We start from the raw sequence: 72089 nt of genomic DNA on the forward strand, positions 1-72089 counted from the left end.
TAATATTGGTTGCTTCTTCTTTCATTCCCTCTGACACACTGGATCATGACAGGAGTTAGTATTTTCCTCTCTCCTCATTTTTACATCTAGATTTTTCATCTGGCACTATCACTCAGCAACTTCTAAAGATTAAGGACTCATTCACTATGAAGTGGATAGACTAAAGAAGGGAGGAAGAAAAAACTTGTTTCTGATAAAATGAAGAGAAAAAGTAGTAACCAGAGTTAAAAAGAGAACTAAAAAAAGTAACTAAATTTTTATGGAGATGTAGAAAATCTATTACCATCTTTTGTGGATATATGGTCTTTAGGTGCTAGGTGCATTAAGGTCTACATGCACGACAGAAAAGAGCACAAGTTTTCCAATAGACTACTAAGAAATTAATTTGGTTTGTGTGTGTGTATCACTCCCTTCTCTAATAACTGAGTCAAAACAGATGAGTAAAAATCAAATCCTTAAACTCATTTTTGACACAGGTATAGGAGACATTCATTCTATATGAGACTTAGGGCATACCAGTATGGGAAAAATCCATATCAGCTTATCCATTACTTTCCTTAAATTTACAGATTGTCCAAGCATCATTTTATTAACTAACCAGAAGAGGCCAACAGAGCTATACTCAAAATCCACCATCCAGGTGGTCTTGTCAAGGTCTCACTGACACATGCATAAGAGATTTCTTCCCCCAATGCCATGCTAATCCGAATGGCTCAGCAGATTTTAAGAAGGATGCAGAGAAGGATATATATGGTTCCAAATCTAATCTTGGGTCTCTGCTGTCCAAGCAAATAAAATTGATGGAATTTAGGACTGATCAAGGGCAATATATGGCAAATGGATCTAAAGTTGCTAAAAATCCCTTCTTCATCTCAACTACCACATGTACCATATTGTTAGAATGAGTTGACATTTTATGGTCATATTATTATACAGAAGGATAATGTCTCCAACCATCTCCCAAGACTGAAAGTACCTGGTACTGGATCTTCCAGTTTTATAGGAATGAGGAAGTATTAGAAGAGTAAGTTTACTTCCAAGTTCCTCTCAAGATCAGAGACTTTTAGAAAATGAAGAGCAAAGAAGACATGGTAGGAAATCTCTTTGTCTCATCATCTGATAAGGTTTTCTAAAGCTGCTAATTCCCAGTATTACAAAACTCCACTTAACTTGGCTGTGCCAATATAAGTCAATAATTTGCATCTCTGCCACCAGTGTTGGTATCATGTTCCAACAAATTCTTTACAAATACTTCATATAGAGGATTAAGCAAGTGGTGATGGCCATGCCTACACTATGAATCTAAATAATATGGTCCTCGTGCTTCCTTTGGTCAGAAAATACAGATATAGCTGTAGTATCCCTCCTGTTCCCACATGCTACTCACTTCCAAATACCCTTTATTTACTCCTTCCCCTGTCCTTCAAATTCAGGATCCTTTCTCTATTTACAAAACTAGACAGAATACAAAAGCTTAGGGATGATGCTTTGGTTCACTGTCAGTAAACATTTATTAAGTATTCACTAGAGATAGAGATTCTTCTAGATGCTAGGGAATACATTGCCATCAAGGACCTTATGACCTAATACAAAAAGATAAGATGAACCAATTTTCAATAGGGAGGCATTTGAACCTGTGATTTTGTAGTATCCTTCTAGGTCTAGCTCTGAGATAAATAGGTGGAAGCAATATATCAATCAACTATCCTATGGCTTCATTCCCCAAAGCAGTGACTTTGTAAAATGAATCATCCCTCTTCAACCACTACCCTATGTTGTCTTCCCTTAAGAGAATATAATTTCTTGAGGGCAAACACTGTCTTTCCTTTTGTATTTGTATCCTCAACACCTAGCTCTGTGCCTGTCACCTAGTAAGTGCTCAATAAATGTTTTCTTCTAGAGTGCCCCAGACTATCCAATACACTATATATAAGGATTTGGGCAAAGTATTCACCCATAGATGAAATCACAGGGTTAGGGGGAAAGTATATAAGAACTCTTAACTATGCAAGGCACTGAAGAAATAAAGACAAAATTGAGGCAGTCTGTTGGGTGGGGGTAGGGACTAGAATACAGACATAGATGTGAATCTACAGAGCAGTACAAAGTAATTTCAAGAAAGAGAAAGCAAAAACAACTATAAGGAATCAGGAAAAACCTTGAATATGAGGTAGCACCTGAATTTCATTTTGAAGGAAGAAATGGATTTTACATAGTTGAAATGAGCAGAGAATGCTGTCTAATGATGCAATGCAGCTCCATGCAAATGAACAGAAACAGGAGATGGAATGTCATATATGAGAACAGCTAGATAGCCAGTTTGATTAAAATGGAAAATATGTGAAGGATAATATTATGAAGTGACTGAAAAAATAAGTGAGATCCAACATGTGGAAGATTTTAAAAGCCAGAGTAGGGTTTTGTTCTGTTCTGCCTTAGACATATGAGTAAGGCACTAAAGATTTTTGAACAGTGGAGTGACAAGATCAGGTCTTCGTTTAAAGAATATTTTGGGGTGGAAGATATATTCAAGAGAAAAGCAACTGGAAACAGTGAGACCAATTAGGAAGCTACTGCAATAGTTCAGGAAAGAACCTAGAGTGGTAATTGTATAAGAAGAGACATGCTGGAGGTAGAATCAATAAAGCTAGGCAATAAAAATAGTGGGAGGTGGAATACCAGAAAGGGAAAGAAATAGACAAGGATGTTTTGAAGGTTGCGAACACAGGTAACTAAAAGCATGCTGGTGATCTCAATAGAAAGAGGAAAATTTAAAGGATGGATTGATTTTGCAACTTGCACATAAAAAGAGGCATATGGAATGTACACAAATAAGATATCCACTAAGATGTGATACAAATCAGATTCATACTAGTCCTATAGGAAAATTTGAGGAAGAAATGATTGTTTGCTAAAGAGATAAGAGAAAGCTTTAAAATGTAGATGCCTGAGATGACCCTTAAAGGGAAAAAACATTCAAGAGGAGGAAAAAGGGTATTCTAGGCATGGAAAATGTTCTATTCTATTTCACAGAGAAAAGAAAGGGAAGTCATGAAATTGGTATTAGTCCAATTTTTTTGGAATAAAGAATCAATGAAGGGAAACAGTATTAAAATAGCTAGAAAGGTATGTCAGAGCCAGATTACCAAAGGCTTAAATGCAGGGCTAAGGACTTTATTTTAATTCTACAGACCAGAAGTATTCCTCATATATACACAACATGCTTAACCCAAATAAAAATCTAATTTGGAAATGTTTAACAAAATAAATACATAACATAAAATGAAACATAAATCATATAGATATATGGTTTTCTAAGTCAATATATATATGGTCCAGAAGGATCCTTACATATGATTTAGTGGTCTTCAATTTTATTCCAGTTTTACACCATTGCTATTGGCAGTGGAGGACTGTTGATGGTTCCAGAGCAGAAAAAGTGGCATGACCTTCGACTTAAGCACTGAGAATATTTAAAAGTTTTATAAAGGACTGGGGAGAAGAGAACCTCAAATGAGGAACCTTCTGTTTGAAAAGTCATTTAGAAGTATCATATAAGGGCTTTGTATTGAAGTGTTGGTTTCAGTTGATGGATATGGAGGTCTTGTCCAATGTTAAGAAGATGATTCCAGATTTAAGGTTTGATGTTGGTGATAATGTGCAGGTAGAACTGTGAAAACTGAAGAACTGACTGGATGTGGTTGATAAGGGAATGTATAGTAAAAGCCCACTTTGAGGTTTTAACAAAAGTGACTGAGGATGATGATATCATTCACAAAAATAAAATAAAATAATGAAATTTGGAAGAGGGGCAGATTGAGAGTTGGAAGGAAACGTGCCATTTTGAAAAAATGTGCAGTGTCAAATGGAAATATTCTGAAACTAGTTGGAAGGATAGGACCAGAATTAGGGACAAAGAATGGATCTGGAAAGAAGGTCCCATGTGAATTCACTTAAACTTGGTATCAGTATCACTTACTGATTAGAGTCTTTGAAAAAATTACATTTATTCGAATAAAAATATAATGAATTAAAAAGGAGTAGAATGAGTATGGAGGCACAAATGAGCTTGAGTTGACTTTCATAGCTCCAGATCAGCTTGCCTATTTTTAAGGTACTGAATTCATCTCAATGATTGCCAGGGTGATAGATGGAGTCATTAAGTGAAAGTTGCCAAAACATTTTAGATTTTGGTGTTTTACAAGGAGGGGCATTCTCTCCCTCTCTTGCCCCATACCAGCTTTATGGTACTAACAAATCATCTGATCTGGTACTCAGTTTAGTTACAGGCTACTATCAGCAAAAAGATCTCATACCCAGAGAAGTGAAGTGAATTAGGATTTGTAACATTTCTCACTCAGTATCAAAAATAAAATGATCTATCTGTATGAACCTTTAAATATAACTATAACAGACAAAAGATTGAAGACTATCGAAAGGACACATTTACTAAACGTCCAAAGATGTCACAAATACTCCAAGAACTTTAGGGAATCCCAATTGAAGGACATTTACACTTGCTTTTCATGGAGGAGAATAGTCTCTTTATCCCTGCATGAACTGTAGACTTACCAAGAGCTCTCCAGGCTGGATCTGTGGACTTCTATGCACTTGAAAACCCTGATGAAATTTCATTCTTAACAACTGTGCCTGAACAACTGAAGTACCCCCAAAGACCTCAATATAAACTTGGAAAAAGACATGGGATTGTGAGACTACAGAGTGGAAAAAACCAAATAAGAGTCTTGCCAAAACAGAAACTGACAGATACAACTCAAACACAGGACCTCATTCATTCAAATATATCTTTTATTCATTCAACCAGAAATCTATTGTGGCCATGGAAATCATGGTACTAAGTTCTATATGTGTTCACAGTGGTGGAGGAGGCGACAGGGAGCTGTTCCAAGTTAATTAAAAACATGACCCCTACACTGATGGAGTTTACAGTTTAGGAAAGGCAGGAAAATATAAAAAGTGGTACTGCGTAGGTGAGGGCTTTAACAAGCAAACTCTGACTAATTGCAGTGCTCTTTAGCAATCATGGAAAACTAATGGTGGAGCAAACCAACATTCTCTCAGAGGAGAAGTGGGGGGCTATGGATGTAGAATGTGCTTTATACACTGTTAAACATCTCCACTCAATCAGAAAGGACTTATAAAATATCCACGCAGTGCCAGACATTATTTTAGGTCCTCTTTTGGGGGGAGCTATTGTTTATATATTTTTCTTTGTTAAAAGGTAGGTTCAATAGTGAGGGAAGGAAATTAGGGAAAATGCTTTAAGTCTCAGATTATACTGTATGAATTATATTTATACAAGACTTAAAGGAGGTGAATTTATAAAGAAGGGAATCTGTGCCAAAGGAGGCATGAGCTTATTTTGATCTCTGAAAGCACGTTCATTCTGTTATCTTCTCCTCCCTCCCTTCCTTCTCCTTCTCCTGCTTCCCACCCCCAACCCCCCACCCACCTTCAGAACACTATTTGCAGTTCTGGGTTTTGACAGGGACCAAATGTGCCAGAATTCTGTTGGAGCAGCTGTTCTTGTGGTATTTCTGGCTTGACTGGAAGCATGGAAATACTGAAAATGCCATGTTCATAAGCAGCCGGGAGGGATGCTGTTTGTTGATTAAAATCCCCAGTGATGGTCTGTCAAAATGTGCCAGTTTGATACACATGGATAGTATATCTCTAGGATCTTCAAATGAGCATACACAAATTATGATTCATCCAGAGGCCATTGCAAATGGGGGAAATGGCCAGTACACATCTCAAATGTCAGAAGAAGAAAGAAAGGAGAAGGAAAGCAACCTTTCCCCACCACCACCATGCATGGCAAGGGCTACTGACAGCCTACAAATTTCAGACCTTCATGAGTACATATAACTGGATCTACTCTTCCATTGAATCATTTGACATCTTTAAAGTCAGAAAAGTGTAAAGTACTTCAGGTCATTCTCTTGCTTTCATATACATGTATATTCCAAATATGATCCACACCATAAACTTAGATCAGTCTCTTAACACTATTCCTAGCTTCTGACTATTTTAAATCTTGGTTAAATATTATGCATTAATACTTATTCAATGAAATGTGAATTAGGTAGGATTCAGCCAGTACTGCTCACTTATGTTCACTAAGATTGAGAGCCTCTATAGTTTTGTTTTCCTGATTAGAAATCTGAGAACCTCACATAATGAAAAGCCATAGCAATGGTTTTCTGGTTCACTGAGTCATTCAACAAACTTTTATTTAATATTCACTACTTATAATAAATGATTTCAGATGCACGGAGTGGTAAATTAAAAGAAAAATAAGATATCATGACTACCTCTCAAGAAGCTCACGGCCAAATACAGAAGGACAAACTGAACCAACTTTAAGAAAATAGGCATTTGAACCTATTTGAACCTTCCTTCATTATCACATCCTCAGTCTTGCTTTGTCTCTTCTGTTCCCATGGCTACAACTTAAATTCAGTTCCTAATGACCTTCTATTTTTTCATACACTATTTTATAAAACCCCTAAATGTTAATTTTTTGGCACATGATGAAATTTTCTTCCTAGCTACAGTTAAACCTCCTTAAAAACCAGAACCAAATCTCTTCCTTGTGTCCTTCACAATACATAGAATAGGACTTTACTTATGGCAAAAGCTTCAATAAATATCAGTCATTTTCTTGATTTGAGACATCTAGAGGACCTAAATTTTCACCTATCTCAAGGTCTTCTGGGAGTGCTGACATATTTTGCCTTCTTCTTGCAAGGATTCTTTAGGCAACATACTTAAAGACTGGGTATAAACCCAGTTGAAATTACCCCCAAAGCAGAACATCTTTAAGGTGTGGCAGAGCATGTCTACGGGGCTGAGCTGCCCCAGAAGGAATAAACTATTCCTTCACCAAGTTATAATGTATAGATACTTCCTTATAGACATGATGCTAGCCATTGCCTATTTATTCCCTTCACTGGACTACAAATTTTTATCAGTTGGAACAAACTGAACTCGCACACTTTCTCCATATAATTTCCATTACCATATTGATACCATAATTTACTCTTGTCCTTTAACTTCCACCCCACCCCAAGGTGCCATTGCCATATAATTTATATTATGATCATAAGGGTCACCTTTTCAACCAAATGAAAAGGAGTTACTTGTTCTATTTCCTGGTTAAATGACTAAATGACCAGGGCAACTGATTTCCAACTATTATAGACACCATATAAGATATGTACATGGCATTTGTCTTACCACTCTATTTTCTAACCATGCCCCTTCATGACCCTGATCAATACTTCATTTATCTACCATAATGAGACTCTCAACTCTGGCTTCTCCACTCTGGTTCCTTGATCAGACTTGTTTCCTGCCTTTTCTTGGCTCATGCCTCTCTGTCCCACTTTGCCTTCAACTCTCAGCTATTTGACCCAGAACCTACAATTACGAAGAATTGCTACAGCTGTACCTTGGATCCCTAACCCAGAAAAAAAACAGTCCCAGCATTTCTGGTCTAACTAGTTAGTACCATAATTGATATGATCCTGTATGACTAAGATTTGGTTCATTCTGGTTGTAGGGAAAAAATAGAGATCTCCTCAGTTACCTGAATAATGGATTTACCTTCCACTTGGTGCAAAGGATAATACAAGGCAATGTGTCCTGTTATCAAAGTAAATAATGAAGAAGAATAGCAAAAATAATAATGATGATATTTTTATATGTTAACATTTATAAAGCTCTTCAAATGTTTAATCAACCAACAAATATTGTTGTCTAGTCTGGGCTGGGTGCTAACATACAAAGTTAAGAGTGAAAAAGTCCCTGTCCTCAAATATCTTATACTCAAATGAGGGAAATTGCATGTACTTATAGAAAGAAAGGCAAAACCAATATATTAAACCTATGCAAGGTGATGTGGGGGAGGGAAGAAGACACTAGCATAAGATCAGAGAAGATTCCATGGAAAAGCTGGTGGCTTACCTGAATCTTTAAGGAAACTACTGATTCTAAGAGGTAAAGATTAGAAGGAAATACATTCTCAGCATGGGGGACAGCTAGTGCTAAAGAGGCACAGAGATAGGAGATGGAGTCTCATGAATCTTATTTGATTCTCACCAGAACTCTATGAGGTAAATATCAAGGATTTGTGTGATTTAGGGGTTATGGAATGTCCCTTTTCCCACAGATGGAGAACTTGACTGATCTAGAATGTTTTCTTTCCTTTGATGGCAAAGAGGCCAGACCTGTGACTTCAAGGGCATAGAGAACTCTTTCCCCCAACAAAGATAAGTTCCCTGATTTGGTGTTGCTTTGGGCCTCACTGGTCATGAGGTCTACCCACCTCATTTTATTGATGAGGAAATTGAGGTCCAATTAAGTGATTTGACTAAGAAATACATAATAATTGATTTTATTTATATTTTTTCTGGGTAAACAGGAAATAATAAATGTAAAGTCTGCCTATGACATGGGAAGATCCATTTTATGAAAGTTCTTCCATCAAAGTGACAAATAGGAGCTTTCTCGGGGTAAGAAGGAAATTGCTGAGATGCCCAGCTATGCCAAACCTACTGTGATGATGAACTAGTGTGATGGCAGATATATAAAGCAGTATCATCTCAGCTTCCAACTTAAATCATGGCAAAGAGGGAAGAGTGGTATATAGTAGATGGTTGCTTCATGTTCATATGCCTTATTTATCACCATCTGAACTTCAATTTCATTTTCAAGGATTTGTAATTTCTTTGCCTTAGTACTCTTTCTACCAATACCTCCAAAGTCTTCTTTAACTTATTGATGATCTAAATATTTCTGTGCCTGAAAATTCATCCTGTGGCTCCTATCTGTTAATGAATCTCTCTGAATTTGTTTTCAGACAACAGATAGTCCATCCCTCTGTACTTCAAACATTCTCAGCCTTGTAAGGCCTGATAGAAATGGCACAGTTTTGGGGAGACCAGGGTCACTGATCCAATAAGATAAGGCACCATCAGGAGACTTTAGTGGACACTGAAATTCTATAATTTTATCTTGTTGCCCTTCTTACAGAGATTAGCTAGAAGCAGTCAGCATAAAGTTTCCACTAATATGAATTCCATGGCTCAAGAGCTGAGATTTAAAGCTATCATAGACCTCAAACTATAATTTAGAGAGACTTAAAGGGACTTCTAGGGTCTAGTCCAGGGGTCGGCAACATATGGCTCTCGAGCCATATCTGGCTCCACCTCCCTACCGGCCAGTCTGGGCAGAGCCCCAGGATGTGCCCTAGGGGGCCCTTCAGCCCCGGCCCATATTCCAGTGCTTTCCACTTCCATCCTCCTCCTTCTGCAGGTGTTTATGGCTCTCCCAGACAAAAAGGTTGCCGACTGTTTGTCTAGTCCATCTCGCTTTGTAGTTAAGGTCCAGAGAAGGCATTAAGTGGCAGATGCTGGATTTGAACTCAGGATTTCTGACTAAATATTCAGTACCCTTTCTATTGTGCCATGCTAGGAGGCTATTGAGGACTTAGTTTCTTTGGAATTCCATTTCATACTTTACTAACAAATTCATCCAGTTCAACTACATATTAACATTCTATTCTTTTATAAGAAGCAGCCATCCAGGTCTAAGCTCCCTTCAGAAAAATTAATAATGTCATGTGAATGCTTGAAGAGAAAGATGTCTCAACTAAGTAGTTTGTGCCAAAATCCCTGCTTTCTGGGTGTGTTGGGCAAAACCAGCCTTAGTCACTAGCAGCCATAGGCATTGGCTTTTATGAGCTTTTCATTTTAATTAATGGAGGACCGGCATCTAGAAGAATAAAGTTCACATATCTTTAATCATTCATTCATTCACCCACCCATCCATCCATCCGTCCATTCATTTAATAAATGAATCTCTTCTGTCCACACTTCTCAGAAGCCTGCTACAAGCCTACTCTCACTAGCTCCTGCCTCAAGGAAATAACCATTGCAAGACCCTGCCTGATTTAATTCCTATGATGAAACTTAAACGATAATGCTCTGTGTACATATCCTTTCTGATAATCCTCAAAAATACTTCTGTGAACACTCTCTTTGGATGGGTTGAATGTTCAATTTGCAAAAACTCTGGCCTTTTCCCTGTTGCCAAGCCAGAGAGAGATTTTCCCCAAGGTCGTTGCCGTTCTGTTCCTACCCCACTTAAAATGCAGGATTCCCCACAGGCCATTAGTTGCTATTACACTCTGGGGAGTTGCCTATGACTGAAAGCCCATAATCCAAACTTATAAACTGCTGATTGTCTTGAACATTCAAATATGAACTTAGACAAATATATCACTTTCCCAGAATATACGACCTTATCAATGAAGAAGTCATGGAGATTAAAGCCTAAGTGAATTAGAAAGGTGAAGAAAGAAGGATAAACACCCTCAACAGAGTTACCTCAGAAATTCAATATTTGTTTAGGAACTGCTGAGCTGTGAAAAAGACTGAGCTTGATGCTAGGAGTTCCTGATGGGCTATAACCCTGCTGTAACTTGAGGGGTAGCAAATACCCCCTGACCAAAGTGATCTCCTCTTCTCAGCCCTGTTAAAGGTTCTGATAGAAGGCTTCCTTTTTATTTTATTTTATTATTTTAAAAACCCTTACCTTCCATCTTGGAGTCAATACTGTGTATAGGTTCCAAGGCAGAAGAATGGTAAGGACTAGGCAATGGGGGTTAGGTGACTTGCCCAGGGTCACACCACTGGGAAGTGTCTGAGGCCAGATTTGAACCTAGAACTTCCCTTTTCTAGGTCTGGCTCTCAATCTACTGAGCCACCCAGCTGCCCCCTGATTCCTTTTTTAAAAAAAGAGAGTGGAACACTGTTAAAAGACAAATCTATGATCAGATATGTTGCCGTTCAGTTGTGTTTCAGTCCCGTTCTACTCTTCATCACCCCATTGGGGGTTTACTTTGAAGATATTTGAGTGGTTTGCCATTTCTTTCTCCAGTTCATTTTACAGATGAGAAAACTAACACAAAGAAGGTTAAGTGACTTACTTAGAGCCATCCAGGTATTAAGCATATGAGGCCAGATTTGAACTCAGGAAGATGATTCTTCTGACTCCAGGCCCACTTCTCTATCTACTATGCCACTTATGCACTCACGATCTGAAATAAATCAGTTTTTTCATTTAATTCCTCTTACCCATTCAACATTCCAGTGTAACTAGTCTCTTGCTCTTCCCACAAATGATCTTCCTGTCTCCATATAGAAATACAGCTCATGTCCCATGTCTGCCATGCTTGCCTCTTCCTCTCTGCTTCCACTACCTATTACAAGAAGCCTTTTCTGATACAGCCACCATTTGGTTGTTAGTACTCATCTGCTTCCCAAATTATTTCAAATTTATTTTGTCTATCCTTATATTTCCCCACTTGTGGATATTTTCCCCACTCAACAGACAGTTCCTTACAGACAAGTACTCTAGACCTAAAACCAAGTCATTAAGAGTTCAAATCTGGATGGAGATACAGAATCTGTGTGACCTTGAGGAAGTCACTTAATCTCTTGTCTCAGTTCCCTCATCCAATAAAATGTAAATCTTGAAAGCATCTAGTACGAGGTATGCTATGAGGATAAAGTGAGATAAAATTTGTAAAGTGTTTTGCAATCCTTAAGGATCTACAGAAATGCTATCATCACCCACATAAATCATCATCATCATCATCATCATCATCATCATCATCTTTTTATTGTTATGGCAAAATCCATTTATCATGATGGACATCATCCCCAACACAGAGCATGGAGATCCTCATTATATCTCTAACATATGCCCAACATATACTGCTGAAAGAGACACGCTATAAACATATTTCATCGCTTCTCTCCACCTACCCTTCTCCAAGGAAGACTTTAATACCTTCCAGGAGGGAAAGGGCACATGCTACCACTCTCACTTTTTCAGGGAGAGGGAGTATTGGGTTAGAATGATATCTATCTTCGTTATCCCTTGAATATTGTTTGAGTAGGAGATATGACTTCCAGGTTCTACCTAACTTCTGATTACTGTTTATTTTGTAAGGGAGTAACAATTTATTTTTCCTATACAATATTAATTTCCATATAAGGATCCGAATTAGGGAGAATTTTCACATATTCCTGTGTCTGGATTCTGGGTAAAAGACTCTGCTTTTTGCATTTTCTTTGTCCTTAGAAATCCCAATGAATGGCTTTCTCTTAATAAAATTTGAGAAATAGAAAATTGAGACAAGGATTCTTTTCCTACCAATGTGATTGTGGATAGATGATGGACCATCTCATAATTAGCTGTTTATCAATTAGAGATATCTTGGGATGTTCAAAGGAGGAGCTGAATAATGAGTTTGCTAAAATAGATATAGGTTCCTAAGCCAGGAGAAAGGGGATCTTTAATTATCTAGAAAATTATTTGACCAGATTAGGTGGTCTTGACTGGTCAGTTAATAAATTATTTTAAAATTAAGAAATGCTGCCTCTTATGAATTTCATTCATACTAGGGAAGGCAGGACCCCAGGTTCTATATCCTAGCAGCAATGGTGTACAATGGATTGAGTCAGGAAAACTCATCTTCCTGAGTTCAAAATCAAGGTTGTGTGACTTTGTCACTTCACCCTTTTTGCCTCAGTTTCATCATTTCTAAAATGAGCTGAAGAAGGAAATGACAAACTATGCATGTATCTCTTCCAAAAAAAAGTCCAAAAGAGTTAGGCATGACTGAAAAATAACAAAGGTCTATATACAAGGTATGATGACTCTCCTACCTAATAATAAATTCCACAATGAACACACAAAGCACTTAGCCAAGAAACCTATTTATCCAAATCGGTAGCAAAACAGAAATCAGAGAAATTATACATTTAAGACATGCATATACTAGGCAATAAAGAATGAAGGCGCTCCCTTATTTCAAGTAAGAAAGTTTAACTCAAGGAAGAGAGTCCTCTATCTCACTCAAAGGGAAATTCCCCCAAAGTCTTGGGTTGGGGCTATGATGGATACTGCCAGCTTTTCTGATGTTTTCCCGGAATCTTTTTCTTCAGTGATCTAAAATTGGAATGACATCTTCCATCTTCTCTATGGAAATGCCCAGAGTCCAGAGATTCAGTAATTGGAGAAAACTCCAAGGAGACTGCAGATCTCTCTTCTCTACTGCCCTCATTCAGGGTAAGGCATGCATCTCAGCTAAGTTGGAGAGAGTATCACACCAATGGGCTTTAGCAGACTGGGGTTGTAATAACTGTTGTCTTTTTAGCCTAGTAGTAGTAGGTCTTAAAAAAGAGTAAAAACTTAATAAATGTTGTTACATTTAATTGAATCAGATCTTGTGGTAGCACCGTTCTAATTCACTACCATCTCTGGGAACCTTGATTTCAATGAGTTTATCACATTAACTAGTAGGGAGGAAGAGTATAGCTATTTGAGAGCAGGGATAGACAGAGAAGTTGTCAAGGGATTAGGAGGGGCAGGAAAGGTCTGGCATTACAGAGGGAGAGGGGATCATCAGCTAGAAGAACAGATGGTGCTAAAGACCAGATTCTCCTGCTTTGCCATTGTCCCTAAACTCAGTATTCTGGGAAGGAAAAGAGAGGACAGAAAACACCAACAATTTTGATAAGTATTCCTCTCATTTGGATAACACTTTTTCCTTAAAATCACAAGACTTAAATATGGGCCATCTAATCAACCACAGGAAATTTGCAGGAAAGGGAACTCAGGGTCAGAGAGGGAAAGTGATGAGTTCAACAACATGTAGATAGGAAATAGTCAGGATTTGACTCCAGAAATTAGGACTTCTTCATTATAGCATACTGCCCCTCCCACCCCAACTCCATAAGTCTATACCACATTGGTACACTGACAGCACCTGTATTTGAACAGTTAAGAATTCCTCAAATCAACAAATGAGAACTTTATTGGTTATCTGCCCCAAACTGCTCATTTTAGAAATGAGGAAACTAAGGCATTTAGAGTAGTAAGTCACCCAAGATCCCACAATTGGTCAAAGGCAGAATTAGATCTAAAATTCAGACCTTCTAACTCCTTTGGATGTACCTTATTCACATATGTATTTCTCCTAACCCATTCTCTTAAGAGTTGCAGTAGAGTGATAAGTCCTGAAAGAGAGGTGATGGACTCAAGGATCAGAATGAGATACATGTTTTAATTATAGTTAATATTTTGGATTATACATACTTGTTACAAAGATTTTGGTCTGGTTTTGTTGAAGTTATTTCAATTGGGAAAATAGGGTAAAAGGGAGAAAAAAGGAAGTTTTTGTTCATTAAAAATTTAAATTAAAAATAATTGGAAGAAAAGAAAAAATAATAGAAAACACCTAGAACATGAGTTGCTATAGAATACTCAGAAAATGGCCCAAACCCAAATCTCACCTCCATCCCTGGATACCCAGATACAAACACCCACTTACACATAATAGAGGAAGTGCTTTAGACTGTCTACACACATGCACACACTACACACACACACACACACACACACACACACACACACACACATTTTTGTGAGCAATTTTGGAAAGCCAAAGGGGAAGGATTTTTTAATGCGATTATATTGTATTTCACTTTGGAGTTCATGAATCATCCCCTGGAAGTCAGATGAAAGCTGGATAGCCCCTGGCAGGGTGTCCCCTAAAGAGAAGATGACTGTTCAAGCCCAAGTCGATCTCGATAGTTTCTCTAGCCCTTTCTAGCTCTGAATCTTTACAAGACTAACCCTCAAATCTGATTGCTGATTGGCTGAAGTTGCAGTGCCCTCTAGAGCTAAATCGAACAAAAGTTTATTTTATTCCTGTCAGTCACATTCAGCGTGGGAAAGCAGGGACTCATTGAAATTTTCAATAGACTTTATCTAAAAGACTTACAGTTCTGCAATGAACAAAAAAGCCAACAAGTTAAAAATAAACTCCAATATAAAGATCACAGAATTTGAGCATAGGAGGGAACCTCAGCAACCATTTAGTCTAACTCCATCTCTTTTACAAGGGAAGAAATTTAAGTCTAGAGGAGCAAAGTGACTACTCCTTGGTCTTGCAGGTAAACAAGAGAAGGCCAAGATTCAGATGCTTCACATGAATTGGTATGCCATCCTCATCTTTGGTACTTTTCCACTTAATAAAATAAAGCACTCACTCTCTTGTAGTGCTTTAAGGTTTACAATATGCTTTACTTATAATTTCCTGAGGTTTGGTAAGTTATTTATCTACTTCATTTAATGGATGAGGAAATCAAGGCTCAGAAAAGCTAATGAATTGCCTATAATCATACAATTAATGGGTCAATTCATTAGAATTCAAGTACAGAGCCTCTGATTTAAAGTCCAACATTTTTCTACATTCTTTATCACCTCTAAGCCTTGATTTCCTCATTTGTAAAACTGGGACAATAAATCTTTGCACTATTGGCCCCAGGGGGGGTTTTGTTGGGAAAGTGCCATTTAATCTTTAAAGAGCAACATAAATAAAGGTAGTATTATCTTCAACACAGCTCCTAATCTTTCTAGCATTTACTAGCCATGGTTGTTTCCTATTATCTTCTAAGAAGGTGTCATGGAAAGGACACTAAGTCTGGAACCCAGCAGAGCTAGGTTCAAATTCTACCCTTGTTCCTTACTGCTGATATGACCATGGCCAAATCATTTAACTTCCTTAAAACTTTTCTAGTTGAGTTTCTAGCTCTCAACTATCCGATGAAGATTTCACAGAATATTAAGAGTTGGGAGGATCCTCAGAGCCATCTAGTTCAACCCATACAAGAACCCTTGCTACAGTGTACCCACCAAGTGATCATTCAACCTTGGTATGCAGACCTCTCATGAAAAAGAATCCAGTACCACCAAAAAAGGCAATTTCTGAGAACACACTAATTGGGGAGGCAACATAATGCAGTGAAAAGAGTGCTGAATTTTATTTAAGAGAATCTGTCTTCAAATCTCAGCTTTGTTCCTTGGGTAAAACACTTCCATTTGGCCTCTGTTTCTTATATATAAAATAAAAGGGTTAGAGTAGGCTCCAAAATAAACTTTCAGCTCTAATTCTGTGATTCTATGAGAAATAATACCAGTTTGTTTCTTTGTTTTTAATGAAAGGGTAGGAAAAGGAGATTATAGAGTGCCCCAACTCCTTATGCTTAAAGGTTTAAAACATAAGCATCCATTTTTTTAAACCCTTACCTTCTGTCTTAGAAATGTTGCAGAGTTTAGGTTCCAAGTCAGAAGAGCATTAAAGGCTAAATGACTGGTTAGGTGATTGGGTTAAATGACTTACCCAGGGTCACAGAACTAAGAAGTGTCTGAAGCCAGATTTTAACACAGGTTGTTTCATCTCTAGGTCTGGCACTCTATTTACTGAGCTACTTACCTCCCTGCAAGCATCCATTTTTGTCACTAATTTCCTCTTCCAATAGGAATGGCACCTAAATCATCCCCAGAGAGGTATCACCTTCTTGCCATTTTTGCCATTCTTAATAGCTGTCTAAAGGTAGGAAATGGCATCTAGCTTTCACCATTCCCTCATTCAGTATCAGAATAATCTAAATCTAATCACTTGCTATAGAACTTCCATATCATTAATAGTGAAAAAGGAAGGCAAATATGGATTATTCTCAATGGCCATATTTTTACTATGATGGAGATAAATTAAGTAGTTGTTTGAGTATTGGGTAAACCCAGATAAAGTCATAATAGCTGTCTTGCTAAGCCTCAAACTTAGTTTGCTAAAACTCAAACTCAAATAAAACAGTTGCCAATAATTTGAATATTATTATTCCTGAAGGCCACGTAATGACTAAATTTTAAAATGTAATATTTTATTATATTTTTATTAATTTTGTTCAATATTTTCAAATTACATTTTAGTTTGGTTTCAGTCCATATTTAGGAATGTTGCAGCCTTCATGATAGACCAGCTACACCTTTGACACATAAGCCACTTAATCTAAATAATCATTGCCAACAGATGTCTAATCTTGGGCTGATCTCTTCACTTTCTTGATCCTCAGTTTTATAACCTGTAAAATGGGGATTATAACACCTGTTCTTGAAGGTGGAACTGCCTACCTCACAAGCATTTAGTGAACTAATGGACAAAGCTTTTTGCAAACTGGGCCAAGGCATAATCCATTCTCTTAGCATGGATGTTCAAATATGGGTCCTTAACCTGAGATTTATGAACTTTTTGCTTTTTTACTATCTCAACAATTATATTTTTATATAAACGGTTTCCTTTGTAATCCACTGTATTTTGTCTTGTATATTTAAAATCATTTTTCTAAGAAGGAGTCTTTTGGATTTCACTAGACTGCCAAAGTGATCCATGATGCAAACAACTTAAGAACTCTTGCTTTTGGATATGGAATGCACAAACCAAACAGATACTATATTCAATCAGAGCTGACCATCCGAGTGATCAAAAAGTTGAATCATTTGATACTCAGTGCCCCTGTCTCTCCTTTCTAAATTCCTTTTTATTTATTTTTATTTATTTAGTCTAAATTCCTTCTGAATCCTCCTTTACAGAGCTCTCCAAGATACTCTTAGCCACAAGAAATGCACTAGAATTATTGGCATTAATGAGAAACAGCTTTTCGGGATTTTTCCAGGTCCTTTTAAGTTAGTGAATAGGAACCTGACTATTCCACCTATGGTAAGTGCTTCTCCAGCATTTAATAATTCTGTTTAATTAAGCAAATGTCTATCCTGTCTCTTGTACATAGAATGCCACAAAAATTGGATGCTTGTGTTTTACGCCTTTAAGCTTAAGGAGTTGGCATACTTTCTAACTCCTTTTCTCTCCCTTCCCCTCCCTCCAAAAATAGGGGCTTCTTTTTCTGAATTCAAGTTTTTAAGGGAGATTGCTTTGAATTCATGTCTACGTGGATTTCTTAATCCTTTACAGACTTTAGAGAAAGGCTTCTCTCAAGGGAACAGACCTCCTAGATTGGGGACAGGGGGCTTTGTGAAACAGCTGTCAGAGTTAACTATCCTAGGGGAAAAGCTAAAGATACCCAGGTCAAATCCAGCCAGAACCCAGAAGGATGAGACCCCGACCCAAGCAAAGCAGCAGGTAAATAACTGTCTAGCACTTCACAGACTCATTTTGGAGAGGAATTATCACGCTGACAGCTTCTTTGAACTCCCCTCCACATTAGAAATAAGATGTGTTTAAACTGGACACAGATTACAGTCTGGCTTTTAATCTTCTTTGAGCTTTGTCCCCAGCCCTCCTAACCTCCTTCACTGGTTCCAGCCTGTCAGATGCATACCTTATGGAAAAAAAAGTCCCAGCATTATATTGTTCAGGTGGGTATAGGCCTTACTCTCTCATTAGGTAGAGGAAACAAAATTAAAAGTCACTTGGATATTTTTTACAGCCACAACATTTGATAAAACTCTCACCAGGGATGTTTTAGGGAAGGCATGCCACTAAATTTTGAAAGTGGATTCATATCCATGCCAGAGAGACTGCTGCAGACTGTCTCTGAGGGCTCGGTGCATGCTTTCCAGAAAACCTGCAGGAATGGGGTCTGCCCCTCCCTCCTGGGGAGCAGACCTGGGGTGGTGCTGCTGGGAGGGAAACTTGATGACCTTCTGAAGCAAGGATCAGCTTCAAGGAAAGAAAGGAGAGTCTGGAGACCAATCCTCCAGAAGTAAAAAAAAAAATAAAATGCAATAAAATAAAATCAGTACCGATCAAAAAATCTAGGGCTCAGAAACCATGTCTTTAGAGCCATAAATTAGAACAGTAGGCAACTCACCACCTCAGGAGGGCTTAGGCTAAATCAGAGTCAAGCGGAAGTAACAGTTTATCAGTATACAGAGTACAAGATCAAAGGCAAGTATTACTTGTGGTAGAAAGCCAATGGCAATTGGATTCCCCCAGAGTGAAGTCCTCTGCCCCTATCCTTTGGAGTTGGAGAACATGAGGTTAGCCAGATATTCCTAATCTCCTCGGTTTGGTCTAGTTCTTACAAATAAGGATAGACCCACGTCACCCAGGCCCCCATCCTTTATTCTTTTCTTTAGCCCCCCAAATATACCCATGCCATCTAAATGATAACCATCTTCATATTCTAAATGAAGATGTATTTTCCTTGCTTCAAAGTCATTTTTCCGAATGACTAATGTCTCTGATGAAGATGATTATGTTATTGATAACTATCACTTAAATAATGCTTTAAGGTTTACAAAGCTCTGTGTGTGTTATGTGTAATTTTTTGTTCCTCACAACAACCCTGTGAAGTAGGTGATATTATCTCCACTTTACAGATGAGGAAACAGAGGCTGTGAGGGTGTGATTCACCAACGGTAATACAAACTATTATGTATCTTAAGTATAATTTGAACTCAGACCATCCTAATTACCTACTTCAAGTAAATTTTACTTATAGGACCTATTTTTTATTTAATTTTTTTTAAAACCCTTACCTTCTGTCTTGGAGCCAATACTGTGTATTGGTTCCAAGGCAGTAGAGCGGTAAGGATAGGCAATGGGGGTCAAGAGACTTGTCCAGGGTCACACAGCTGGGAAGTGTCTGAGGCCAGATTTGAACCTAGGACCTCCTGTCACTAGGCCTGGATCTCAATCCACTGAGCTACCCAGCTGCCCCCATAGGACTATTTACTTTGCTGATTGATTACCCTAAAGTTCCTACTATCTCAGTTATTGATTATAAACACAGGAATTCATTCAATACCTCCCATGAGTGGCAGAGATGCTATTATTGTTAATTGAGGCACCAAAGTACAGTTAATAGGATGACATGGTGGTTTTCCTTCATGAACTGAAATACAAAGGTTTTCTACCTTTTGGAGCTCTTTTCCTATTTTAGAAATGAAACTCGATTGCCATTAAACTATATTTCTTTTCAAATGCAATAGCAGAAAGATATATAGAGAGATCTTTGTGGCCTCAAACATATTCATCTTCTATTTTCTGTTTATATTCACCTTGTGAGGTAGTCAAGGCAAAAATTATTCATTTTATTTTCAGACTGAGAAAAAGAGGTTCCGTGAGGTTTAATGGTTTGTCCAAAAAGTGATGAAGCCTAAATATAAATTCTAGTCTTTGGACCCCCCCCCCCCCATCCACTCTCAGTGTTCTGCAGTATTTCTCAACAAGAAAACTAAGCATGTGATTGTATTTCCTTAGAATCTTTGAGACTATGTTCTTTTTTATTCTGAATTCCCACATCTCTTTTAAAACAGGGCTAAGAGCATTGGAAGGACCCATGAAACACTTGTTGGATGGATGGCTGATCGTTCTGTTTTGATTTAAAACACTGCAAATTCTTCCATTGACCCACGTGGAGTGTTTTCTCCATGCAGAGCCTGGAAAACATAAATGGTGCTCATTTTTCTACAAATCTTAGTGATAACTTTGCCCGTATCATGCTTTTTGGAACAAGGAATAATGATACCCGAGATTTTTATGAAAGCCTTTGAGAAGCCGGGGCGCCGAAATCTCCTGTCAGTCCAGGCTTGTACTATCCCGTTAGCTGACACGGCTCCTGAAATCCCTGCTGACAGAGAGAACGCCAGGAAGCTGACAGTGATGTCTGAGCATTAAAGGAATCATTTCCTGCCAGGACTTGTAATATGTTAGTGGTGGTAATCTAATATTTCCATTGTTTTGTTATTTGTGGCTGGATTTGGATAAACACTTCAGCAGGATGGGAGGCTTGGGGAGGGTGGCTCCCGCTGACTGAGGATGTGATGTGGAAACAAATAAGGCGAAAGCCCGAGATTTATGGAAAGGAGGCGTGAGTTTGAGTCCGGCTTCCCCTCCTCCAACGACTGTGACTGGAGAAATCGTATCTCCTTCTTGAGCTTCTGTTTGCTCATTTTGCAAAATAAGGATGATCTATCTGCTCCGCCTCAGCTCGCAGGGTCATGGCCGGGTTCAAAGGAAACAAGGACTGTGACGGTACTTTATAAAGTGCCATACAAATGCAAGGTCATCATCATTAGTGTTATTGCCATGATTATTATGGCACTCTGCAGGCTAATATTGAGGGCAAGGGAGAAGGAAGCGGAGCTGAAACTCCTTTTCAGATAACCATAAAGGACAGCCAAAGTCCAATTCATATTCTCAGGCGGACAGAACAAAGACGTTGAAAACTGGGCTGGACACAATCCACAGATCTTGTGGCAGTGCAGCCAAGGCCAGCTCTGCAAAACCCTTAAAATCCTTTTCCTCTCCCTTAATTTTCCAGGCTTATTTCACGTTACCCCCTTTTAGACTCTGCATTCCAATTAAATTTAACTATTAGCTTTTCCCCAAATGCAGAATTCCATCTCCAACCTCTGTATCTTTGCACGGGTGATCTCCTACATCCTGAAGACATCATATTCTCCTCGTCTCTGTCTGTTAGAAGCCCCTGCCTCCTTCAATGCCCACTTCTAGGCTCATGCCCTACACAAGTTCTTTCATCATTCCACTGTTAATCCCTGGTTGTTAGTGCTTCCTTCCTCTTTCTCTGAAGAGGTAACCAGTGCTCTACTTGGTTTCTCCAAGTTCTGGGCTCACACAAATAAGTTCTAGGTTCAGACCCAGTGAATTCCCCCCAAAGATCATTTGTGTTATATTGCCCCTATCCAGAATTAGCTCTGGGAAAATTTTCCAACTATGGCTAGTGTCTAGGTCTCCACAAATGGAACAGCAGGACCTCAACAGATTCTAAAGGTAATAAATTCATGGATCCAATAAAGAAAGACTTTCATTTTTTATTTTAATTTTGAATATTTTCCCATAGTTACATATTTCATGTACTTTCCCTTTCCCCCAAACCTCTCTAACCCCCCTTAGCTGACACACAATTCCACTGGGTTTTACATGTATCATTGATCAAGACCTAATTCCATATTATTGATAGTTGGACTAGAGTTATTGTTTAGTGTCTACATCCCAATAATATCCCCATCAGCCCATTTGTTCAAGCAGTTGATTCTGTTTTTCTCCTTCCACAGTTCTTCCTCTGAACGTGGCTAGTTTTCTTTCTCATAAGTCCCTCAGCCTTGCTCTGGATCCTTGCATTGTTGCTAGTAGAGAAGTCTGTTATGCTTGATTGTACCACAGTGTATCAGTCTCTGTGTACAATGTTCTCCTGGTTCTGCTCCTTTCACTCTGCATCAATTCCTGGAGGTTGTTCCAGTTCACATAGAATTCCTCCAGTTCTTTATTTCTTTGAGCACAATAGTATTCCATCACCATCAGATACCACAGTTTGTTCAGCCATTCCCCAATTGAAGGACATTGTCTCATTTTCCATTTTTTTGCCACCACAAAGAGCGCAGCTATAAATATTTTTGTACAAGTCTTTTCCCTTATTTTCTCTTTGGGGTATAATCCAAGCAGTGCTGTGGCTGGCTGAAAAGGCAGATAGTCTTTTAAAGCCCTTTGAACATGGTTCCAAATTGCCATCCAGAATGGTTGGATCAGTTCACAACTCCACCAGCAATGCATTAATGTCCCAATTTTGCCACAACCCCTCCAACATTCGTTACTCTCCCTTGTTGTCATTTTAGCAAATCTGCTAGGTGTGAGGTGATACTTCAGAGTTGTTTTGATTTGCATTTCTCTAATTATTAGAGATTTAGAACACTTTCTCATGTGTTTATTGATAGTTTTGTTTTCTTTTTCTGAAAATTGCATATTTGTGTCCCTTGCCCATTTATCAATTGGGGGATGGCTTGATTTTTTTGTACAATTGATTTAGCTCCTTGTATATGTGAGTAATTAGGCCTTTGTCTTAGTTTTTTGTTATAAAGATTTTTTTCCCTAATTTGTTGCTTCCCTTCTAATTTTGGTAGCATTGGTTTTGTCTGTACAACAATTTTTTAGTTTAATCAGTCTTTCATTTTACACCACAAAAAATATAAAAGTGCAAAGAACCTGTAGGAATCCTTCAAAACACACAAATACAGAGGGACATGAAGCCTACCCCACCATGCTTCTTCCTTTCTAATGGGACTGACTTTCCCCTGGAATTTTAAAGTCTTTCATGGATGATGCCATCCAAGTATTTGGATTCCCCTGTCCCCCAAAGAGAACTGAACTTGTGGATGTATGGAAGGAGATTCTGAAATTCTAGTGAGTTCTTCTTGAACCCTATGAAAATCCATACAGATATTCATCCTTATGTTACTACTCTAAGAGCTTGGACTCTTGTAAGTGGAAAATGAAACTGGGGCTCCTTGATAAGCAAAACTGTGACATTGTGATGAGTCTTTCTTATATCCACATACTTCTAAGGGCTTAGACTTTCCCAAAGCACACCTGAAAGGACTACTATTATCACTACTACGACTAACCTAATAATACAATAATAATAAATACAAACATCCATATAACACTTTAATGTTTACAAAGCGCTTCATAAATATTATTTGATTTTATCCTCACAACTTCAGGAGGCAGATGCTACTCTTATCTGCATTTTACAGAGGAGGAAAGAAAGGCTGAGCAATGTTAAGGAAGAGAACAAAGCTCCCACAGATATTTAATGTCTGATGCAGAATCTGAACTCAGATCTTCCTAACTCTAGACCGAGATCCCTATCCATTGTACCATCTAGCTGCCTTACTAGACAGCCAAACACCCATACTCAGTAGATCCTTGCCATTTTGATAACTTATTGTAATAGGAATGTACAAAGTCTAGGTTCCTTGTCCTACCAGGTTATAGCTTTTGTGGTTTTATGCTCCTACTACCCATATTTTTGTTGTTCAGGCTTGTCCAACCCTTTGGTGTTTTCTTGACAGATACTAGAGTGATTTGCCCTTTCTTTCTCCAGCTCTTTTTACAGATTAGGAAACTGAGGCAATCAGGGTTAAATTAGAGTTGAATTTAAGTCTTCCTAACTCCAGGCCCAGCACTCTATCCACTATGCATCTAGCCACCCCTCCTGTTTGTGACCTGTTAATAGAAGACTATTTCTCAAAACTTCCAAACTTGCATTTATCCACAAAGTAAACTACCAAGGCTTGTACAACCCAGGAAATTACTCACCTCTTACAAAAAGTTCAGGTTCTGGGATCATAGCTTTAAAATATCTACTCTTTTTCTACATAGCTAATTTCCTTAACTCTTTGAGAGAGAACTAAAGGTTAGCCCTTCCCAGGAATTTCCCCACTTATTCTAAGAAGGAACCATATAAATTTTCGAAATATCTGAAGCCGTCCTTTTCGTCCTATCTTCAGAGGCAATAGAATTTCTTCAAATTCATTAAGCACATGATTTTTTTCAGCTTTTCCTTAAAGATAAACACTTTATTTCCAGTTCTTTACTGTAACAAAAAGATCTGCCACGAATATTTATGTATATAGGGACCTTATTCCTCTGACTTTGACTCTTTTTAATAGTATCACTGCATCAAAAAATATACATATTTTTGAAACTTCTACAATATAATTTTAAGTTGCTTTCTAGAATACTTAGATCATTTTGAAACACCAGCAATGAGGTATCAGTGTGCCTGTCCTCCTACAGTTCCTGTCTCAATGACTGTTTTCACTTTTGCTAATATGATGGGTATGAAGAGGAATCTTAGTTGTTTTAATTTACATTTCTTTTATTAGTAGTAAACTCAGAAGATTTCTAAATATGGTTGTTGATAGGTTGGCATTTTCAGTACACACTCTCTAGTCATATCTTTTGACTACTTACTAAGTGGGAGACTTCTTGTTCACATTCTTAAATATTAGTATTAATTCCTCATATATCTTATATATCTGGTTTCTATCAGTGACATTTTCTAAAAATATTTATATGTAAGTTAATCCCCTCCCAACCCAAGACACACAAGTTGCCATCGAGACAATGGAGAACCACAGTGGCAAGTAGTTTGTTAAATCTAAATGTATATGAGTGTCAAGGAAATCTCAAGTTTCTAGTTCCAGTGTTCTTAAGAGAAAATCATCCCAGATATTTTTGAAGTATCAAAGAAACAAGACAGATAAAAAATATTTTAAACTTTTATAGCAAGTTTCTGCTAAGCATTACAGGAAGTAGAAAGCCATCTCATTCCAATCTCTTTATAACAAAAATCAAGGAAAGATAAAGCAAGAGAAATGAAATATTTTTACATGCAAATAGGTAGGGATACAAGCAAGATTAAGATGAGACAAATGCAATAGAAGACTTAAACCACCTGGAAAGACAGTGAATGTGTGTGGCTGAATCTCTTGATGCACAGTTAGTGAAAGCTAAAAAGGTCTAAAGCTTATTTCCCTTTCCTACAACCCCTAAACTCTGCAATGAAGAAAAGTCCTTTATTCTTCTGATCACTTTTCTTTCTGTTCCCCATTTAACTTTTAGAACCTCTCCTGGGAGGAGTTTGGGAAGAAAGTAAAAGAACTCAATTTAGGTTTCTTTTTTCTTGCAGCCTGATAGGCAAGGTTTTAATTTCTATCTGTACTTTATGATTTGATATTACTAATGAATTATACAGTCATTAACACTGATTCCTATTTTTCTATGAGTTTTGGGGTTTTAGATTAAAGGGGAAAATAATCTATGGGGTAAAAGGATAAACATGAATCTTGAGTCAGAAAAAAATAGAATGGGAGGAAGGAGGAGAAAAAGAAGGCAAGAGATGGAGAAATAGAGACAGATACAAAAAGAGAAACAAAGTATGCCAAACTGTCTTTAAACTTGGAAAGAAAATTAACAAGGAAACAAATCTATGGGAAATGGGAATAGTTGTCTCTAAGGGTACCATTTAACATTGCATTCATCCTATCATCAAAGAAAACCCATACATCCATGTCTATTAACAATTTTATTTTTTCCCAATTAACTAAATATATTCTTCAGATATCCAACAAGAAGAGTAAGTGTTTAAAGAGGTCTTTTGCACATGAAAACATGCCCTTTTGTAGACAAAACTACAGTTCTCAAAAAACAGGCAAAAACTGTTTTTCACTCTAGACTTATAAGATTTAGAGTTGGAATGGTCTTTAGAGATAATCTTATCTGATAGTTCCCTTTTACTGATTAGGAAACTAAGACCCACAGAGATGAAGTAAATTGGCCCCAATCACCCAGGTTAATTAATATGGATTTGAAAATGAAACTCTAATATTATATATGCATTTTCAATTTCACAGTCACAAATATGGTATTGGAATGATTGTTCTATAGTACTATCTGCTTCTTATAAGGGTAAGCTCTCCCTTTTCTTTGTTTACATTTCCCACCCTAGGAAACTATGCTCCTCTTGGTAATGTGGACCTTATGTAAGTTCCTGATGTATGAGCCAGAGCCTTTTTCCTAGCAAGAACTGAACTTGAGCAGGAGAAGTGACAGCCAATGGGAAAGCTGCTGAGATGGCACTCAATGGGAAAGCAGTTGAGGGTGTCCACATGTCATGACTTTCAGAGAGTGGAAAGAAGTTCATTTCTTCCTTTCCCATCCAGCCCTGCCTTTTGTTCTGCTCCTGGAGCTACCCACAGTTGGAGCTCAAGTTATTCTCTCAGAGTCCATTACCAACATTTCAAATGATTTCCAAGAGAGACCCAGTGACAACCTGACACTATTGAAACCTTTTTTAAAGTACTTTTCAATGAAAAATAACAAGAGAAAAAGATAATGAAATGTCTTGCATTTTGACTAAAAATATCAAACCCAAGACTGCAGAACAGAAAATCATATTCTAGCAGAATTCTCTCCTAACTAATTAAAAGATTAAAATAGAACCTTCTCCTTGGGGGAGAAAAAAAAAAGCTCCTGCAATTAGTCCATGTGTATGAATTTCCCAAATAAAACAAAGAACACATATCAAGTAAAGCTGGACAGAAATTGTTCAGCAAATTTGTGACACGATTAAAGTTAAATAATGTCACACAATCACCTAATGGCAGCAAATTGTTAGTTATTTTTATTGGATAACTACAAAGTCCTTATTGGTGGATTCCAAATTATCAGCTCCTCAGCAATTATTTTACATGAGAGCCCAGTTCAGGCTTATTGAAGAAAGAGTTGCCTAATGCATCCCTATTAATTTCAATGGAAGGAAGGAATGAAGGAAGGAAGGAATGAAGGAAGGAAGGAAGGAAGGAAGGAAGGAAGGAAGGAAGGAAGGAAGGAAGGAAGGAAGGGAGGGAGGGAGGGAAGGAGGGAGGGAGGGAAGGAGGGAGGGAGGGAGGGAGGGAGGAACGAAGGAAGGGAGGGAGGGAAGGAGGGAGAGAGTAAGGAAAGAAGAAAGTGATCTTTTCTTAAAGTGACATTAAGTGGCTATTTTGTAAATTGGCCACTCAGATTCATAGATCTGATCTAGAGAGCTTTATTGACATATTGAAACCTATGAAAGTCCAGGATTCATGTTAAATTTCACATATCATCTTCCTCTCTTGCTATTTTTCCAAGATATAAGGAAGCACAACTAAGGTTCTCCAGAATCCTGATCTGGTTTGGAGCAACTTTCCTATACACAGTGAAAATAACAATAAAGTAATTGTGCCTCTTTATTTTTATTTTTTCTTTAATCAAAGGTTGATGATAGTGAAAAAAATAAAACTATGAAGCTGGAATTTCAGAATTATTCTAGAAACTGGCAAAAGCTAACAGGGGGGTTAAAAATAAGTAGATGGGGGCAGCTGGGTAGCTCAGTGGATTGAGAGTCAGGCCTAGAGACTGGAGGTCCTAGGTTCAAAGCCAGCCTCAGACACTTCCCAGCTGTGTGACCTTGGGCAAGTCACTTGACCCCCATTGCCCACCCTTACCACTCTTCTACTTAGGAGCCAATACACAGAAATTGAGGGTTTTAAAAAAAATAAGTAGATAGGAAGACAAGATCTAACTGCCCTTGATGTGAACAAGTCACCTGGGCAAGAGAAAATATAATCAAATGTCCTAAAAATGTTCACTGAAGATTTGGAGAAGGCAAAGTAACAAATTTTTTTTTTCATTTTGAGGAGTGGGATGTATTTTTGGTACCTGTTAAGATTATAGAATGCATAATTAAAGAGATATTTAGAGAAAAAGAAAAGAATGATCACAAAGGATCAGTATAGCTTCATTAAGCACAATGCATGCCAGATTTTTTGTTTTGTTTTGTTTTATTTTGGCCATGGTAATCAAACTAATAAATCAGAAGAATGATATGGGCTAGATGATAGTATGTTTAAATGGAGTTGGAAGGAGTTGAATGGTCAGACTCATAGAACTGTCAATGATGATTAATGTCATCTTCAAAGGAGCCACCTATGGAGTGCCCCAAACATAGTCCTGGACGGTTTAGCATGTTTTCATCAATGATTTATGTAAAGCTATAGTTAATATATTTATCAAGGTTGACAATATCCCAGTGCTGGGAGGTAGAGTTAACAAAATGGATGACAGTGAAGATATAAGCAGGTTTTGGCAGATTAGACCAGTGGGCTAAATCTATTGATGAAATTTAATAAGGATAAATATAAAATCTTACACTGATTAAAAAAATGCACTTCAAAAAAGTTAGATATGAGTCCACCTGAAAAAGTAGGCATTTTAACAGTGTACAAATGCAAATCATAGTTTTCCAGGGCAGCAAAGAAAGCTAATATGAAACTTGTGACACATTAATAAAGTTAGAGTGCAGAAAACCTGGAAAGACTTGTATGATGTGATACAAAGTGAAGTGAGCAGAACCAAGAGAATTTTGTACATATTAACAACAATAATGTATAATGATCAATGTTGAACATCTTAATTATTATCATCAATGCTATAGCAAAGGGAACTCCAAGATACTCATGAAAGAAAAGGCTGCCCACCTCTATAGAAGGAACTGACAGTGGCTTAATGCATATTGAAACATACGATTTTTCATACTTTATTTCCTTAATGAGATTTTTTTCCTATGTGATACATATCTTCTTTTACAACATGACAAATATGGAAATATGTATTGCATGATATCATATGTATAGCATATTACCTGCCATCTAAAGGAGGAGGGAGGAGATGAAGGGAGAGAACATGGATTGCAAAATATCAGAAAATGATTATTAAAAATTGCTTCTACATGTAAAAATTTTTTAAAAAATAAAGTTACAGTTCCCAGAAAAAACAAGGGATATTTTTGTTGTGCTCTGTACTAGTCAGATCATATCCCTAATTCTGCATGTAATTCTTGGCATCATGTATTTTAGAATTATTATTTATGTATTATGGAAATATTATCATAGCAAAAAGATAGCAGAGATTCAAGATTATCCCATTCCAGGAACAGTTTAGAGAATGAATATTTGGACTTTCCAGATGAACACTTGATTGATGCATAGGAGCTTTCTTCAAGTTTTTGAAAAACAAAGAATTATAATTATTCTATTTGGTTGGGAGGTGGGAAGGTGAAAATAAAGGCAGTTGGGAGAATTGGTGAGGTAGATGTAGAGTTTGTTAAAGTGTTTATGTTTCTTTTTCACATCTGCCCCAGATGTTCCCAAGAAGAGAGTTAAATGCCTATTTGTTTTGAGCAGAATTCCTCTATTCTTCCTTTCCTTGGTCCCCAGGGGAGTTTTGTCTGGAACTTGGGACTTGTATGTTACCCGATGTGATTTGTAATCTAAATCCTCTCATCCTAAGGAATTAGGGGAAGAGAAGCCAAGAAACTTATATAAGCTATGAAACAAAGATGACTGAGAAGGGAAGATATGAAAGATTGCTTCCCATAGAAGAACACCAGAGAGGTTTTAAGTGACTGAAAGACAAATGGGGCAAATTTAGAATTCTGATAACTGTTTCAAATGTTTGGAATGGAAGCAAAGTAAGCCTGTGATTCTTCATGTCTTTCTCCTTCCCCTATCCTTTTTGCTTATGGAGGTAAGCCCATGCCTCTGAAAGGAGAAGGAATTTTGTCCTTACTTCTTACAAGTATGTTTGCTCTCATTTAAATGTTTATTTTGTCTCTTAAGTTAGTAAAACAAGTTAAAAATATTAACTCCTGGAATTTCTAAACTCTGCATTATTGTTCAATGCAGTGAAGAACAATTTCATAGCCAGACTGGAGAAAGATTTAAAAGTAAGCTATTTTGCCAGAGCATAAACTTTTGATTTTGGAAAATACTTAATGATTCAATTTTTGCAATTTCTCAGTGCAGACAAAATATTTTGCCAGGGTTTCTCTAGGCAAGTGAGTCTACCATGACCAGAGCAGTAACTGAGGCTGGTATTGACTCAGACATCTGCCACATTTTCCTGCCTCATTGGGAAGAAGGGGAGGTTCCAAGGGACCATTTGCAGAAAAAGTCAGAATCGAAAAGATAAAATAATTTAGCCCCTAAAACTGGTATAAAGTGGAGTAAAAGTAACTGACAGCTTTGCTTAATATGAACAATTTTAATATTGTAGCACACTGTCATCAGGTAAGGAAAAGCCTTCCTAACAATTAGAGCTGTCCAAAAGCAAAATGGATTAACAGTCATTTATTCTCCCTGCTTAGAGGTTTTCTAGTGAAGGAAGGTTAAATATTCACTTTTTAGAATGTGGTGGAGGGAATTCTTGCTCAGCTATAACTTGAACAAATCTCTGAGATTCTATGATTTTGTGATTCTTATGTCCTAAGAAAACATCACAATTGTATAAATGAAATTAGCTCACCCTCACTCATTGGTGTAGACTTTAGCCACCAGAAATAATGTCACCCCACCCAACTTAGAATTAAGTGGGGAGAGGGGAGGTCTGTTACTCACACGTGATAGTAAGTGACAAATCAAAAATAAGGGACTGCCCAAAACAGTGTTGAGGCTGCCATTTATCCACTTGAAAGTGGAGGTGGATGCAGGAAGTAATGAAAGATGCCAATTTTTCAATATGATGGTAACTCCCTGTGGGGGGAGTTGGCGCTTTGAACTTGGTGTTGAAGGATCTCTGGTGAGACCTCAGACTGCTTCCCTTTGAATTGTCACGTGGCTAAGTTAGGCTGACTCTCTTTCTCTTCCCTCTCTAGCCTCAAAGAGGCCTCTCTTCTTGGAGGAGGCCTTGTGGCTAGAAGCCTTGTTTAATTAACTCTGTGCCCCTCTGCTGGGACCTCTAAATTCCTACCTGGTTTGGACCTCTGGGCCAGGCCAGAGTTTCTCTTGCTCAATTTCCCTACCTTCAACCTTCTGAATTGTGAATAAACTACCATAAAAGTCATCCTGACTTGGGTCTCTTATTTCAAAATCGAGTTAATCGATTTCTGGCAACCACACCTTAAATATCTAGTTTCCCCTCTTACACAATGAACTCAACTGTGTAACTTTAGTTGGATAAATCGGAACCCTTTTGCCTTCTAAGAGACCACAGATCTACTACTAAAAAAAAGTAGAATGTATCTGAGACAATGTAGGGCAATACACATACGTGTATGCATATATGTACATCAGTGTATGCATATATAAATATATTTACTAACGCAGGATATAAAGTATACAACATAAATGCTAAGAATTAGGGAGAAAAGAAAAATCAGTGGGTTAGACTATTTGATCTCTAAGGGAACTTAAACCACAACATTCCAGAAATATACACATGATAAAATGATCACTTTTATCCTTCCTCAATATGACAGTGGTTTCATATTCTTAACAAATGAATAAATAAAAGAATCATGAGAGAAGTTCTCCTTTTGCTGAAATAATAGGCAATGATAATGGTATCATTCAAAATTCAAAATACTTCCTGTTTATTTAATTCTGGGACTGCTGACTATGACTTTCATAATGTACAACTAAAGGAGAGATATATCAGCAAGTAGGAAACTCCTCCTCGGAAAGTTAATGAAAGTTATCATTTTTAAATACACATAATTAGAAAATAAAACATAGGAATTCAACAGTAACTTCTCCAAACCTCCTTTACAAATTCTCATTCTCCCCTCAGGATATAGCCCCATTGTTTCTCATTTGTAATTGATCAATTTTGTCTTTATGACTTTTTTATGGAGTCCCTCTATGAACACCAATCTACTTCTCATACAAAAGCCTTCTATATAGATCACAGCATTTACATTCACCCATTCTTGGCCTGAAAGAGAAATCTAACTAAATCAATTTTAACAAGCCTCTTCTTCAATTATAAAGTGGCAATTAGTTCCCAATGATGTCACCCACATTCCCGTAAGTAAAGAAAATTTCCTCCACCTAGCCTCATAGGTTTTTGATTCTGACACATTGATATTGTTATTCAATGATTTAGTTAAAATCTGTCTTCTCCCCTCCCTCTAGTAGTTATCTGTGTTATTTTTGCAAAAGATTGGCATGACATTTCTGGAAGTATCTAGAACCAATGACTATTATTGAGATGCCTTGCTTCAATATAGATTCTAAATTTTCCTTGAAAATAAAAGCCAATTTCACAGAAAACCTATTAAAATATGTGTATGCTTAATAGGCATTTCATCCACTTTTTTCTATCTGATGCTGGCCTCTCTGCCTACCATGATGTCTTCTCAGAAAGTTCTGTTTCAGTCTTCCGGTTCCCTAATTCCAGTCTCATTACATTATGCTAATCCCCATCTTCCTGAATTTGTTGCCTATTAGACCACATGCTGAAATAATCAAAACCCCTCTGAGTTTCAGTGTCATATTTTTTTCATCTTTTTCTCTCCTGAATTCCTACTCCTTATCTTCTCAGGCATCAGAATTTTAAAACAATTGGAAAGCTCCATTCTTATCCTAGCCTTTTCTAACTTAAATACTATAAAAATGGCAATTGCCACTTTGAAAAATCCAGGGTTTTTAATAATGAAACAAGCTATTGTCTCAGCTTTGATTCCAGGTGTTGCCTGTTTTCTACTAAGAGGCCAGATCAGTGACAATTATCTAATCTTGATAATCTACTTTGGATTCACTAATATAGGAAATTTTTATTTTTGACTTGGTATAAATTTCAAAGGGGATAAATTTTGTTGCTTTTTAAAAATATGTTAAGAATTCTGCACATTTGTGTGAATTATATGGAAATAAATGAACAAAAGATCTCTACACTTTTAGGTGGTAACCACAAAACTATATTATATAAAGCAAACCCCAATTACAGCAATCACAGACAACTCTTTTGTAGGCATAATTCTCACAAATCTGGATGCCTGTGATTTTCCTGTCTATATTTATTTTAATACACTCCTGTTTTTATGGGTTGCTTTACTCCATTCAAAAGCAGACCTTATAAAATCACTAAAACTTATGGAAAATCCTAGTGTAGGCTTGAATAAAACTGTGATTTGGGGAAATAAAGGAAAAAAGAAAACATCCAGGTACCATTTGACACATCTGAAGTACAAAAGAAATAAGTATTCAGACCTCCCTTGAAAGGGATCAGAGCTGAAGGACTTGGTATCCAACTTAAAAAGGATTTAAAGTTGCCTCTGTTACTCAGTGAAAATATTTCATTTTATAAAAGCAAATAGACTCCTTTGAATATTTTCATAGGAGATCTCCTTTTCATCTATAAAAACAAATAACAATACTAGAAAATTTGTTTTTAATTTTTGGAGGACAAAGCAAGGAACTGGAAAACAAAAAAAAATTATTATTGTGTAGTAAATAGTGAAATTACCTTAGAGAGAAAGACTTGGGCCAATTTCTAGTTCTGATGCATAGGACACAGATATGTTATATGGTGATGAATAAATCATTTAACCTCTTGAGTTACTGATTTGCATAGGAGGAGTTTCCAAATTAAGTGTTGTCAATACTGATGAAATCCAACATCCAAAATTACTATTTCATGTACTATTGTCACAAATACTATTACTACTACTGCTACCACCACCATTTCTTTTTGTTTGTTTTTTGAAACCCTTACCTTCTTTCTTAGTATCAATACTATCTATTGGTTCCAAGGCAGAAGAGCAGTCAGGGCTAGGCAATGGGGATCAAGTGACTTGCCCAGGGTCACACAGCTAAGTGTCCGAGGCCAGATTTGAGCCTCCAGGTTCTTAATCCATTGAGCCACCCAGCTGCCCCCACCACTTATAATAATAATAATAATAATAATAATAATAGTAATAATAATAATAACAATAATAATAATAATTGTGAAATTCACAAATATAGGAATACTGCAATTCATCATAATAACAAAGTTATAGTCAAAATAGAGAAGAATATGTAAGAATATTAAATGTATTTTTTATGTTATTCAGTCATTTCAATCATGTCAACTCTTCATGACTCCACTTGGAGGTTTCTTGACAAAGATACTAGAGTAGTTTGCCATTTCCTTCTCCAACTCATTTTACAGATGAGGAAACTGAGGCAAACAGGATTAATTAACTTTCCCAGGGTCATCCAGCTAGTAATTTTCTGAGATCAGATTTGACTCAGGAAGATACATCTTCCTGAATTCAGGTCCAGCACTGCACCACCCGGCTGCCTCATAAGGGTGCTACAAGATCATAAATGATACTTGGATTAGGGTCCCTTTATGTTGTTGTATCAAGTCATGGCAGACTTTTTATGATCCCATTTGGGGTGTTCTTAGCTGGAATGATTTCCCATTTCCTTCTCTAAAACATTTTACAGATAAAAAACTAAGGCAAACAAGTTTAAATGACTCGCCCAGGGACAGGGACACACAATTAATAAGAGTCTGAGGCTGGATTTGAACTTGTGAAGATGAACCTTCCCAACTTCGAGATCAGCACTATCCACAGCACCACCAAACTGCTCATATTTTTGTCTCAGATTCATTTAACTCTCATTATAATCGATGTCCTGGAGGTTCCCAGGCAAAGAAAATAAAACTCCCCTTCAAAGCCTTCAAGCCAACGTCCCCAAGTACCCTCGTTCTAACCAGCTATTCAGCTACTCATTGCTTCGTAATTCGAAAATTCCAAAATGAAACAGGCACAGTTTCTCTTTCCCACTGCATCCCAAAAGGAGGACGTCTCTGCTAAGCTAATGGCCATAGGCCAAGAGTCAAGAAAGAATGAAGATGCTGAGAAAAAGTCATTACACAGAGAGAGACCCTGCTGGAGATAAAACTGAAGATGAGGTTTGCTGAGGTCAATGGTTACATGTACCGTGTAGTCGCTGCTCCCTCGAAAAGAATCCATCTTTCTCTATAATCAGCCTTTCTCTACAGTCATATCCTATTCCCCAATCCTTGGGCCAGCCCTAGACATCCTAGATGGCCAAGTCCTAGATTTGGGCCAGTCTGGACTTCTGAGTGGTTGGCAATCACCACCATCAGCCCAGTTTAGATCCTCTGTGCTGCCCTTGCACCCCAGCCATCCTTATGCCATGTTGCCACATAAGTGCCTTCTTTCTCTACATTAATAAAAAATTCAATACTCATTTTTAGGCACCTGTACTGTGCTAAGCATTAGGGATACAATTAAAATCCCTTGCCCTCAAGGAGCTTACAGGTACCTAATGGGACAGGGGAGACAAAACATAAAGGACGCAGGAAACTTTTGTGATAGTAAACCAGAAACTATAGGATTATCTTTCAGTTGGGGAATGGCTAAAAACGTTTGTCGTATGTGATTGTAATGGAATACTGTTGTGCCATAAGAAATGATGAACAAGATGATCATTAAAAAATTAAAAATCTGGATAGATGTATAGAAACAATACAAAGCGGAGTGAGCGGAACCAGGAGAACATTGTACACATTAACAGCATAAAATAAGATGATCCACTGTCAATGACAATGATTATCAATAAGGCAAGGATCCAGGACCACTCCAAGGGACTAATGACAAAAAAAGATAGCCACAACCATAGAAGGAACTGACAGAATGAGCCCAAATGCATATTGAAACATAGCATTCTTCATTTTATTTCCTCTATGAATTTTTCTCTAATGTAAGCAATATATGTCTTGTTTACCAATCTGATGAACACAGAAATATGCATTATATGATAACATATGTACAGTGGATATCATATTTACCTTTCTTCTTAGGAAAAGATAAGAGGTGGGAGTGAGGGGGGAAAAAGAATGAAACAGATTTTTGGACCTAGTCAATATGAGAATTTGTTTATCTTAGATAAGCATATATTACATATTTATAACAACTCATCTGTATTATATTATTGTTATGTTACATATAAAAAAATCAAAATAAAGGGTATCCAAAAAAAGGAGGCAGAAAATTGGAGGGGGGAGTTGAGAGAATAGGGGGTAAGCCTTAAGCAAAACTGTACTAAGACTTTTGAGACATCTTCAAAAAATCTGGGGGGAAATCATTGTTAATGGACTATGTGAATGAATAAAATATTAACTATTTTCTATGTCATAAATATTGTGTTAACTAAGTACTAGGGATACAAATACAGGGTGTCTCAGTGCATCATTAAAATCATAAAAACATATTAAACCTTTTGAGACACCCTTTATTTGTATGCCCATTGTCTGGCACATGCCTAACCCCAAATTATTATTCAATGTTATTTTTGTTTATTTATACATTCCATTACCAGAAACTTTCTCCAGACTTTTTGTTGTTTAATCTCAAAACTCTACAAAGCATTTTGTGAAGTATAGGTGGGTCATTTCATTATGAACAACTGTTTGCAGCTAAATATAATGCGAACCACTGTATTCCAGCATTTAACACACTATGAATACACTTAACAATGCTTAAATTTTTGTACAACAAAGAACTAATTTATTCTGATGTCAGCTCTTTTCCTAGACTTGCTCCTACCTTAGGACCTATATTCAAAACTCCTAGAGTTCTAGGAAATACTATAGATATAGCTGTATAATAAAGGAAGAAACTTTGTAATTAGGAATATCAATAGAAATTCTATCAAGGCCAGATTCTCAGACAAGATCAGTCTTGTTTTGCAGCATAGCAGAGAGTTGCTAAACAATATATTCTAAACAACCTTAAATTTTCTTCATAGCATATTATGATCATGAATATACATGTGCATTAAATAAATTAATCAATCAATAAGTCCTTATCAAACATTTACTCTTTATTAAGCTACTGATACTGCTGCTTCTCCTTCTCTCGCTACTTCTTCTTCTACTACTACTATTATTTCTACTTCTCCTCTTCTTCCAACAACAGTTATATTTTAACCGATGTCCCACAACCCCAAATGGGCAAGAAGGTTTCAGGAGGTGTTATAAGCTCAAATGGGGGTGGGGGGAATCTTTAATTTTCTCTATCCTTTAAATGAAATTAGTATTTCTATGAATTTAAAAAAAAAGATTCTGATGTGTCCATAGGATTCTCCAGTCTGCCAAATAGGTTCATGATTAAAAAAAAAAGTTTAAGAACCCTGATCAGAATTCTATGTGGTAGTCACCATACTGTATACAGAGAATAAAAATACAATGAATAAATCAACCCCTTAATACTGTTGAAATTTATTACTACCTAACGATAGACATCATGAAAAATTTGAGGTCACCTAAGATACAATCAGTGACCTTAAAGAGCTTACAATTTAATAGTGGGGGGAAAAACCATGAATACAAATAATTATGACATTGGATAGGAATTGTCACATAGCGTTCAGGGCTTAAAAACAAAAATCAGTGATATTTGAAGAGAAGGGATCCCTTTTAACTGGGGCATACAGAAAAGATTCCATGTAAGCATCTATTTTAACTAGGAATGGAAGAATGAATGAAGTTTAGAAAAGGAGATGCGTAATCAATGGATGGAAGGTGTACAGTGAACTATGGACAAAGGCACTGAGTAGAAGCACAAAGTGCATTGATAAAGGAACTAGTCTAATTTAATTGGAACATAAGGTAATGAAGTGGAATGCTGGAGAAGAGGGTTGGAAATGCAGTTTGGAGGCGAGATTTGTAGAGCCTTGAACACCATCTTAAGTGGCTTGAACTTTTTCTGTAGGCAATTGAGATTCATCAAGGGTTCTTAATCAAAGGAATGAAATCCTTATTGATGTGTTATAGAATGATTAATGCAGCAATGGTATGTAGTATTGGAGGGATGATAGCAAATGAAAATGGAAAGCAAAAATGTAAAGACAGAATCAACCCAACTTCTGAAATAAATACAGGGGTTGAGGAAGAGGGTGGAGTAAATGATGATCCTAAAGTTTTGTGTCTCAGGCCCTTCCAGAACTATTTTAATGTATATTTTAAAAGTTATAGGAGATGGAAGAAGGTTTAATTTTGACCTTTAGGCAAGTAGTTTTAAGGCACTGATAAGATACCAACTTTGACATGTCCAGAAGAAAGGTGAGGATTTATCTAAATCCCTTTGGAAAATATTTACATTTATGGAAACCACTTTAGGACTTATATATATTTATTAAATCCATGCATTTAAAGACAATAGACACAAAAAACTGAAGAAGTCAAAATATTAAAATGAGAAAATGTCTAAAGGCCTACATGGATCATAAAGTGAGTAGGCAGTGGCCCTCACTTCTTCCTAAGGAAGATATACTTTTTATGTTGATCAGATACTAAATATATGTTGCAAGAATAGTTTAAAGAATGTCATTAGGAATTAAAGATAGAGACTGGTGGCACGAGACAAAGACAGTATCTCTGTGGAATGGCATCTGACACAGATCATATAATTTTTTGATATCATGTCACATGATGCTATCAGTGGAGAGGAGGCATATTTTTGTAGGATGAAATAAGGCATGGACCATTTCTCTACAAGATGGTATAAGGCAAGAGTCAAATCTTGACAGATATATTCTTTCCCTCTATTTTAATCTCATAAACAACTTTATTCATTTGTTTATTTATTCTCACCCATTCTTCTGTCAGATGAGAGAGTTAAAGTAATTGATGATTAAGATTTCTACAACCATAAATTCTGTGACCTTTCCATATGGCTTTGTACTCTCAGAGAAGTTTCAGAGAAATACTATTTTTTCTATTTATTGGATTTTCAATAGTAGGCAATTGGTTTGAGGGATAAATTTAGTGAGTTGTTAAAAAAAATAACCCACCAATTGAATGAGTTAACTTTTTGTTTCAAAACAGCTGGCGCAGGTAGATATAGATTCCCAAAGGTTCTTATGGAGTCATTCTCCACATATATAAAACTAGATTTAATCACAAGATTTGTGTGAGGAAATCACTTTGTAAAATATAAAGTAATATATAATGTCAATCATCATCATCTATTTGTATACTTCCTTAAGTTTTGCAAAGAATTTATTTCCATTTTTCAGATGGGGAAACTAATACTCAGAAATGTTAAATAATTGACCCATAGTCACACAGGAGATTTTAGAGCCCAGTTTCAACATTAGGTATACTTACTCTAAAAGGAGAACTCTTTCCTTTTTTCCCCACAATAATGTTAAAAAGAGAATTATATGGTCTGGGATATAAAAGGAGTGTTTCAGAAATGAATGACAAGAACCAAACAAACTTTAAAATAAAAAAAAAAATAAATGAATGGCAAGGAAAAAGAAGGTGCGTTAAACTATTAGATCTTATATTTTTCTTATAGGCTGTATTCCCTTTACTTATGTTTGCTTTAGTATTCAGTCCTAATTTATCATGCGGCTCAAGACTCAAAGAAGCTAGATAGCCCAATGAGTAGAGTATTTTTCTTGGAGTCACTAAGTCTTGAGTTCAAATCCTGCCTCAGATACTTATGATCTTGGTGATCCTGAGCTAGTTGTTTAACCTCTCTCAGTTTCAGTTACAACATTTGTAAAATAGGAAACAAAATATTTCTTGAAAAAAAGGGGGGAGAGTTTAAAAGAAGAAATGAAGAAAAAAGATGTCAAAGAACAATGAGAAAGTATAACCTTTATTGGAAGGTTACAAGTTAAAAGAATGTAAAGCAGTAACAGTATGGGGAGCAAGATCATCTCAGCAGGATACACCTTCTGGTGTTGGAGGAAACGATGATGTGAATCCACAGGTGCCATCAGGTGAGAGCTCAACCGGTCAGAGAAAGAAGACATAATTAATAGTGGTTGACGATCTCTTGCTGTGGGTTGCTAAGGCAGCAATTTTATTGCCTTGATTTAAATGGAGGGGAGGGGTTACTACCTTTCCTTATTGTTTATTTGGGATGTGATGGAAAAACCTTCTGAGATGTGTCAAACCTAATTACCATGACTGATTTCTGGTGATTCACAGGTGGTGGGGAGTGGTACAGACAAACAATACCACTAGAGAGAATTTAAAAGGGAGTATTATATATTATGGAAATATTATTAAATCTTTCACTGAGAGAAGGAAAAAGAAGGAAGGAAGGAAGGAAGGAAGGAAGGAAGGAAGGAAGGAAGGAAGGAAGGAAGGAAAAGGAAAAGAATTGTTACAACCATTGATAGAGGTTGGCAAGTTTGAGTCTTTCCTCAAAAATGAAAAAGGGGGGTAGCATCCAGAAATAGTAGGAATGGCTTGTAAATTAATGAATGCATATTCTAATACCAGAGTAAGTAACTAAGTTGCTTTCAACTTGGTTTATCCTCATCTGACTTATTAATGATTGGTGTATTAAATGTTACCTGTGTTTTAACTACAATACTCTACTGTGTTTCTAAAAACCTCCAGCTCTCTTGATCTATTTAAATATGAAACCACACAGGAACTTGTAACCCTCTTGGACCCTTTCAAATCATTCTAAATTTTGAATATCAACCTAGGCTGCTATGACATATATATGCCACCATTCCTAAGACCAAAATCTGGGACCCAAGGGCCATGGTGAATAAGAAACACATCTTCTGGATCTTTTTATTGAAAGTATTCTTTTGGTGGTTTGTAAGTGATTAATAAAACCTCTTATTACATTAGAAATGAATGTGACTATGTATTACTTAAAATCTAGAATCAGAAGAATACAAGTAATAGTTTTATTAAAATTGTTGAAAAAATTGGGAAAAAATTTAGACAGTCTCAAATAGAAGTCTTATCGCTGGAACTCAAGCAAATATATAAGAATATGAGCCAGTCCTCAATTGAAAAATGGTCAAAAGATAAAAAAAAACAGTTTTTGGTTGAAGAAATCAAAGCTATATGTAACTATTTGGAAAAATATTCTAAATCATTATTGATTAGAAAAATGCAAATCAAAACAACTCTGAGATACCATCTCATGCAAATCAGATTGCTAGAATGATAAAAGAGAAAAATGACAAATATTGGAGGGGATTGAGGAAAAAAAAGGACACATTATTTGTGGAACAATGGACTGATCCAACCATTCTGAATAAAAAAATGAAATTATACTAAAAGAGCTATAAAACTATGTATACCTTTTGACCCAGTGATATCATTAAGTTTATTTCCTAAGATGATCAAGGATAAAAGGTAAAGGACATATGTTTAGCAGCTTTTTTTGGGTGGCAAAGAACTAGAAACTACAGGAATGCCCATCAGTTCGCTACTGTAAGCAATATGTGTCTTGTTTTACAACATAATGACAATGGAAATATGTATTATATGATAATATATGTACAATCTATATCATACTGCTTGATTTCTTTGGAAGGAGTTAGGGGTGAAAATGAGGGGGAAAAGAAGGAAACACCTTTTTTGGACATACCTAATGTGAGGATTTGTTTCTCTTGGATAAACATATTTATTTTAATTCATCACATATTTATAATAAAGCATATATATTATTGCTATGCTACATATTATACTGTTATATATTAAAAGTGAAAATAAAAAAGATTGCTTACTGTAAGTTGGGGAATAAGAAAGCAAGGCTAAGTAGTACTTTAATTAAGAAGATGAACTGAGAAAGAGATTTGGATTTCTGGATTATGATTTAAAATATGGAATAATGAGCTCTTGGCAAGGGATAAAATATACCTCAATAGGGCTAATAAGATATGTATAAATTCGGAATCTTGAAAATTTGATCACAAGGATTCTAAGTGGATCTATAATGGAGGAGATTATTATGTACTTCACAATGGCAAAGGAAAAATTATGAAATGTCTATGTAGGTTGGAAGAGTCCATGAATATAAACAGGGCAAATGTTAAGCCTCTTGGTCCTCTTGAAGTTCAGGCCAAGCGTCAGTGGAGTCCTGGGGTCAGGCTAATTATAGAACACTGGGGCATGTTTAAAGTACTCATCATGGACCAGTCAACTGTAGCCTCAGATTTGCTCCACTCTTGAGTAAATCCTCTACCCCAGCATGAGGGTAAAGGTCTGAGCTCATTAGCAGTCAATGTTGTGGTCCAGCAACCAAAAAAGTTCATGCTCTTCAAGACTATTAAAAAAAGAGATGGTATAATCTAGGTATATACACTCCCTTAGTCAGACTCCTTTGTGAATTTCTGGGTGCTATATTTTAGGAAGGACATGCGAAAGCTGATGCACTTCCACGACAAAATGACCCATAGAACAAAAGAACTAGAAAACATGCCAGGTGAAGAGGATTGCCTCTAGGAGCTAGGAACATTCAGCCCGGAGGAAAAAAAGATTCAAAACAGAGAAGATAGCTGCCTTCAAGTATATTAACAATTATTCTTACACAATAATAATGGCTACCATTTAACGTAATGCTTTAAGGTTTGTAAATCACCCTATAATTTTTTTTCTCTTTTTAACCTCACAGCAAACCTGAGAGGTAGGGGCTATTGTCATCTCCATTTTACAAATAGGGGAACAAAGGCAAGTAAGAGTTTAAATGGCTTACCTAAGATCACATAGTAAGTGTCTGAGGTCAGATTATCTCAAGTCTTCCCTGACTTAAGTCCAATGCTCTATCCACTGTACAACAGAACTATATAAGCTATTATGTAGAAGGATTAGACCTGTTCTGCCAGGTGTCAGAAGACAGAATTAGTGGCAATAGACAGACTCTGCAAAATATCATATTTGGGGATTGATTTAAAGAAAAATTTTCAAATATTATAATTATCAAAAAAAAGGCATTTCCTAAGGTAACGGACTCCCATTAATTGGATTCTTTTGGGCAAAACAGGATGGTCATTTCTCTGTGAAATTGTTGAGGGAATATTGGAAATCCCTCCCAACCCTTAGGTTTCTGATCCAGTGAAAGAAATTTACTGAGCATTACAATCTCTCAGACTAAAGAAATTTCTTAAAAAACAAAAATTTTATAACAAATACTTCCAGTGACATTGCTTTCTGAATTTAAAAAAAAATTAGTCCTCTTTTTCTCTGGTAACTTTTTAGTCCAGCAGGCTCCATAGTTCCTACAGACAACCACTCAAAACATGTGAATCCTCCTATAACATTATTTTGCTTCCTTTCTTATTCTTATTAATAATAATAAAAACAAGTTTCTGTCGAGATAGTATTACAAGACAAACAATCTGTTGAAGAGGAAGATTAAATAAAACCCATTTCTATATTGGTGTGACTCGCACCTCAGCAAACAGGAGCTGTCACACCCATAATTATGATGTGGCAGCTTACATTTCAGAAATAAGTGGCGGGCGTGCAGCAGCACACCAATCTAATCTGATACCACCTGAATGTCAATGAAAAGAGGAGAAACAGCAAAGACGCATGCATAGGAGCAGAGGAAGCCAAGAGGCTCCTTGAGAGAATTTGAGCAATATCCATGGCAGGAAGTTAATGGCAAAGACAATGAGCTTAAGGTCAGTGTGTTATATGAAAACTTAATTCAATGTCATGAACTCAGGAGATGCTTAGTAGATATTAATTGATAGTGATGATGAAAAGATTCTGAAGGAAAGCAGAATTAGAAAGTGACATTGTAGTTACAAATCCATTTCTCCTTTTGGACTACAGAGTGAATTTAATATAGCTTTGCCAAAAGATGCAGAAATCTGCCAGCCCATGAAGATTCTTTGAAAGTGGACCCTTCTTCCCAGAACTATAAAGTCAATAAATGAAATTGTCATTATGTTTTGCAACCAGCATAAATCATTGTATACTCTACAAAAGTGGAGAATTGGCTATTTCACAGCCTTATTTAGGGTTGTGCATAGCCAGACAATTTTAATCAAACAATAAGAGTAATTAATCAATCTAGGCAAACAGGAATATAGAATTTCAGAAGTTCAGGACTGGAAGGGACATATCAGAGGCCTCCAAACTCATTTCTTGAAAGCAATTCCATCTGTAACATAACTGCCAATTATTCTGGCTTTTGCTTAAAGACCTCAAGGGAAAGGGAACTCACTACCTCCCAAATCACCCCATTTCCAAATTTAAATTGGTTCTAATTGTTAAGAAGACTTTCCTCAGATCCAGTAAAAATTCCAGCATGCAACCATTGCTCCTAAGTTCTATTAAATGGCACCATATAAGGCAAATATTATCTCTTCTCTATGGAACAGCCTTTGGTAACCCAACAAAGACTCTGGTTTTCTGTTCTTTTTTGCCACAAGCTGTGTTTGCTCTAGGAATACTGCCTCCTCTTGCCTAGTAATCTATGATCCGTTCCTCTTCCTTACTAGGAACTTTAGCTTTCCAGAATGTTAGTGTATAGTTGCTTTTAATTTTTACAAGTAAAGCAAGAATAAACTGTGGAAATCCTGGCTATTCTCAGTAGTACCATGATCCAGGACAATTCTGAAGGACTAGTCGATGATAAAAAATGGCATCCACCTTCAAGGAAAGAATTGTTGAAACTGGAATGCAGATGAAAGCACACTACCATTTTTACTTTATTTTATTTTATTTTTATTTTGGGATTTTGGTTTTCTGTGAGTATTCTCTTACAATAATATGGAAGTAGGTTTTGTATGCCAGTATATGAATAACCCAGATCAAATTGCTTACCATCTTGGGGAGGGAGGAGACAATTTGGATCTTATAATTTTGGAAAATGTACATTGAAAATTGTTATGTGTAATTGGAAAATAAAATATTTTTAATTTTTTTTAATGGAAGCAAAGCAAGTAGATAGGGCTGAGTGAAATATTACTCCTCCTTTTAAGACACCTCATCTTTTTTCCCATTTGAGTTTTTATTGGCAGAGATCCCAGGATGGTTTGACACTTCCTTTTCATTTTACAGATGAAGAAACTGAGGCAAATTGAGGTAAGTGACTTACCCAGGATCACACAAGTAGTGAGAGAATGAAACAAAGATGAGTCTTCTTGACTTTAGGCATGGAGTTCTATCCAGTGCACTACCTACCCAGCTGCCCTCATGAGGGAAAATACTCTTTTAATAAAGACATTTTTATTATTATTATTTTAAATAAGAAAAATGTGCTTCTAATAAAGGCCTATTTCTTTTAGCATCATTGGCCTCTTACTCTTCCTTGGAAATGTCTAAGTCTCACCCAAATAGCTACAAAGGGACAGGTATAAAGTGTCTAACATTTTCAGAGACAATTTCATGGCTCCCTGTTCCTCAAACTCAATGAAATCTCCTCTTCTCTAGTCTAATACTCTCTTTTCTCTCAACTAAAAAACAAAAAGCAAAAAAAAAAAAACTCAAAAACTTACATGACCCCGGGTTAATGAAACCATTGTGGGTCTTTGCAATCATTATTGCCTTTTCTATATATTCTCAAACTAAACCTTTAATAATATGTTCTAGAATTATACCATGATTCAAAAACCACTTGGTCTAGAATTTACAAGCTTTTTCCAGTATATAAAAATAATATATTAACCCTTCCCCAATACTGTTTTGCCTCTTCTATTCTCTATTTTTTAAAGGTCATTGATAATGGCTAGGCAAATATTTTTTCTAGTTCTTTCAGTAATCTCAGATGTGTTTCTTCAGAGGAACATGAATATATTTTTTTCACCAAGTTCGGTCAAATTTTCTCCTATGAAATCTAACTGCCATCTCCATTTATAATAGCAAAATTAATAAGAGCCTCGGTTGCCTTACGAAGTCTTTCTCAGATTTTCTAGTCCACATAGGTCCCTTCTTTCTCCTGAAGTGTCTGTTTTCTGACTCAGTAATATAGACTGTATGGTATAATGGAATGAAATCAGAAGTAGAATCAGAACACTTAGTTCAAGTGCTGACATTGCTAATTGCCTTGGGCCAATCATTCCAACTTTCTTGGCTTAATCTGTATTTGCTAAATGTTGACAACAGTACCTATAAAGCCTACTCCTATCTGATTGTTTTGAAGACCTCAATAATTATATAAAGGAGAGTATATATGAGAATTATTATTCTGTCATGAGATCATGTGTTCTCTTGCATTATTGTTTAATTTCTGCAAGAATTTATGTTTTGTCATTTCAGACTAAACTAGAAGTCCCTTAAATGTAGATAAAGCCAAAGGATATCTTTGTACTTTCCAGGGCTTTGCAAATACTCACTGCCAAATAAATATTTGGTTTATTGAAATGAATCAAGAAGCATGAAATAAGCAACAAAAGGTAAAAAATGTACATAGGATCATAATTTCAATCTAGAAAGAAGCTCAAATGTTATCTAGTACAACTCCATCAGTAAATGGATAGGGAACACAAGTGTCAGAGAATTTAAGTGACTTGCCAAAGAACACATAGATAATAAGAATCAGAGTAAGGAATCAAGTCCAAGTCCTCTAACATTAAATGCAGATTTCTCTCTCCCTTGTACAAAATTGTCTCACACTACAGAGGACTGAGTATTGGGTCTAGAAAGGCTCTAGACACTGACACTAGCTGTGTGATCCTTAATAAGTCACTTAACCTCTGTCTGCCTCAATTTCCTTAAATGTAAAATGGGGAGTGGGGTAATAATAGCAGTATATCCCAGAATTATTGTGAGGTTCAAATGAGATAATATTTGTGAGTACTTAACAAAGTACTTGACACATAATATGAGCTTGATCCCAAAGAATTCTTCATATCCTCCTAAGGCTATTATTAAAAAGCAGTCAGGACTGTGATCTCACTTGCCTTTCATGATTAGATTTCCATTGTCATCTGGGCCTGGGACTCTAACCAATTTGATCTGATACATTAGTTGCCAAAATTAGTGATAATTATGAAATTAGGCCTTTGAAAGACCAAAAAAAAAATAAAGTGACGATGAATGGGAGATGACTTTTCAATACTTGGTATGACCAATAGGAAGGCCACTTTCTGGATTTAGACATTGCAATGCCACCAAAAGTTTCTCAGAGGTTCATGAATTTGGTATTTGAAGACCTGCTAGACTAAGAGGGTGATAGGCTTTCCTTTCCTCTTTCTGAACTACTGTTTGGGTTGGTTTGAGCCATCTTCAATTTTCTGTGCCAAGACTTGCTATTAGCTAAAGAAGAGAAATTGCCCACTGGTGAAGAACACAACATTTCAGGGACTCGTAGTCATAAATAGAAACTTTATATGGATTCAGGCAAGGCTGTTCATCAGTTGGTACCTCACACCAAAGACCATTTGCAGTTTCCTAGTATTTCTGCTGGTTTATATCCAAATTTTTTCTCTTAGCAGCACTGATGTGCTGAAATGCCTGAAGCTCTCAATGCACATTAAAGGTATGCGGGTACACTTAACATCCTTGAATCCATTTCATTTAGTCTCTGTTACATATACACTTAAGTATTTGAATGAATGAATGAATGAATGAATGAATGAATGAATGAATGAACAGCAGAACCTGGAAGCTAGAATCAAAGATGTCTCATTTCCTCCCATCTTCAGGGTCCAATTCACTTCTTTGCAAGGATAAAAATTTACTAGCTGAGATCATTAGGCAAAGCAGGCAAAGTGGTCTATTCAAACTACTGTCTGTCTATTCCAAGATGAAGTTCTAGGCTCTAAAGAAATCCAAACCACAGTTCTATTCCCTCTAGTGACCGGATGGCATCTGCAATGCTTGAGGAGAAGCTCTCTGTTCCCAGCTACAATGTCTTTAAAAGAGGAACAGGAAGCTGAAACAAAAGGCTGGCACCATTCTGGTGCCTACAGCTTTTCACTAAACAAAACCTCATTTTAGTGCTGGGAATCAGACAAAGGCAGTTAATTAGAAAATCATTTATGCCTTGATTAGGAGCCTCCCTTGCCTAAAAACATAGAATGCCACTTGTATTAAACATGGCTGAAACAAGTACCACGTAACTTTAGTGCCCTTGTGTTGTCAATTATCCACCTAATCGTCTTATAATTGTAGCCATTGTCATAGTGTAGTTTTCAATAATAAGGACACTCCTCCCACCCCCAAATGAGTTTAGAAAGAGAGTACTTTGTAAATCATGTAATCAACCAGAATTTGCTCTTATGTATTTGGTGTCTTTTGCCTAAACACTATTAAAACCAATTGAAGAAGCTTCAGTCTCTTCCTAACTAGGAGCTTGAGGACCCCAAGATCTGCTGATTAGCAGTGAGGTGAGGCAGGGTTTGGAGTGTTTTGTGGCAAGAAAAGGGAATGATGTGGAAAAGCATTTCCAGAATTTACACGGACACAGAAATGGCTGGTCCAGCTTTGGCCCTATCTATCGAGCTTCTTCTCTTTAAGTAATTTCCTTTTGACCAACACACAGAATCCTAAGATGTGAATCCAAAGGGATTCCAGGGGCCATCTTGTCCAGCCCCTCTATGTGAAATGACACCCCCTACAACATGCCAGACGAGCACTAGAATGGTCCAGGTTCCAGATTCCCTGGATGAGGAACCCTGTACCTCTGTTTTTCAGTAGCTCTGTTTATGAAGAAAGGATGGATTTTTAATTTCTAGCTTTTTAATTTCCTGATAGCTATCCTAAAATTGCTTTTTTTCAGCCTCAACCTGTTGTTTGTGTTGCTCCCCAGGATCAAACAAAAGAAATATTTTACCACCTCTTAAAAAAAAAGTTGGTATATTTTTAATGGGTATATAAATATACCAACTTTTTTTAAAGAGGTGGTAAAATATTTGTTCCATTTGATTTTATAGAACATTAAAAATATCTCATAATAAATAAAGAATCAAGCAAAACAAATTCCCACATTGGCCATCTCTAATTATGCTTATCTCATTCTGGATCTGATATCATCTACTACATGGTCTATCATTGCATTAATTAGCATTGTAAAGTTTTTCCCAGTTGTTTTTCTCAACATTCATGACATTGCTTACATTGTTCTCCTTCTGCTCACTTTCCTTCTATATTGGATCACAGAGGTCTTCAATTTTCTTTTTCTTTCTTTTTCTTCTTTTTTTAACCCTTAATTTCTGTGTATTGGCTCTTAGGTGGAAGAGTGGTAAGCATGGGCAATGGGGGTCAAGTGACTTGCCTAGGGTCACACAGCTGGGAAGTGTCTAAGGCTAGATTTGAACCTAGGGCCTCCCGTCTCTAGGCCTAACTCCAATTTTCTTTTTCTGAAAATGTCTCATTAGTCATTTCTAATGGCACAATAACATTATATTATGTTATATATATTATATTCCATCATATTCACATATCACTCCCAAAAGGTGGGAACCCTCTTAAATTCTAATTTATTGCTACTGTGAAAAGACCTACTATAAATATATTTAAACATATTTTCCTCTTTCACTGAACTCTCTGTAGTATAGGTCCACATAGTACTGGTCCTGTACTACAGAGAGTTCATTATAATAAGTTCAAAGGATATAAACAAGTTTAGTAACTTTTGCAATATAGTTCCAAATTGTTTTCCAGAACCAAAGGACAAGTTCACAGCTCCACCAACACTATATTAGTATCCCTACTTTCTCTTCTATAATACAGTCCTTCAAATACATGAATATCATACTATGCCCCACTCTGAACCCCCAATTCTTTTCTTGTCCAAGTGAAACATGCATAGTTCCTTCAATCAGTCTTTGAATGAGATAGACTCAAGACCCTTCACCATTCCGAATTTCCCCATCTGGACAATCTCCAGCTGATTCATTGTCTCTCATTCATCATCATTCAGCAATTCATGTCTTTCTTATACTGCCATAAAAAGAATTAAACAATATTCCCAGTGAACTCTGAAGACAAAAAAGAATAGGCCTCCATTAGAGTTTCCTGTACTTGCATCTCTTGGCAGCTAAAGGCATCCTCTGAGACATCGATAGGAGTAGGACCAGTTCATCGGGACTTCCATTTGCGTGCTGTCTTCCTCCCTTAGACTGTAAACTCTTTAAAGGCGAGGGCTGTCTTTATTTTTTTTTTCATTTTTATATCCACAGCACTTAACATAGTGGCTGGCCTGTAGCACTCTCATAATAAATGTTTACTGAATAAGAGTTGAGAAGTTGGCCAACATTGCTTCCTGCTTCACTCTGTGGGCAAAATACCCACCGAGCACTTCTAGGTGGAGACCTCATTTGCCATGATATAGATGAAGGGTAGGTACACTTGGTAGATTTATAGAGTCTTTTACCATTTTTGAAACAGTTTTTTTCACTACAGCCCTTGTGGAATAGGTAATGGGCACATTGTTACCCTCAATTTGCTGTTAGGGACCCAGATGCATATTATTTCAACCTGTAGTAAAATTTAAAGTCAAGACACAAGCTTCAAGTCTTCTGACTTCTATATCCAGAACTCTTTCCACTTCAATTCACTCCTTCTACTGCCATCCAAGTAGTACCTTACATTTACAACAGGCATTTAATGTATTTACAGGTGCTTCCAAATCCATGATTTCATATCATGTTCAAAAAGATCTTATAAGATAGAAAACAACAACAAATAATGGATCACATGATCATAGATTTAAAGAGAGAAAACCCTTCTGAGGGTCCATTGAGTCTAACTCCCTCGTTTTACAGATGAAGGAACTGAGGCACAGAGATTTGTGTATCAGGATTTCTCAGGTTATAAAGTTTCTGAGATAAAAGGTCTTTTTGAATTCAAATCTAATGCTCACCTGTTATGTAACATTGCCCAATGTTTATATCTACAAAATAATTCTCTGTAGTAATCAAAAAAAAATCTTAGCCTAATTCAGTTCAATTCAATAAACATTTTAAAAGCATCTACTATGTACCAGGCACTGTACTAATCACTAATTTTTTTCTTCAGACATAAAGATTGGGTCACATTTGTAGTCCCATACAATTAGTGTAAAAGGTTTTATTTTTTTCTTGCTTTCTCAATAGGTGGGAAAGGAGTAAGCAAGAGAATTTGGGATTGGAAATAAAATCAAATTGCATTTAGAAATCTAGTCCAACTCCTACATTTTATAGATGAGGTAAGTGTCCAACACCCCTGACCTTTCTGAGGAGAGCATGCAGTACTGAAGTCAGAGAGAATTAATAATTTTAGCTGGGGAGGAATCAGTGGGAACAGATGAACTCTTACAAAACAAAATTATGTTTCTGTTCAACTGTCTTTGGGAAGAATTTAAGAAAACAGATGGAGAATGTAAATAAGACTGTAAGTAATAAATAGATGAAATTGTCTCAAAATATTATGCAACATTTTTCAGAGATGGCCCTGAAGCATCAAAGATACTTTAAGTTGCAGTAATCAAATCAATGCAATTTGCACAGCACTCCACATTATTATTATTTCAGTAATGAGGAACACTTTACAGAGATTGGCTCTGCAATTCAAAAACTGCAAGGCAGATGGTCATCATAATTCTAAGAACATCACAAGTTAATTTTTTGCCTCAGCATCTTTCAGATGTTACAGATTAGACATCTTTTCATCATGTGGCTTTGAATGGAAGAGGTGCTTTGTGGTGGAGGGATTGCATTGTTGTTTTAATCCATCAGAAATTTCCCCTCTTAGAAGAAATCAATGATCTCTAAGAAATGGGAGAGAGGAAAGTATTCTGATTTTTTTTGTCTGTGTTGTTTGGGGAGAATTACAATGTGTCATTTTCACTTCTTGCTGCCTTACATGTGACTGTTTAGCTGGAGATTTTTTACTTGAGAAAAAAATCCAATGGGTACTAGACTAAGGTTATCAAAATACAGAGCCCTATGTATTCCCTGGCACATGCATCCTTTAGTCATTCCATCTTATCTTTTCACAGTTTCTCAGAACCAAAGTTCATTACAGTCATTATTCTTTTGGGGTTCAACTTATCCCTATCTCTAGTTATCATTATGATCACTTACTGTATTTTCCCTCCTTTAGCTCATGCATTAGTCTTTTCAGAAGTAATGAAATATTTTAGGTCAAATTGCCTGCTAGTTGTTCCCCATACTAGACAATCTCTACCCTTTCTGATCCATCTTCCTCTGTTAGCATTGCTTTAAACTCTGAAGGCCCTCTTCCTTCTCCTGATGCTGAAATCTAGTGAAATTCAATTTGGGTAACACTTATTAAGAAATTACCTGGCCCAAGGTACCAATATTCGTCCTAGGAAAATGAATGAAAAATTAAACAGTCCCTTTCCTTAGGGAGCTTGGGGGGTGGGAGTAGTACAAGTTGACATTCCTAAAACAATCCTGGACATACCACTCTCTTACTGAAAAACCTATAGTGATGCCCTAGTATAAAATCCAAAGGCTTTGTGTTTAAAGCCACAATCAAAATGGCTTTCCTACACATTTCCATGCTCATGTCATGTTATTCTCTTTCAGGTGCAATGGCAAAAATGCTGGAATAAGAGTCAAGGGCCCTGGGTTTAAATGCCAGCATTGGCATTCATTCCCCATGTGACTTGGATAAATCACAAGCTCTCTTAGCCTCACTTACCTCAACTATAAAGTGAAGGAGTTGGACTGGATTTCTAAATTCAATTATGTTTTATTTCCAAACCCAAATTTCCTCCCTTACCTCTTTCCCACCTACTGAGAAAGCAAGAAAAAATAAAACCCATTACAAATAAGTATAGGCATAAAAAACAGATCTTTTCATTAGCAGTGTTCATGTTCCAAGAAAAAGAATGAAAAAAAGAAAATGTGTTTCAATAGGCGTTCTGAGTCAATTAGTACTCTTTTTGGAGATAGATAACTTGTTTCTTCATGGATCTTTTGGAATTTTGGTTAGTCATTGGGGTGATCACTTTCGAGATTTGTTGAATTATATTTCTAAGGTTTCTTCCACCTAATGTTGTTATGTTAGGAAAACGGTCCGTTCCACTGAGGGTGGCCCCCTAGCTCATTTCCTGAATATGGCATTCTATTTCCTATTATGTCTTTTGTCAGCTATATTTATAATGTAATCCATCCTCACCTCCACCTTTTAGAATCCCTCGCTTCCAACTGTGGGAGGAGAAACACAGAAGAAAAACAACTGCTTGAACACATGGGATGATGGGGATATTATTGGGGATGTAGACACTAAACAATAATATGGAATTAGGCCTTGATTGCTGATACATGTAAAACCCAGTGGAATTGTGCATCAGCTACGGGGGGTCAGGGGAATTTTGGGGAGAGGGAAAGAACATGAAATATGTAACTAGGGGAAATATTCAAAATTGTAATAAAAAAAATTCCTCGCTTCCTTCAAAGCATGGTTCAGTGTCTCCTTCCTCACAAGTCTTTTCCATAAGTTAGCACAGTACTCTATTCAGGGGGGGGCCCTGGAGCCAGCTCCTGCAGGATATCAAAAGTTGATTTTTAAATTTTCAGTGTAATCATTTATACCTCAGGAATTTGGCAAATGCTACACATCTAAACTTGATTTATTTTTCTGTTGGTTATCAACTATGACAAGTGTTGAAAAATTTTAATAATGCAGATTAAATTTGATAGCAAGTCCTACTTTTCAGAGGGCTGCTTGTTAAACATTTACTAGCACACCTCAATCTTGAAATTGTTTTGTATTATTTTCTGCACATTTTATATTTACATATACGTATATATGCCCCATTCTTCCCCTAGTAGAATGTAAGCTCTTCAAGGGCAAAAACTGTTTCATCTTTCTTTCATCTTTCATCACCAATCTCACCTAATATCTTGTGAACAGGTTAATTGAATTGAACTGCATGAGATTTGAGTTAGGAAAAAAAAAGTGCTTTGAGAGCTTGAAGCAATTCCAGAAGCCAAATTATTCATGGGTTTCCCTTTCAGCTCAAGACAGTGACTAGAGATGTGAACTTTGATTCGTTAAGTGGAGATGGCAAATGAGTGCCTGATACTGCTGTTGGTCTTGGAGTAATATATCACTATTTGCACAATACAAATTTTCTTTTCAATTTTTTTCTACTGTAGTACAGTATTTACCTGAACCTCTGCAATATCATAAAATCATTCTTCAATAATATGTTCTGGGAGGGGAGATATTTCAGTAAGACATCTTTGGTATATTAATAAGGATTCCTGGGCCTGAAGATTTAGGAAAGTCAAGTAATCAATGAGTTTTATAGCTCATAATGGATGAGTTCATCCTTCATTTCAGCAACCTGAGTAGCTAAAAGCTTTTGATAATTTTCTCATTATAAACTACAGTTGTTTAAAGACAAACTGTTTTCGAAAATACACCAAACAAGGTCTTAAATTATGGCACTATCAGCTCCCTCTTACAACTCCATTTTAATATCTCTCTCTCCAAAGCAGACTTTGGTTTCACAGAATATTCATTTATATGCCTGGACACTCCATCCAACAATAAAAAATCTGCATGATTAAACAGAATATATTATTCTGTCCTCCTCTTATTTGCATACTAAATCAGAACTATACTGTGGTTTCTTGAGTGTGAGTTGAAGCATCTAACAAGATGTTCTTTTTCCTCTTTTATTTCTTCTTTTCTTAGAATAATTCCAAAGGGATAAGAGCTAGTAGACTTTGATTCATGTAGAGCAATGATGACAAGCCAAATGGATCTTTAGAGAAAACATGGCTGCCCTGGGTAAAACAAATTTGACTTATAGACTGCCAGAGGATGTCAGAACAATCGATTCAGTTCTTTGGCTTATTCATTTGACTGATTTATTGATTTTTTGATTGACTACTAAACCAACTGGTTGTTTAGATTTGTGTCTACATGGTCTTGGGCAACTCGTAATGTGCTGAGCTTCACTTAGTAAAATGCTCCTAATACTGTCATAGGTGGAGCTCTAATACAGTGTATTTTGGAGTGGGACTAACTCAAGTGTAGCTGACCAAAAAACACATTTAAGCCATGAAAATGTTAACCATTTATTTCCAGTTTGTGGTCAATTTAATCTGAATTGGTATCCCATTTCAAGGTAGTATATGTGAAGATAGAGCATTGGAAGTATTTTAAATATTGCATAATTATAAGCAACAATTACTATTAACAACAAAAATAACTAAAAATCTTCATGGACTTGAAGGTCTATTTTTAGTAAAATCTGCACAAATGTGTATAAAATAATATATAGGAATCTTGTGATTTGCAGTTTGTTTTTTCTTAAATAACATTCCATTTCTAGGCCCCCTTCTACTTTCTCTTTTTCACCTAGGAAATTATTCTTTGTCACTTCCGCCATCTTTCAACATCAGGCAAAGATGTACGTTGATATATGATGAAGTGAACTCTGATAAACTGACAGTCTCAAGATGGGTCAGTTCTTTCCTGGATTGAATGACAATAGCTTTTGGCTTACTTTCCTTTTTTGTGGTATTCTTTTAACATTCTCCCTAGCAGCCTCTATCCACCAGAAGAAATCAACACAATGATTAATGCTGACCTTTGGAATATGATTTTCTGTCATTAACATGATGAAACCAACAGCAGTAGCAAAATGATAGCTGTTATAAAAATTCTCTCCTCAGCTCCATTTCTGTAGGTTTTTTTTAATATGCTATTACAACTAGAGTTTGGTCATTTCCTCAGAAAATTGACTCTTCTGAGATGATACTGCTTTCCTGTATTGTTGCTCTAACTAATATTCAGTCCAGCAATGTAGACAGGCAGGCCCCAAAGACTGTCTCACAAAACCTCAATATAACTAAGAAAAGCTTTTTTTCTAAGGCGTTATAGATGTTCTTGATTTAAGGTGCTTCAACAACACAATCTCTTTGTTCATAATCTTTGGGGTAAAAACAAAATAAAATAACTAAATTGAACAATGTAAATAAGATATTCTCTTCCCCACAATCTGTGTAGCAAAAAGTAATTTATGAATATTCATTTCTATGGGAATACATTCAAGAAGAATCAATTTGTGGGAATTATATTCAGTACTATGAGAACAAGTTTCGATAAGTTGATGTAAGATCTATTCTTGGTTACTCTGCCAAAGAATATATCCTTTCCTATGATATCTCATGCCTATATGATTGTGGTGGCTTCATAGCCAGGTTCCTCAGTTTTACCTGCTTCTAAACATCTGTTTCTCTTGCTGAATTTTCTTCCTATTGTTTTCATGAAGAAACACCTATATGGGGCAGCTGGGTAACTCAGCAGATTGAAAATGAGGCATAGAGATGGGAAGTCCTGGGTTCAAATGTGGCCTCAGACACTTACTAGCTTGTGACTCTGAGCAAGCCATTTAACCCCAATTGCCTAGACACTACTTCTTATATGTCTTGGAACTAATACTTATTAATACTTAGTACTAATCCCAAAACAGAAGATAAGGATTTTAAAAAACAAAAAGAAAGAAAAGAAATACCTATTGTAATGGAAATATACAAAATGTTCAATTGCAGTGTAGCAAAGTGGTGTCTTTGTAGCCTCGAAAGTTAAAACTGCTCTGATAATTCTTCCAAACCAATCTTTAAGAAGTGTCTCAAAACTACAGGAGTCCAAAACCAACAGCAAGAAGAATCAAGGGGCTCTCCTGCTGAACACAAGTTGAAAAGTAGGCAGAGAGAGTTGATTTTCATGGGACAAGGTAGGACCAGAAGTAAAACTGCACACAGAGGAGTGGTGATTGACCACCACGCCCCCTGCTATGGCAGATTCCACAACTGGGCATAGGCTACATTCAGGATCCCAGGATGTGGTCTACATCAACAAAAGAGCACCTCGGACCCTCCCTGTGAAATCTCAGGCTCTGGCACCAGCCTACAATGAGACCCAGAAGTACATAATGCTGGGCCCTTTCAAGCCAGTGCTGCTTTGGTGAAGACTAGACCCAGGGCAAAACAGCTCACAGTACAGATCCCTACAAGCCACCAGGGGTGACAGAATCAGCAAGCAGCTTTCAAAATTTCCAGTCCACAGGCCAAAAAGGCTGGGAAAATTACCTAAAAGCAAAAGAAACATTTAAACCTCAAAAATTTCTATGGAGACAAAGCAAAGCACAGAAGCAATAGGGACGGTGAGATCTAAGCAACCACATGCAAAACTTCAAAAAAAAATGTAAACTGGTCTCAAACTCTGGAAGAACTCAAAAAGGAAATAAAAAATTAAATGAGATAAGTAAAAGAAAAATGAGTAAAAGAAATGAAAGTAATGCAAAAAGAAAATAGCTTAAAAAGCAAAATTGGTAAAGTTTGGAAAAGAGGCAAAATAATCCAATGAAGAAAAGAGCGTCAGTAAAATAGAATAGACAAAATGGAAAAGGAGGCTCAAAAGTTCATGGAAGAAATTCAGTTTTTTTAAATTAGAATTGGGCAAATAAAAGCTAATGACTTCACAAGAGATCACGAAACAATAGACCAAAATCAAAAGAATGAAAAAATAGAAGAAAATATGAAATATCTCACTGAAAAAACAACTGACCAGGAAAAAAGATTCAGGAGAGACAATTTAAGAATTATTGGACTACTTGAAAGTCATAACCAGAAAAAAAGTCTAGAAATCCCATTACAAGAAATAGTTAAAGAAAACCCAGCCTAATATTCTTGAAAAAGAGGATAAAATAGAAATTGAAAGCATACACAGATCACCTCCTACAATAAATCTCCAAATGACAACTCCCAGGAATATTACAGCCAAATTAAAGAGCTCCCAGGCCAAAGAGAAAATGCTGCAAGTACCCAGAAAGAAACAATTCAAATATCATGACACTCCAGTCAGGACTACACAGGATGTGGCAGTTTTCACATACTGGATCACAAAGCTTGGAATGTGATATTCCAGAAGACAAGGGAACTGTGTTTACAACCAAGAATCACCTACCTTTCAAAACTGACTATATTCTTTCAGGGGAAAGTAGAGTCATTTAGTAAAATGGAAGATTTCTAAGCATTCCTAAAGAAAAGATGAGGCTTAAACAGAAAAAAAAAATTAAGGGCTTCGATAAAATCAAATTATTTACATTCCTATAAGGAAAGATGATATCTGTAACTTGAAAAAAAATCATTTAATTAATTAATTAAGAATATTTTTCCATGGTTACGTGATTCATGTTCTTTCCTTCCCCTCCTCCCTTTCCCCTCACAGACCCAATGAGCAATTCCACTGGGTTTTACATGTATCATTGTTCAAAACCCATTTCCATATTATTAAAATCTGTAATAGAGTGAACATTTAAAGTCAACATCCCCAATCATATACCCAGTGAACCATGTGATCAAGCAGTTGTTTTTCTTCTGTGTTTCTACTTCCACAGTTCTTTCTCTGGATGTGGATAGTGTTCTTTCTCATGAGTCCCTCAGAACTGTCCTGGATCATTGCATTGTTGCTAGCAGAGAAGTCCATTACATTAGATTGTACCACAGTGTATCAGTCTCTGTGTACAACATTGGCTAACTGTCACTCTGGCCAGAGGCCTTGAATTCAACAGACAAGGTAACTGGATATAACTGGGTTTAATTATGAACAACTAAAAGGCGGGATAGGGATATCTACTCTAAAACCTTAAATCTAATGACATAACCCACAGGGAAAGGAAAGACTTATTTCTACACTAACTTAGTAATCTAAACTGACAGGGCCCAAGGAGCAGTGGAGTCTCTGCGTGACTGCCTCAGACCTGGAACCTGCCAGGCTTGAGCAGCTCAGCTAGGGGCTTTGTGGCTTTGGGATTCTCACTGCAATCCATTGATGATCTCTGGATGCCAAGAGCCAAGGTGGTCTCAGGTACCAAGTAGAGAAGGTGTGCTCAAGACTCTGTCCACCAGATCTCAAAACTTTCTCCTCTTCCTTGACACAGGACTGTTGATCTTCTCTCTTTGCTAGATGCCACCACTCAGGATCCCAGGGGAAAATCAGGATACAGGATGTCCTTTTACTCTGAGTGCTCCCAGGGCTACCCACAGTTTGTGTTAAACCCCAATGGAGTCCTTTCCAGAGCACAAGTCACTTCTTCTTGCTCCCTCATTCGATCCTGGAATTCCCAGCTCCAGCTCCTTCCTGCTAGATACATCTTAATACCTAATCAATAACTAATCTTATCTTCCTCACAACAGTTCTCCTGGTTCTGCTCCTTTAACTCTGCATCAATTCCTGAAGGTCTTTCCGGTTCACTTAGAATTCCTCCAGTTCATTATTCCTTTCAGCACAATAGTATTCCATCGTCATCAGATGCCACAATTTGTTCAGTCATTCCCTAGTTCATGGTCACCCCCTCATTTTCCAGTTTTTCACTACCACAAAGAGTGTAGTTATAAATATTTTTGTACAATTAAATTAGGTGAACATGAAATAGTATGCCTTTCAGTTGTATGGGGAAGGGACAAAATTAAGACCAAGCAAGAGAGAGAGAACATTACAAGATGGAAAATGAATAATTTTTATTACATTAAATTAAAAGTTTTTATAGAAACAAAACCAATGCTGCCGAAATTACAAGGGAAGCAAAAAACTGGGAGAATGTTTTTATAATAAAATTCTCTTACAAAGGCCTACTTTCTCAAATATACAAAGTACTAAATCAAATTTATAAGAAACCAAGTCATTCCCCAATTAGCAAATGGGCAAGGGATATAAATAGGCAGTTATCAATGGAAGAGATCAAAGCTATCAATAATCAGATGAAAAAATGCTCTAAATCCCACCTGATTAGAGAAATGCTAATCAAAGCAACTCTGAGGTACCATCTTATACCTAAAAGATTGGTCAATATGACAGTAAAGGAAAACAATAAATGTTGAAGTGAGTGTGGCAAAATTGGGACACTAATGCATTGCTGGTGGAGTTGAGAATTGATGCAACCATTCTGGAAGGCAATTTGGAACTATGCCCAAAGAGTTTTAAAAGAATCCATACCTTTTGATTCAGCAATACCACACTAGGTCTGTATCCCAAAGAGATTTGAAAAATTTGAGATATACCTGTTTGTATAAAAATATTTATACCTGCACTTTTTGTGGTGGCAAAAAATTGGAAACTGAAGGATGTCCCTTAATTGGGGAATGGCTGAACAAATTGTAGTATATCATGGTAATGGAATACTATTGTGCTATTGAGGAATGATGAAGCAGATTATTTCCTTAAGAATTGGAAAAGTCTACATGACTTGGTGAGGAAATAAATAAGCCGAATCAGGAGGACATTATACACAGTAAATGACACATTATGGGATGATCAAATGTAATAGACTTTCCTACTAATAGCAATACATTGATCCAGGACAAGTCTGAGGGTTTTACGAAAAAGAATGCTATCCAGCTCTAGAGATAAAACTGTTGGAGTATAAAGGCAGATGAAAACACATGTTTTATCACTTATTTATTTGGGTATAGGATTTGAGAATTTGGTTTTATAAAATATTTACTACTAAAAATGAATAACGTAAATAAAAAATACATTCAATGGTCTGAGGTTTTTTTCTTCATCTGCTTTAACTCATTGGAGTCATAGCAGAAAAAAGGCATATGAATGCATTGATGATAGAGCTGTGAATAAGCATTCTAAAAATCAATTTGGAATTATGCAAATAAAGTGACTAATATGTTAATATCCTTTTACCCAGAGATTACACTGATGGAAATATCATAAAAAGAGTTCAATGACAAAAAGAAAAACTCCATATATTAAAAAATATATATATTCAGCATTTTCTGTGGTAGCAAAGGTAGATGCCCATATATTGTGAAATGGCTCAGCAAATTGCGGTAAATAAACATAGTGGAGCATTACCACGTGGTTAGAAATGATAAATGTGATGAATTCAAATGAGCATGGAAAGACTTCCATGAAATGAAACAAAATGAAATAAGCAGAGCTAGGAAAACAATACACAAAATGTTTAAAACAATATAAATAAAAATGAAAAACAAATTCAAAAAATTAATGAAAATAAATGTTGAGAAATTAGAAAATAAGCTTGTATAAAAAGAAGAGATAAGGAAATATATCACTACCCCCTCATCCTTGGAAGAAGTGAAAGGTATAGATCATTGCATGTAATATTAGATTTATTCAATGTCTGCATGTGCAGAATTTATTAGTGATGAAAATCTTTGTTGTTAGAGGACTGTCTAGAGAGAACACTATACATGGAGAAACCTAAGAAATGTAAAAAACAAAATATATAAATAAAATCCATTTTAAAAAAAAGAAATGAGGAAATTTTAAAAGAGGGTAGATTTTAGGGGAAAGGCAAGGTCTCTTTTTGGTCAAATTTTATTTGACACATCCACTAGGAGGGAGATATTCAATAGCTTGCTGGTGATTTGGGACTTAGGAGAGAGACCAAGATTAGATATATAGACTGGGGAGTCACTAGCTTGGAGATGATAGCTGATAAGTTCACCAAGAGAGGAAATAAATTGTATAGCCTACTCAGGTTTCCTATTTCCACTTTCATGTCCACCTCCAACTCTGCCTCTAAGTGGCAGCACCAAAAAGGCGTTAAAGGATAGCCTGCTAGGAGGTTTTCAGCTATACCCTTTTGACCAAACCTTTGTCAAGCATTCATGAATCTACAATAAATACTGAGCTGCTGCATGGTGCTATTCATCACAGTTTGATGATCTCAAAATGTCTTTATTTATGAGCTTTTTGTATTAGTAAAGATTTAGTAAATCTTTCTTTTTTCTTTCTTTTTTTTTCTTTCTTCCAGAAAGAAGAGGGAGGTGGAACCTCTATAGAAGCAGCTAGATGAGGGCAAGAGAAGTTAAATACTTTACACAGGGTTGTACAATTTCTAAGTGTCTGAGGAAGGATCAAAAATTCAGATAGTTCCGAGTCCACATCTAGACATCTACCCACTCCACCACGGAGCTGCCATGACATTTATTGAGCTTACAATCGATGAAAACATTCAAATATGTTTTGAACAAATTTCAATCTAATCATGCTTTGCCCAATTTGTATTTGTGAAGTCATGTTTTTAATTCAAGAATAAGATTTTATATTTATCCCTACTAATTCCAATTTAGCCTTACTTTTCTCTATCCTTAAGGCAATTAGATGATGTAGTGGATAGAGTGTTGGGTCTGGAATTAGGAAGGCTTGAATTAAAAATCCAGCCTCGGACACTTACTAGTTGTGTGACCCAAGGCAAGTCACTTAAACATGTTTGCCTCGGTTTTCTCATTGTAAAACAACCTGGAGAAGGAATAGAAAATCACTCTAGTATTTGCCAAGAAAATCCCCAAAAGGGGCCACAAAAAGTTCAAAATGACTAAAAAGGACTAAACAACATCAATAAATTGCTATCCATATTTGTTCCAACCTCATGTTACCTTCCTGGAATCAGTCTAGTATTTGAGCCTGTGAAGATCTTTTGGATCCCAACTTTGTGTGGGTCTAGGGAGCTAGCTCTTCCAGGCAGCACATATTATCTCTAAATTTGACAAGAATGCCCTCTATGCCTGCAAGTCATTGTTTTTGTGTGTTTGTTTGTTTTTAATTTTAAATAGCACAGGGACAAGAAAAGATTCTTGGAACACTATACTGAAGGCATTCTTCAAAATTAGTATTAAAAGATTAATGATTCTTCTGAATATGGCAATTTAACCAGTTCCAAATCCATCTAATCATCATAACCGGCATTTGTCCATCCTCTCAAGAAGAGGACAAGAGATTTTACCAAATACTTTGTTGAAACTAGTTAAACTCTATAGCTTTCCTTTGATCCATAAGTTTAATATCCTTGTCCAAAAACAATGTATATTTGGTATGGCATTATATTCTTGGTGAATATCATTTTTACCCCATATTTTGATTAGCAATATTTTTAAAAACATCTTCTAGAATTTTGCTAGGAATCAAAATAATCTCACTTGTTTGTAGTTTTCAATTTATATTCTCTTCCATTCTTTGGAAATTTTAACATTTATACATCTTGTCCAATCTTGTTATTCTTTTCTTGTCCTCCATTATCTTTAAATATCACCAAGGATAATTCAATAATCACATTTCATTTTCAATTCTTTGAATACATAACAATATGATTATTTGGGGCCAAGTGCTTGAATATGTCAACAGAATAGAAACACTTCTTTCCATCTCCTTACTCATCATGGATATCATAGCCTATTGGTCATTTTTAATTCTATATTTTTTAGTTCAAGGGCCATTAACTTTGGGAGATAAAATTGAAACAAAATACAAATTACACAGCTCTGAATGTTCTATTTTCAGTTGTCATTCAGTCTTCCCTATCACTTACCTGAGCCTTTTCTTTTCGAATATATGTGTGTGTACATATATGTACATATATATGTAATATGCACATTATATATATACAAACACATATTGTATATATATACATATGTACACACATATATTATATATAGAGATATACACACATATGTATACAAATATATGTGTAGATATATATAGGCACACACACATATATGTATGTATGTATGTATGTATATTCTTATTCTTAGCTCATCCTGGAAAACTGCATCTCACTTAGCTTTAGACACAGGTTGGACTACAGTCTGTTCCAACTCTGACAGTCCATGACCCTAAGACTTTAATATTCATTTAAAGAATATTTTAACTGATAATCAGCAATAATAAAACATTGCTAAATTAACTCTAGATAGGGAATTATATAGATAATCCCTGTCTTTTAAGAACTTGCAATCCAATTATATGTAGATAGGGATAAAGAGAAAAGCATGGAAAGAAATAATATATAGAAACAGATATATATACATCTTTGTGTACATACACATGCCCAAAGACACTGACTTGATTCTGACCCTCAACAGGAGGTAGATTAGTTTGCCATTATTTCCATTATATGTAAATAGCAAGATGGCTCTTTCTACATACCATAAAAACTGCCTAAGGAAGGGCAGCTTATGGTGTACTGGAAGGGAACAAGTATTGTACTGGAAGGCAGAAAGCCTGGGCATTAAAACTGATCATTGACATGAGCTGTGTGATCTCAGATGATTCATTTTTTCCTCCATCCTGCAGATTCCTTGTTTATAAATCAGGGAATCAATAACTATTGATTTAGATCAATAAATGAATTAATTGGCAATCACCTGTTCATCACCTACTGTGTGCACCATGCGCCATGCTAGGTACAGGGAATCACACAGTTAAAAATATAACAGTGCTTGCTCTCAAGAAGTTTATATTTTTTCCAGGTTAAGATGGTGGCAGAGTAGAGTTAAGGCAACTTTCTCTCCTTACCAATGGATATAAAGTACCTCCAAACCAAAAAAAAAAAAAAAATAAAAATCCAGATGAAAGAAGTGACCCCACAATAGGGCACAGTATCAGAGGTACATGGGATTTGGGCACTTCCACGCCATAAGGGGGGGGAGATAAAGCACCCATCAAAAAGTGAGTGGATCACCCCTCCCCCACCCACAGTATCAGAGGCAGAGGCCGTGCTCCAGAGTTAGAGTGAACAGAGGCACAAAATCTAGCCCCTTGGCAGCTAGCTGGCACTACTAGGAGCTTTCCTCTGAGAGCAGCAAGACCTGAGATCCCGGATGGCTGGAAAACTCAGACCTTGGACACAGGAGTGGGGCTGAGAGAGGCAGCAGCAGCACCCAGCATGCTCACACTCAGGGGAAAATCTCAGGTGGAGGAGCAAGCTGTGGGCCAAGTTCAGGGCTCTGGGCAGCTGGCTAGGACCACAGGGGCTTTACCCTGAAAACAACTACACCAGAGACCCCAGGGGGGTCCCCAGAAAAGCCAGGAGGCTCACAAAGTAGCCTCAGGCAAAAAGTGCTCCCTAACTCCATACAAAGAGAATCAGATTGCCTTACTCAGCCTTCTGGCAGATAAACCACAATGATGCCAACCAAAGCCCAAGAAATAAACAAGAAGACAAAGAAAAAAAACTCTAACACTTGATAACTTCTGCACAGAAAAAAACAGAAAACAGAGGAGGACAAACAATTAAAGACATCCAAACCTTCCTAAAAATATGAAAATGGGTCACAAGATCTTGAAGAGCTCAAATCTGAGATCATGAGAAAGATGGAAAAGATCTGGCTAGAAAATAACAGTTTAAAAAGCAGAATTTCACAAGTAGAAAGTGAAGCTCTGAAATCAAATGAATTGATAAGCAAATTGAAGACCAGAAATAACCAGCTTGAAGCCTTGAAGAACCAGATAGACCAGACTGAAAAGGAAAACCAAAATATTTTAGACAAAAAACCAGTCTATAAAGGCCAAAATGGGGCAATTAGAAGCCAATGATCTCACAAGACAAGAAAAATTAATAAAGCAAAGTCAAAAGGCTGACAAAAAAGAAGGAAACATGAAATATCTCAATGAGAATTTAATAGACCAAGAAAACACGTCTAGAATAAACAATCTGAGAATCATTTGTCTTCCTGAAAAAGCAGAAACTAATAGAAATTTGGACTCCATACTAAAAGAAATTATTCAGTAAAAGTTCCCTGAAGTTCTACAAGAGGGCAATATAGACATTGAGAGGATCCATAGATCACCCTCTACATGAAACCCTAAAAAAAACAACCCCCAGGAATATAATAGCCAAATTCAAGAGCTTCCAAATAAAAGAAAAAATATTACAAGAAGCCAGAAAGAGACAATTCAGATATCAGGATCACACAAGCTCTGGCAGCCTCCACACTACAAGACCACAAGGCTTAGAATATGATATTCAGAAAGCCAAGAGAATTGGGTCTACAACCAAGTATCACCTACCCATCAAAACTTACTATATACTTCTAGGAGAAAGTATGGGCACTCAACAAGATAGAAGATTTCCAAATATTTGCACAGAAAAGACCAGGACTAAAAGGAAAGTTCGATATCCAACCACAAAAACCAAGAGAAATATGAAAAGGTAAATAAGAAACAGAGAGGAAAGAAAGAGAACTCTTATTTTTAAACTTGCCTCTGTAAGGTCTTTAATAAGATCAAATTATTCGTATTCCTATATGGAGAAATGTTATGTGTAATTTTCAAAAACTGTATTCACTATTATAGTAATTAGAAGAATTATTCTTCTAGGGAGAAGTTGGAGCACTAAATGGTATAAGAGGAGATGGGGTGGGGAAAAAAAGAGGGGAGTTAATAGTAGATAGCGGGGGCAGCTGGGTGGCTCAGTGGATTGAGAGCCAGGCCTAGAGACTGGAGGTCCTAGGTTCAAGTCCAGCCTCGGACACTTCCAGCTGTGTGACCTTGGGCAAGTCACTTGACCCCTATTGCCCACCCTTACCACTCCTGGGCCAAGGACGGTCCCTAGCCCGGATGAAAAAGGAGGAGGGTTGGGCGTGGGGCTAGCAACCCCGCCCTGTAAAAACTACATCTGCTAAAGAAACTGCAACCTAAAGTAGAGGCAGCTGGGTTAGCTCAGTGGATTGAGAGCCAGGCCTAGAGACGAAAAGGTCCTAGGTTCAAAACCTGGGCTCAGAGACTTCCCAGCTGGGTGACCCTGAGCGACTGTGTGACCCATTGCCTACTGGTTGTGGCCCTATGCTCCTAGAATGGAGTCCCAGGATAAAAAAAATAGTAGATAGTACCAAGAGAAACTTGAATAAATAAGAAAAATAGGATATTCTATACCACACAAAGAGAGCATGGGAAGGGGACGGGATGAATACTATAATAAGAAGCAGAGGAAGAGAGCATTAAGAGGTAATATTTAAACCATACTCTCAGCAGAATTAATCCTGAGAGGGAAGAGTAGCTATAGCCATTGGGATATAGAATTCTATCTAACCCTACTGAGAAAGTCAGAAGGGATTAACCAAGGGGAGCAGGGGAGTGGGGAGGTCAAAAAAGGGAGGGGAGGAGGGCAGACAGAATTCATTAGGCCTTAAAAAAGAAAAACAGGGGAATAATAAGGGAGGTGGTGAAAGGGAAGTAAATCAAGGGAGGGGACAAGGGGGACTGATCTAAAACAAACCACTGGTTTAAAAGGAAATAGCATAAGAAGAAGGGGGAGAACTAGGAGAGGATACCAAAATGTTGGGGAATACACAACTGATAATTATAACTCTGAATATGAATGGGATGAACTCACCCATAAAATGGAAGCAATTAGAAAAGTGGATTAGAAACCCAAATCCTACCATATGTTATCTATAAGAAACACATATGAGGCATGGACATACACAGGTTTAAGGTCAAGGGATGGAGGAAAATCTTTTGGGCTTCAAATGAGAAAAAGAAGGAAGGAGTGGCCATTGTGATTTCTGACAAAGCCAAAGTAAAAAAAGATATAATCAAAACAGACAGGGAAGGTAATTACATCCTGATAAAAGGCAGTATAGACAATGAGGAAATAACAGTATGCAACATGTATGCACCAAATGGTTTAGCATCGAAATTCCTAAAGGAGAAACTGGATGAGCTCAGGAAGGAAACAGATAGTAAAACCATACTAGTGGGAGATCTAAATATTCCTCTTTCAGAGCTAGATAAATCAAACCAAAAAAACAAATAAGAAAGAGGTAAGAGAAGTGAATGAAATCCTAGAAAATTTAGATTAATAGATATGTGGAGAAAAATAGGGACAAAAAGGAATACACCTTCTTTTCAGCTGCACATGATACATTCACAAAAATTGACCGTGTAATAGGGCATAGAAACATTGCAAATAAATGCAAAAAAGCAGAAATAATAAATATAACCTTCTCGGATTATAATGCGATAAAAATAATAATTAGTAAGGGTACCTGGACAGGTAAATCAAAAACTAATTGGAAATTAAATAACATGATTCTCCAAAACCAGTTAGTTAAAGAAGAAATCATAGAAACAATAATTTCATTGAAGAGACTGACAATGATAAGACATCCTAACAAACTCTGTGTGATGGAGCTAAGGCAGTATATCCTTAAGAGCATAAATTAACAAATTAGAGAGGGCAAAAATCAATGAACTGGGCATGCAAATTAAAAAACTAGAAAAGGAAGAAATTAAAAATCCCCAGCTAGAGAACCAATTAGAGATTACAAAAATTAAAGGAAAATCAGTAAAATTGAAAGTAAAAGAACTATTGAATTAATAAATAAGACTAGAACCTGGTACTTTGAAAAAAACAAACAAAATTGACAAAGTACTGGTCAATCAAATTAAAAAAAGGAAAGAAGAAAACCAAATCATCAGTATCAAAGAACAAAAGGGAGACCTCACCTCTAATGAAGAGGAAATCAAGGCAATCATTAAAAACTATTTTGCACAATTATATGGCAATAAATATAGCAATCTAGGTGAGATGGACAAATATTTACAAAAATATGAATTGCCTAGGTTAACAGTAGAAGAAATAAAAAGAAATTGAACAAGTTATCAAAGAACTCCCTAAGAAAAAATCACCAGGGCCTGATGGATTCACAAATGAATTCTATCAAAGCTTCAAAGAACAACAAATTCTAACACTATACTAACTATTTGACATAATAAGCAAAGAAGGAGTTCTACCAAATTCCTTTTATGACACAAATATGGTACTGATTCCAAAGCCAGGTAAATCAAAAACAGAGAAAGAAAACTACAGACCAATCTCATCAATGAACATAGATGCAAAAATTTTAAACAGAATACTAGCAAAAAGACTCCAGCAAATGATCATGAGGGTTATTCATTATGATCAGGTGGGATTTATACCAGGAATGGAAGGATGGTTCAATATCAGGAAAACCATTCACATAATTGACCATATTAACAAGCAAACCAACAAAAATCACATGATTATCTCAATAGATGCCGAAAAAGCCTTTGACAAAATGCAACATCCATTCCTATTGAAAACACTAGAAAGTATAGAAAGAAGGACCTTTCCTAAAAATAATAAACAGTATATATCTAAAACCATCAACAAGCATCACATTCAATAGGGATAAATTAGAAGCCCTTCCAATAAGATCAGGTGTGAAACAAGGATGCCCATTATCACCTTTATTATTTAACATTGTACTAGAAATACTAGCAGTAGCAATTAGAGAAGAAAAAGAAATAGAAGGTATTAAAATAGGCAATGAGTAGACTAAGCTATCACTCTTTGCAGATGATATGATGGTCTACTTAAAAAATCCTAGAGAATCAACTAAAAAGCTAGTAGAAATAATTAACAACTTTTGCAAAGTTGCAGGATACAAAATAAATGCACATAAATCATCGGTATATATATAATATATTATATATATACATATATATATAATATATATATATCCAACACATTAGAGCAGCAAGAGGCAGAAAGAGAAACACCATTTAAAATTACCCTAGACAATATTAAATACTTAGGAATCTATCTACCAAAACAAACACAGGAATTAAATCAACACAACTACAAAACACTTTCCAAACAATTAAAACTAGATCTAAACAATTGGAAAAACATTCATTGCTCATGGGTAGGATGAGCTAACATAATAAAAATGACCATTCTACCTAAATTAATTAATTTATTTAGTGCCATACCTATCAAACTACCAAAAAACTTTTTTTTTCTGAATTAGAAAAAACTAATAAAGTTCATTTGGAAGAACAGAAGATCAAGAATATCAAAGGAAATAATGAAAAAAAATGTGAAGGAAGGTGGCCTAGCAGTACCAGATATTAAACTATACTATAAATCAGCTGTCATCAAAACAATATGGTACTGGCTAAGAGACAGAAGGGATGATCAGTGGAATAGACTTGGGGTAAGTGATATCAGCAAGACAGTGTATGATAAACCCAAAGAGCCAAACGTTTGGGACAAAAATCCACATTTGACAAAAACTGTTGAGAAAATTGGAAAACAATATGGGAGGGATTAGGTTTAGATCAACATCTCACACTCTACACCAAGAGAAATTCAGAATGGGTGAATGACTTGAATATAAAGTAGGAAACTATAAATAAGTTAAGCAAACAGAGAATAGTATACCTGTCAGATCTATGGGAAAGGAAAGATTTTTAAACCAAGCAAGAGTTAGAAAAAAAATTACAAAATGTAAAATAAATAATTTTGATCATATTAAATTAAAAAGGTTTTGTACAAACAAAAACAATGCAATCAAAATCAGAAGGGTAACAACAAACTGGGAAAAAAATTTTATAACAAAAAACTCTGACAGGGGTCTAATAACTCAAATATACAAAGAGTTAAATCGATTGTATAAAAAAATCAAGCCATACTCCAATTGGTAAATGGGCAAGGGACATGAATAGGCAATTTTCAGATAAAGAAATCAAAACTATGATAAACCCAAGCAAATGAGAAAGTGTTCTAAATTTCTAATAATTAGAGAAATGCAAATCAAAACAACTCTGAGGTATCACCTCACACCTAGCAGATTGCCTAAAATGATAGAAGGGGAGAGTAATGAATGTTGGAGGGGATGTGGCAAAATTGGGACATTAATGCATTGCTGGTGGAGTTGTGAACTGATCCAACCATTCTGGATGGCAATTTGGAACTATGCCCTAAAAGACGGCCTGCTCTTTGATACAGCTCTAAAAGACTGCCTGCTCTTTGATACAACCATAGCATGTCTGGGATTGTACCCCAAAGAGATTATAGACAAACAGACTTGTGCAAAAATATTTATAACCGTGTTTTTTGTGGTGGCAAAAAACTGGAAAATGAAGGAATGCCCTTAAATTGGGGAATGACTGAACAAATTGTGGTATATGCTGGTGATGGAATACTATTGTGCTCAAAGGAATAATAAACTGGAGGAATTTTTTGTGAATTGGAAAGACCTCCAGGAATTGATGCAGAGTGAAAGGAGCAGAACCAGAAGTACATAGTACACAGAGACTGATACACTGTGGTAAAATGGAATGTAATGGACTTCTGTACTAGCAGCAATGCAATGACCCAGGACAATTCTGAGGGATTTATGGAAAAGAATGCTACCCACATTCAGAGGAAGAACTACAGGAGTGGAAATACAGAAGAAAAACAACCGCTTGAACACATGGTTTGATGCGGACATGGTTGGGTAAACGACCACACAAATGCAACTATCAATAATATGTAAATAAGTCTTGATTGATCACATATGTTAAAAATAATGGAAATGTGTGTTGGATATGGGGGTGGGGGATGAAGGGGGGTGAAGGGGAAAGTAAAAACAAGAAAAACAAGAATCATGTAACCAAGGAAATTTTTTCTTAAAAATTAAAATATTTTAAAAAATAAAGTAATGGAGAAAAATGTGTCAAAATGAAAAAAAAGAAGTTTATATTTTAAGACAATGTATAATTTTCATCAGTCCACCCAGCAAATAAGTTATCAAACCTACATATAAACCCAAATCTTCTTTTTCAAGTCTGGGGTAAATGGCTTTTTTCCTTTTACCCCACACAGTACATTCTTTGAAGAGAAACACTGACACTGATAAACAAAGAGATTATAGAGTGCTTGGTAGAGATTCATTACCTTTGAGCCTGTTTTGAATAACTTTGTTCTGTACTACTCTGTTTCCCTCAAAACTAAGGCATATTTGTTACTTCCTGATATGACTCATAATTTCTGGAAGTTTTTTGCAATGTTTATACTAGACTAAATTTTTCAATGTAATTGCAGCTTAGTCAGCGTTTATAAGCAGCATAATGCTGTGAGTACACTAATACTTCAATTTGGTATAAGGAATACTATTTTGTTATTAAGTTTGCTATGCCTGAATTTTTTGAGTGCCAGTACTATTGGAATGCCATAGGTCAATGGTTCTTAAACCTTTTTGTGCATAATGAACCCTTTTGGTAGACTGATAAAGCCTGCTGACCTCTTCTGATGATAGTATTTTTAAATATATAAAATAAATGAAAAATTTATAAAATAGGATGACAAAGGAGACTAGGTATTTTGAAATGCAATTAAAAAAATAAGTTCATTAATACTAAGTTAAAAACACCTTTTTGCATGGTGACCAAATGATACCCATTCTATTTCATTAAAGACAAATGGCAAATATCCCTAAATGCTCAATGTATAAAAATGAATGGGCACTATGAGGAACATGATCTATCAGGGGAAATTTCTAGCCTGGTACAAACTTATAAATCTATAAAAATGACTTTTATAACAAAAAGAGATTTCTTAACAACAGTCCCTAAGATATACTTCTACTTCTTGGTCTTCCAGAAGAAAAGAGAGTCAAGACAGAAACAAAGAAGCACCAAAAGAAGAATTTTCTTAGCCTCCAGGAATTTTTTTTTAAACAGGGAAAGGTAATTCTAGGAGACATGTCTTTAAGCTCTAATTGTTACTTCAAAGTGGGCCACATTCTAAAGCCTTTTT

The sequence above is a fragment of the Gracilinanus agilis genome, chromosome 2, assembly GCF_016433145.1.
Source record: "Gracilinanus agilis isolate LMUSP501 chromosome 2, AgileGrace, whole genome shotgun sequence".
NCBI lineage: Eukaryota > Metazoa > Chordata > Mammalia > Didelphimorphia > Didelphidae > Gracilinanus > Gracilinanus agilis.